The following is a 72,089-nucleotide window of genomic DNA, read 5'->3' as shown; positions in this document are numbered from 1 at the left end:
CTAAAATTTACAAACCGTTGTTCAAGAATCTTTTCAAGTTTAAGATAAATGTCCGTATGTGGCTTTGAGAGCCAAAAGTCTTTCCACAGTTCCTCCATAGTTTAGATATAGAATAGCAAAACAAAAACAAGAAGAGGGAATCCAAAGTTTCTAGGGCTTACTCACACATCAGTTGCTTAGTGATCAGGGATCATTCTGCCCGCATTAACCACCGTTTTGTTACAGTGGGGATTTTGTAACATGATGTATCAAACAAGGAGGCTGTGGAAAAGAAATATACATGGACAGATTCTTGATAGACGTTTCAGAGATGTTTATTTCTCCAGCCGCATGGCCAGGATCTGCCGAGCAACTGCTCAGTCATGGGACCTGAGGGTCCTTGCCTGCGCAGGGGAACACAAAACAACCAATGGGGAACGAGGCTGACCAGGGGCTAGGGAAACCCCGGGCCCCTCTCCCAGGGCTACATGGCGGGGGGGATGAACCCCAACAGTCACTGGTGTGTTTCACCTGGTTTACGGACTTCGGAGGGACTATGGAAGCCAGTGCTGGCTTCTTGTTCTAGGACATTTTCTCTGTGCGCAGCTGCTGGATGTTTGGAAGGGCTTTGGGATCCGCAAGAAGTGGAGGGTAGGATGGTACCTAAAGCTTGAAGGAAAGTGCATCTCTCCAGGGCCTTTGATGCAGTTCAGTGGGTGCAAGTCACATGTTTAGCATGTTCATGATGGCACAGAAAAGGTTCTGAAAGAAAGAGGCTGTGCCTTTACTTTTGCTGCTTAGAAACTGCACAGCCAACAATGAAAAGATTCCTCTTGCTTCCCCGCTACATGCAGGATCACGTTCTTTTGTGTCTCCAAGAAGCAGGATGCACAGCGGAGCTCTTCCACCAACTGCTCGCACACGACTGGGGCCGCGCCAGCGAAGCGCTTGGCTTTTTCCTGGGCACCATCAGCGCTCATCAAAACAGCCACACGATGGCGCTGACGACTTGCAAAAGAAGGCCAAGCACCTGGCGCTGCTCGAAACCACCCCAAGGGCAGAGGCAAGTTGCAAACGTCCCTGCACTCCAATCAACGGTGTCAGGACAAAAAGATTTCCCTCATCTTCCCCTTCCAAGAGCAGACTCTTCTTTACACCACACTCCAAGAGCCAGACAAAACTCTTTGGCCCAAACAAATCTTTTCCCTCTCGCAGATTCTGCCTACCATCTTGAAACCATCGGGCAAAAACAGAGCTCGCAGCAGTGCCAGCTGAGGAAGTTCTTGCTGCCTACAACTTCAACTGCACCCCTCAGACTAGCAGCACACACGCTGTTCTCAGCACTTGCCTTCTCAGCCCTAGGCACCATCCTAAGCCTTCCCTGTCCCAGAGTCAGGATCCAAAGACAACGGCACCAGGCACTGCTCACACACTAAAGGCACCAGGACAAAAGGCTCACAAGCTTGGCCTTTGCATTCCCACTGACAGCTCAACAGCTCTAACCCAGAGAACTGCCTGCTGGGAAAAGCCTTTAAAATCCCTAAGAGCACCTCATGTGCACATCCAAACCTGCTTTCCTTGCCAAAGAGAGCAACTACAGGCCCATCACCAAAGAAACGGTATCCCCTCCTCCAAAATACAACACATCCAGCCACTGATCCACCTCCAGTATTGAGTATGTCCAACAATTGCCCCTACATGCACAGGGGCCAGAAGAGAAATGTCTTGCTGGACTATTCCTCCCCATGGTACCTTAACATCTGCTCCAGCAACACTGGCACTGTGTCCTTGCGTTCCCAAGGAAAGGCACTCTGAGTCCCTTGGCCTTGCCTTGCCTTCAGTACCTTGCCTTCAGTACCTTGCCTAGTTTTTCCTAACTTACCCTTGCTTTGCTTCCTTTGCCTACGTCTGCCTTGCCTTGCACTACTTACCACTTGCTGGCTTTGCTTTGCCCTGCTTACCACTCTTTACCTCACCTTCCATGCAGGCAAGGCGCTGCAAAGCAAGTGCAGGCAATTGTGGGCAAGTCAAGGGAGAGCTAAGCAAGGCCAGAGCAGTGAGGGGAAAGCAAATGCATTGGTAGGCAAGAGAAGGCCCAGACGTTAGAGGCAAGGCTGGCCGTAGGAAGGAAAGTCCACTGATGGGTAGGCCAGGCAGACAGAAAGGGCTCGGCAAGCCAAGGATCTGGAGGAAAGCAGTAGGCAGGTCAAGGGCGGGGCATGGCCATGCAAAGGAATGCAAGGCTCCAGAGGGCTCCAGAGGGCTAGCAGGGCAAGGCAAGGAAACTGTTGTGTTGCCAAGGCAAGGCAAGGCAAGGCCAGGCCAGGCAAGGCAGGTGAGAAGTACATTCAAGGACTGCTGGTACACAAAAGTGGCCAGGACCAAGTGCTCTGTGTGGCCTTGATCCCGCGTGGGTCATGTCTCCTCTGCACCTCAAAGACTTGAGCTACCTGCTTTCCTTTGTATGCAAAAGAACTCTCATTCTGGTCCCCGAGCTCAAGGGCAAAATGTGAATTGCCCTTCCAAGATTCAAGACATGCAAGGACTGCTCCCAGACAAAGGCTGCCCATGGAGATGAGTGTGGCAACATGCATCCTCCCCTGGTCTTCCTCTCATGTGATCCTGAAACACCGGAGATGCTTGAGAGCCTTGAGATTCCTAGGAGGAGCAGAAAGGGCAGGGCAAGGCCGTGAAATGTCATTGAAAAGGGGTCTTGAATTCCAGGTGGGGGAGGGGTGAGCAAGGTAATGCAAGGCAAGGGAGGGGTTCAAGGGCAAGGCAAGGGAGGTAGTGGCTTTGCAAGGCAATGAGGGTCCTAGAAGGAAAAGGAAAGGTAAGGCCAGACCTAGACAACTGGGAAGGGAAGTCAGGTGGGGGATGAGTGAGCAAGGCAGTGGAGAAAAGGCAGGTTGAGGGAAGGCTACAGAGGGGGCAGCAAGGAAACGCAAGGCATGGGGAAGCATGTGAGGAGTAGGTGCTGCCAGCCGGCCGGGATGGCAGGGGCGGGGCCACTGCAAGTAGCATGGTGGGGATGTGGAGGGGGGTGTTAGTGTGCGGGAGGTGTGTTGTGTGTGTGTGCAGCGGAGTGCAGGGTAAGTGCAGGTGTGTGTGTGCGCATAGGGGGGTTTTGTGCCAGGTGCTGTGCCAGGGGGAGCCATCCCACCTCCAAGAAGGTGTGGGAGTGAAAGGAGTAACATAGATGTGTCTTTACAAAGAGACCGTGTGAATCCGCCCTTAGACGAGGCTAGGAACTTACGGATAGGGAAGTAACAGAAGAAAGTATTAGTTCTAGAAACTGTTACTAATCGTTAATCAGCCAAGGCCTTGTTAAATTCCTGAACCTAGAGCAAGGCAGCAAAGGCTTAATAGCATTAAGAATAGTTTCATTTTCTTCCTTTTCCATTGAAAAAGGGTGGTGGATATTAGGGGGGCATAGAGTAGGCAATTCACGAAGGCTGTACCTCCCAAGTACCTCAGACAATGGGGAAAAGGAAGAGGGTGCTATGGCCGGGAACTCAGCATAAAAAGGGGGCTGCATCCCGCAACCATTTGAGACATCCCATGGGAAAAGCCCCATGGCATCTCCCTGTAGTTGAAGAATGTTACAGGACTCCTCTGTCTTCTTTTTGGTGGATGAAGAAACTCAGAAAGCAACACTTCTGCCAGAACTCTCCAAGATGCCCCCTTTGCTCCCAGTGACTCCATCACTGCCCGGGAAGCTGTCTTTTCTACCAGGGGAGTTGGAGACATAGTTAAAAGTCGTGTGGCAGAGAAAAAAGGCAAGAATTGGTTTACAAGGGATGGCAAACAAGAGATACCAGAAGCTTTGGCCCTACCAATATTAAAAGAACTCCGTGAAGAGAGTCCTTGCACTTCCTGAGGATTGGCAGAAGCCTTCCTCATGCTGGATGTTGTAACTTGCCAGGGGAGGGAGGCCTTGGGCTGCATGTCCCTTCCAAAGATGCCAGGTGGATTTTACTGAGATGCCCCAAGTGGGGAGGCTTAATATCTTCTGGTAATGGTATGTCAGCTAGCAAGGTGGCCAGAAGCATTTCCAACGCTTCAGCAACAACAGGATCAGTTATTAAAGTATTTTTGGAACAAATAATTCCAAGATACAGCATTGTAGAAGCAATAGACTCAGATAGGGGAACTCATTTCACAGGAAAGAGGCTTCAAGGGGTTATGGCTTCTTTAGGAACACAGTGGAACCTCCATAGCACCCCCAGAGCTCAGCTCGGGCAGAAAAAAATGAATAGAGAAAGAAACACCTTTTGAAGCTGGTAATAGAAACCAAGATGTCATGGGTAGGGCTTTGGACATTGGCTTTGGCGAGAATGAGGGCCCAACCCAGAAGAGAGATTCCGTTATCTCCCTTTCAATCGTTGTTTGGAATTACCCTGGTAAGTCTCAACCTAGTGGGGGGAGGGTAGAGGCAAGTGATGTATATTTAAAACCATCTGTGGCCAGGATACTGCTTCTTGTGAAACCCCTTCAACAGGAAGCTCAGCTGGCACAAGCCCTGCCTTTGGACTTTGCTGCTTGTAACACCCAACCAGGAGACTGAGTCCTAGTTAAGGAGTAGAAAGAAGCACCAGTGGTGGTGAAATGGCGTGGCCCATTCCAAGTGTCACTGATGACAGAAACAGCCATCAAGACAGCTGAACACTTGGGTCAAGGTCTCTGAAGCCTCAGAGATTTGGACATCTCAGCTGGAGGAGAAGGCTGGGAGGCTCTGCAGGAGTGGGCCGGAGCAGTAGGCAGTGCTTCGACATCAGAGGAAGCCCTGAGTGCCTACCCACAGACCATCTGCTGAAATAGTCTCTATGGGCATCCCTCCTCTAGAATCTCCACTCACTGGGGCGCTAATACTTGCTGGATTATTTTATGTTAAGTGGTTTCTGTGTCTTCAATTGCCACAGGTGGTGCAGAAGACAACGGGAAAATTAGACTAGCTAATTAGATCACATTATTAAAATATTTTCCTTACTAGTTCTACTTTTATATGGTCAGCTAAGTTTAGGCCAGGAGTGGGAGAATCAATTTGCAGCCTTAGGAGAAGAAGTAGCAAAAGTTTTTAACCTTAGCAATTGCTGGCTCTGTGGAGGGCCAGGAGGATCTGAAGAGTGCCTATGGTTGGCTAGCCCAGCTGAACCTAAGTGGTGGCTCAACACCCGACATGAGGTCCATACTAGGACCAAAGGGCCAAAGAAGGAAGTCCATGGCTATAGGAGAAGGTTTCACGAAGGATGTCTGGACTTCAGGTGGCTCTCTTGAAAGCTGTTTATTGCATAGGCGAAGTTACAGCATTTCAGGGAGTGGGTATCCAGAGCCAGCCCTACAGCTGCCAGCTCCAGCTGTAGGCATACCTGAAGCCGCTTTCTGTTCAAGTTACAAAGCATTCTATACTTTTCTTTGCAGAGTATCTTAACACATAACAACCAGTAAGCACCATACACAATACCTTTACATTTGCCTGTAGCCTATCATAGCTACTACCATCACCATATTATAGTCATTATTATCCAATCACAAGAGTAAGTAAGTTACAATTTAAGCTTACAGTGGAAAATTCTTAGACCTTTCTTCTTCTTGCTACATCAACATTTCTTGTTTGCCTGCCATATCTCTCTTTTTGGTAAAGACACGTTTTCTATTGACTTATGCTCTTCTTGAGACTTATTTACTTGGTGAAAAACATGTCTTTGTTTGTAATCACATACCTTTGTCCTGCTCCTAAAAATCTCCTTCCAACTCATCTCCAACCTTTGCCTTCTCAGTTACTCAGCGATCACTGTTTCAGCAAAACATCTTTTATTCTATATCAAAACTTGCTTTCATTTCTACCTCATCCCCAGTTTCTACATTCACAGACCTTTCTGCCAAGCCTACATACCTGTGAAACTTTCTTACCAAACTTTCATCCTCCCCAACATCTCCCCCTTGAACTATTAAAACACTAGAAATTGTTTTATTCATTACTTTCTGCGTGCATTGAAGTACACAGGGTACTACTACTATAACCACAATTATTACTATCAAAATAATTAAGCTTATTTTATAAAGTTCCTTCAGCCAAGGTGCAAAGCTCCAACCATCAAACTGTCTAGTCAAGATGGTTCATCTGTTGTAATTTGGTTAGCTAAATCTCTTAAGTTCTGCAGCTGCTTATGAATAGAAGCAGAATGATCAGATAAGTTCATATAACACAATCCTTCAAAATCTTCACAGCCATGCCCATGTAGTAAAAGACAGTCAAGGGCAGCTCTGTTTTGTAAAGTGGCATGTTTGACAGCTTCTTCATCTGTCAGCAAGTCACTGATCATAGAAGAAGTGGCACTTACTTCTTTATTGTGCCTAAAATTTCTAGTTCTTGAAGGTCAGATTTATCAACTCTAAAATTATCAATATAAGTTATGTGTCTTACGCTGGGAGTTGGAGAAATTTGATCATCATATGGCCAGTATTTATCAAAAGCAACATTACCAAAACCTTCTGGGAAGGCACTCAACTAAATAAATTGAGAAGGGTTTGTCAGGGCTCGGGTTGGATAAACAGATGGTGTCGGAGCCTGCGGACTTGGCTAAAGTAACCCAAACATTTGTCTTTGGTTGATTTACAGGTAAAGCTTCACTGCAAAAATAAAAACAAAAGGTTAAAAGCAACATGCATTTGCACAAATAATACTAAAACTCCATTCTTTTCTTGAGCCATTTTCTGGCAGATGATCTTCTCTCAGTGGTTCTGCCTAGTTCACATTTCAGTGCTGGCTTCTCGGCTTCCACTCGCGGGGTCACTGGCTGAAGTGGAACTGACAACGGGCTTTGATGCGTGGTACGGCTTCACGTTCTTTGCTGGAATCCACTTGGTTCCTTCACCTGTGGAGAGACATGCAAATCCCTTTCCCCACGTTATAAGATCGTATGGTCTTTCTTTTTTTCCTGATTCTAAATTCTTAATTAAAACTGGGGGGTGTTCTTTCAATTTTGCTTTTTTGTTGTTCAAGAAATATCTGTAAATGAGGGGGTCAGGCTCTTCTGCAGAGCTGTTCAAGAAATTATAAACATACAAGGCTTTGTTCAACCTTCTTTGAGGTGTAGCCTGGGCTTCTCCCCCCTTCTGTTGATTTAAAATGCGTTTTAAAGTTTGATGTGTTCCTTTTAGGGTACTTTTTAGCAGTTGTTTAAGATACGGTGAGCAAATACCACTGTATCTTACAGCCCTTCTTAGTTCTTTAATTTTGAGAGTGGGGATGGGAACCCACATTTTAGGACTGTCAGGCTGTTGGCTAGCTATCACAGGCTTAGCGAATAGACTAAGACTTTCATCTTTACAGACTTGGCGTCTTATTTCATGCCAATCTGTTAATTGAGAATAATCTGAGCACTTTGGAGGACTTTTTGATTCAGAAAGTAGCGCTGACAAACTCTCGGAACTCGTTTTCTCTTTCTGGGTTGCAAGATCCCCGCCGCTCGCTGGCGGGACTCTGGGGCTCATTGCAAACAAATCTGGCTGCTTTTCAGGGTTTACCTGTGTTAGATTTAAAGCATCAGCTCTGGCAGAGCGGCTCTCCGTCTCCCCTGCCACTGGAGCTGCATCATTCCCATCCGTTCCCCCCCTGCTCGCGGCTTCTGAGGCGAGGCTGTGCTGCGCAGAGGGATACGGCTGGGCGGCGGAGGGATACGGCTGGGATGCGGAGGGATACGGATGCGCGGTGCCGGGGGACCCCGCCGGGGGCGGCTGCAGCGCGGGGATGGGGCCCGGCGGGGGCGGCGATGGCACGGCCGATCTCCGTGGTGGCGGGCGAGGAGGCGGCGGGGCCGCGGGGGACTGGCTCCGTGACTCCGGCACGGCCGATCTCCGTGGCGGCGGGCGAGGAGGCGGCGGGGCCGCGGGGGACTGGCGCCATGACTCCGGCGCGGCCGATCGAGGCGGCGACGGGCGAGGGGGCGGGGCGGAGCTGCGCGGCGGTGGGGGGGGGGGGGGGGGGGGTGCGCGGCGAATATTTCCACTAACGCTGCACAAGCCGGGATGAGTTTTGCGGCTCTCTTGTCCCGGCATGATATGCATTAAGTAATTTGATTCCCACTGAATCCCAAAAGTCTCTGGTGTAGACTGCTTTAGAGTCAGCGATTGGGACATGGGTCACAGTCCATGCTATGAGATCTTTCAGTTCTTTTTTTGCCAATTTTGTTGGACTGGACTTAACTACAGGTTTTAGGTGCTGATAGACATCATTCTGTTGGGCAGACACATGCTGACCCATGACTGGATTACTCGGTGCTCACCTTTGCCGGCCCGTCGCGGCAGGTGTCTGTCGTTGAGGTCCGGTCCAGGCTCTGACCCGTCGCAGTGTCCGTCCGGCCTCCACACGCCTTCCTTTCAGGCGTCTCCTCTTGTTAGCAGCTGCACACGCTTTCCTTTCAAGCGTCTTGTTTGCAGATGCCCAGGTCACTTTGTTTCAGCGTTCACCGAGAAGTCTCCTATATGCGGAAAAAATACCTTTTTGCCCCTCTATAACGCTGAGCGCCAATTTATAGGAGAAAGTTTCACAAAGGATGTCTGGACTTCAGGCGGCTCTCTTGAAAGCTGTTTATTGCATAGGCGAAGTTGCAGCATTTCAGGGAGTGGGTATCCAGAGCCAGCCCTACAGCTGCCAGCTCCAGCTGTAGGCATACCTGAAGCCGCTTTCTGTTCAAGTTACAAAGCATTCTATACTTTTCTTTGCAGAGTATCTTAACACATAACAACCAGTAAGCACCATACACAATACCTTTACATTTGCCTGTAGCCTATCATAGCTACTACCATCACCATATTATAGTCATTATTATCCAATCACAAGAGTAAGTAAGTTACAATTTAAGCTTACAGTGGAAAATTCTTAGACCTTTCTTCTTCTTGCTACATCAACATTTCTTGTTTGCCTGCCATATCTCTCTTTTTGGTAAAGACACGTTTTCTATTGACTTATGCTCTTCTTGAGACTTATTTACTTGGTGAAAAACATGTCTTTGTTTGTAATCACATACCTTTGTCCTGCTCCTAAAAATCTCCTTCCAACTCATCTCCAACCTTTGCCTTCTCAGTTACTCAGCGATCACTGTTTCAGCAAAACATCTTTTATTCTATATCAAAACTTGCTTCCATTTCTACCTCATCCCCAGCTTCTACATTCACAGACCTTTCTGCCAAGCCTACATACCTGTGAAACTTTCTTACCAAACTTTCATCCTCCCCAACACATGGCCACTTCATTCTTCTCCAACAGGCACTTATTGCCTAAACAGGACAGGGCGGGTCTATGTAGGAAAAGGCGTTTGTCAATTGACTTTCCCTCTGGCTTTAAACAATTGGGTTTGGACCCACAATTGCCCTCCTTACAATTGTTCCAAATATCAAGACAAATGCAATCAAATACCTGTTCAGCTCACTAATGGTAGCTGCATAAGGTGTTCTTACCACACTTACCAAAAATATTTGGAAGCCTGTAAAGCAATGGGGAGGGACAAGGGGTTTTTTAGACCACCTGTTTTTAAGATGTCCCCACAAAAATTTCACAAGTAGAAGACATGTTGTTTGTGATTATCAGTGGGAATGGCAACACCGGATTGGACTCAAAGCCTTTTAGTGAGTTCTGCTCCAAATCCAACCAAGCAACTTGCAGATGTAAATGTAGATGGGAACCCTGTGTGGGAGCTTGGAAATGCAAATACTGTGACCCTTATGGTGGGGCAACTATTGTTGGAGGACCGTTAGGCCAGGGAAACCCGCGGTATTTTGACCCACCAATTGATGACCAAGGGTAGGAAGGCCCCTTTGCTAATGGAACACGGGCTTTGAAAGGACATTATTGGATTTGTGGCCAACATGCTTAGCTCAGGTTACCTCCAAACTGGTCAGGGATATGGTATATCCCTGGGGTATATTAGACCGTTGTTCTTTTTGCTACTACAAATTCAGGGAAATCGCTTAGGAATCAAAATCTGTGAGGATTTAATTAGAGAAAAGCAGTCAGCTGATGCAGCCCTGGCTGGAGGGAGCACCCAAAAATGGGGAAAAGATGAATGGTCACCAGAACAAGTTACGCAACACAATGGACCAGCCCCTTGGAAAGCTAAGGAATTAATCCCAGATGCCTGGGAACCCATTTATCATTTGAATGAGATAATTAGGTTACAAGCTGTCTCAGAAATAATTACCAACCAGCCAGCCACAGCTCTTGACCGTCTTGCTGAGCAACCCACTTCAATGAGGAAAGCGGTATTTTCAACATTGGATGGTATTAGATTATCTGTTAGCAGAAGAAGGAGGAGTTTGTGGGAAATTCAATGACTCGAGCTGCTGTTTGCAAGCAGATGACAGCGGAAATGTGGTCAAACAAATAACAAAGGAAATAACGTCAGCTCATGGACCTGTCCAAGTGTTGAAAGGATGGTAATGGGACATGTTTTCCTGGTTAACTGGCCAGCTATGGGCTAAATGAATACCATTTCTCCTCTTATATGCTATAGCAACTCTAATCTTTTGACCATGCGTGACACCATGCTGGGTGCAGCTCTTTCAGCAGGTGGTCAAGGGGATGCCGCTAGCAGCCATGCCTACCTGATCCAGAAAGGACTACAAAAGGACAGAAAAGGATGTCACTGCAAATAATAGCAAAAGCCAAGAAGACTCAAGAAGAAAAAATTAAATCAATGGTAATTAAGGTTTGTAAAGACAAATACAGATCAAATAAAAAGAGGAGGGATTAAAAGGAATGAGATGGATGAGTCTTTACAAACAGACCGTGTGAATCGGCCTGTAGACAAGGCTAGGAACTTATGGGGAGTGAAGTAACAGAAGAAACTATTAGTTCTCTAGAACTGTTACTAATCAACAGGGACTGTTGATTAATCAAGGCCGTGTTAAATTCCTGAACCTAGAGCAAGGCAACAAAGACTTAATAGAATTAGGAATGGTTTCTTTTTCTTTCTTTTCGATGCCAAAAGGGGGTGCATATTAGAGGGGGGCATAGAGTAGGCAGTTCCGGAAGTCTGTATCTCCCGAATACCTCAGCCAGTGGGGAAAAGGAAGAGGGCGTTGTGGCCAGGAACTTGGCATCAAAAGGGGGCTGCATCCCGCAACCGTTTGACAGACCCCAGGGGAAAAGCCCCATGGACTCTCCCTGTAGTCGAAGAATGTTGCAGGACTCCTCTGTCTCCTTTTCGGACATCAACCTCAGGCATCGTGGATTAATTTTCCCTAACGGCAGCGACCTGCCGCGTGCTCTCCGTGCTCCTCCCCAGCCCCCCGGCAGGTGTAAAATAGTTCCCGGCGGCTCCCACCGCGCGTTACAGACGGCTGCGCGGCCCGGGGCTGCCCGCAGTGCTCCCCTGCCCCGCCAGGGCTGCCCGCGGGCTGCGGAGCCACCTCGCCACCGGCGCGGCCAGGGCCGGGGCCCTTCTCGACAGCAGCCGAGGGGCTGCGGAGCGGGCGGCTGCGGGACGATCAGCCATTTTATGCCGCGCGGTGCTGCCGCCTCCATCTAGCTCTCCATCGCGCCGCCGGCCGACCCCGCCTGGCGCGTTCACGCTCGGCCGCGCTCGCCGCCCGCCCAGCCTCGCCGGAAGCTCTCCGGCCCGGGCAGTGCCCCGGCTCCGCCTGCGGCTCGGCAGGGCCCGGCCGCACGCGTGCTGCGTGGCTCGGAGCACCCGCGTTGCGCCGCAGGCCACGGGGAAGGCGGGGCGGGCCGGCGCCATCGTGGTAGCGCGAGGAGAAGAGCGCCCGGGCGGGGCGGCGCGTGGCGCGGCCGGTGAGCGCTTCTGCTTCCTGTCGCTCGGCGGCCGCCCTCGGCAGGTGCCGTGTGACCCCGCGGAGCGGCGGGGCCGGCCGGGCGGTGCGCGGCGAGGCTTTCGGCCAGCGGCGGCCGCAGCGAGAGGCTGCTGGCACTGCCCGTGCCGGTGGAGAGAGCGGGGATCCGAGGCCGGCCTTCCCAGAGCGACGAGGGGTGGCCGCCTTTGCCGCGCTGCCCTCCGTGCAGCACGTGGCCGATTCCGGCGAACCCGGGGTCTCCGCAGCGGCGCGGGCGGGAGGGAGTGGGGAGCGCGCTCGGTGCTGTGCCGGCCGCTCCCGCCCAGCGCTGCGCTCCGCCGAGGCGTTTTCCCGCCCGTCCTGGGAAAGACACAAGGGACACCAAAAGTTGGAGCTTAGCTGTCAGGGGGAACAACTTCCCTCCATTGGCGACCTCCTTTTCCCTCTGATTCAGCTACCTTGTGGTAGGTGCGGTGGTGCTGAAGAAGGGTGGCGGCTTGGCACAGTTGCTGGCATAGGTGGTGCGAGAGCTCCACGCAAAGAGCTTTGAGTGGCATGTGTGAGGGTAGGAGGGTACGGCACCCACAGCTGAAGGGAAAAAAGGTCAGGGTATGTCATCAGCCGCAGTCGTGCTAAGTTGTTCATCTTTGCAAACTGCTTGCCGAGTTCTTCCTTTCTTAGGTAATGGGGGTTTGTATCAACCAGAACTGCATATGGTCAGTATTTGCAGAGAAGGTTCCTTGGACTGTTGTTGAAGTGAGTGTAGCAGTTTCTATGGCATTCTGCAAAAAAAGTGACAGGTGTCTCTGTGTTCCCCAATTCTTAACAAAAATGAAGTTAACAAAGCCCTGAAAAGAGGTTTTACAAAACTTGAGGGATTTTTTCCTACGAGTACTGTAGAGACAACCATAGTCACCTTGTCTTTCCAAAAGTGAAGGTTACATCTTTTTGTCCAAGAGCATCAAGTGCTTTTGGTCAGCGTTTGTGTGCAAGCATTAGCCTTGTTCTTGTTCTTCCTTGGAGAACTTTTACAATACTCAGATGATCTGTGTAGGCTGCAGAGTGCAGTGGTGAACTTCAAGGCTTCCAGCAGAAGGGAGATGCTGTCCACGTTTTGGATTCTCCTTAGTCTGAACCTTCAATGTCCAAGGCTTCACTTTTCAAGCAGTTGGAAGAGCTCCAAATTAAGATATGAACAGGTCTTAATTGACCTTGTCACCGCCTCAGTTCGTCAGGTAATGCTGTGCACTGGATTTAATTGCCTAGTGCAACATGTGCTAAAAATATGTAGCGTGTCTCCTCGATTACCCTCCCAGAAGGGTTTGAATGGAGAACAAGGAGTTCCGAAGACAGATATTTGGTGTACGAGAAGTAGAACTTAGTTGATTGCAGGGCACTGCATGCACAAATGTCTAAGGAGGATCCTTCTTTTTTTGTCCCATCTATGCTTGTTCTCATTTGAAATCCTGAACATTCTGGAGGTTGGTTTTGTTAGGGTTGTGGATGGGGAAGGGGTGGTGGTGGGGGAGGGGTGGGTGTTGTTTCTGATCTTTTAAATTTCCAGGATAGTGTACAAAGAACTTGTGCCCAAAACCAGCAGTATGAAGCAATGCAGGTATAAAAGAAGGTCACCGAAATGTCGGATAATATGAATCTGAAAGCGCTTCAGTATTTTACCCAGGAGTTTCACTCCAACAAGGTGATTGTCCTTCACAGAAATGTAGTGGCAGGCTTATGCCATGCTAGAAGTGATGACCTTTCTCTGCCCCAAATTGACCAGCAAGATATTTTGGCTCTTGATTTAAACCCCTGAGCCAGCTGTGTTTCAGGCTGCAGAAGCTGCAGGTGTTGTGGCAGACGCGGGGTGCAGCCTGCCTGCCGGTCCCGACCTGGCGCACGCCGGTGGCAGCCGTCAGCGCCCGGGGTCCCCTGTGCCACCCACGCCAGGGCTCTGCCTGCCTGCTTCGCACCCCTGGTAGCCTCAGGGAAACAGCGGACTACTCCATCTGCTTTAAAAACAAACAAGCAAACAAAAAGCCCACTGTAAAAGTCTTGAAACTAATTCTCAGCGCTTGCTCGGAGTTTGTTGATGGCGCAAATGGATTTTGGATAAACTGGTACTGCTAGTACTACTTTTAAATTAGGTTCCTAAACTTCAGAAAGGAGAAGATGGTGGTCACATACCCCTGAGGAATGTTTGAAAAAGTAAGAGTGCTCAGTCATTTAAAGGTGGCCAGAAAATGGGTGTGGCAGTGGAGTGGACACTCTGCGAGTAGGTAGCCTTAAGTCATGCAGCGACTGGCACTTCAGTGGGAATTTTGCATCAACACCAAGAGATCGTTCCATGATGTGTTGCATAACAGCAAATTGGGCCAAAATTCTGCTGACTTTGATCAAGGTGGACGGGCCACCTTCACTTAACCCAGCATAGGGACATAAATCAATGATGTTTGAAAACCAGCCATGAAACATAGCCCCTTTAGTTTATTGGACTGTTGCAAGTCTGCAAAGCTCTGTTGACAGGTGTAGTGGGTTGAGTTCGAAACTGGGCGGAAACACCAATTAAATGTAGTGGTTTTGGTTCAAAATATTCATTACTTACTTATTTTCCTTTAGTGAGATAAGAATTAGGAGAAAAGCAAAGCAGGCACAAACCTTAAACAGTTGCAGTACAATGAAAGAGTTTTATTACTAATAGAATTAAAAGTAAAGAGAAAATAACAAAAAAAATTAAAGCAAATCCCCCTCCAGCACTTCTCTCTTTTACCCAGCTCACACAAGGGATAACAGAACATGGGATGTTAGTCAGTGTTCCAGTTCTTGAAAAGTCTCTCTCTTATGCTTAAGGAAAAAAGGGTTTTCCTTCAGTTGCACGTGGTTCCCAAACTGCCACTAACAGCAGATCCGCCCGGAAACAATCTGCTGTGTGTAGAACATTCTCCCATGAAAAATCTCACAGTTCCTTCACTACAAAACATGGGCCATCACATGGGGTTATTCATCTTTTTAAGGATAAGTTATTTTGGCCTGCACACAAAGGCTTTTCTTCGCCACAAGTCTCTAACAGCCTCTTACTACTTCTATATAGCCTGGCATAGGCATTCTTCACAATCTTCACAGGCACACGAAGATACTCCATCCCCCATGTTCTTCAAATGGATTAAAGAGACAAACAGTTTGTGGTATTACAGTTTCTTACCACGGCATGCAAGAAGGTTTTTAAGCTGCGCGCCAGAATCGCGGCACCGCCCTCTTTTCTCCCGTCGCCATGCTCAGCTCCGTCCCACGTGACTCACTTCTCTTTCTCTCTGACTCTGGCGCCGCCATGTTGAAGAGTGTTCTTGTTCAGGCTTTACGGTGGGGAAAGCCTCGCTCCCTCTGTGCTGCTGGCTGTGTGTGTCCTCTTCAGTTCAGCACGAAGTGTGCTGGCTGCAGACAGGAGGCTCGCCGGCTCCCGTTGACTCCGCCGGCTCCGCATGGAGAGGAGAGGGACCCGCCTGTCCCAGAAGCCGCGCTGGATGGGTTTAGCTGTGAGCAGTCCATGGCTGGTTTTAGCTGCCTGCGGCTCTGGGACAGTCCCCCCAGCGACCCAGGGTCCGTGCCGCAGCGTTGGGAAAGGGGGAAAGGGGCAGTGGCCCCAGCCCGGCCGGCGGGGCCGGAGGCTCAGAGCCCCCCACCTCCAGCAGGCAAGTGCCGACAAAAGGGGAAGTCCCGCCTTTCTGTGCGGTTTAAATATGTAAATTGTGAGAAGCGTAATTGCTCTTAAAGACTGTCCATCAACTCAGGGTCAACCCAATACACACATGCAAGATTTGCAGCTGTGGAAACATGTCTGCAGAAAGTGGAAGATAAGATAGAGGAGAATCACAAGAACTCAAGAAAGAGATTAAGAGGGCCTTCTCCAAATCTCGGTGGTACAGATCAGAGATTCTGGTACCAGATGCCGACATCCCCAGGCAGAGAGAGAAGATACACTCCGTGAGGTGAGCTGTGGTTTTCTATGTGATAGTGGGGAAAATGAAGGGTGATAGACAACCTTCTGCTCTGGCAGCATGAGTGCGATGAAGGAGCACAAGACTCAGAAAGGAAGTTCCAAAAAGGAAGCAGCTCCAGTTGCCTGTAGCCAACTGCAGGTATGATGGAAAGAGGACACGTCCAATCCCTGAAGGAACCTCTAAATGTATGCCAGGGAAAGAAGATAACCAGGCATAGAGGGGCCCTGCCTCTAGCCAGGTAGAGGTCAGGGAAAACCGTGTTTTTTGGACTGTGTGGATTCGTTGGCCTGGTACATCAGAACCACAAAAATATGATGCCTTGGTTGACACTGGTGCGCAGTGTACAATAATTCCATCGCAGCATGTGGGGGTAGAATCTGTTTCTATTGCTGGTGTAACAGGTGGATCACAAAATTTGACCTTGGTGGAAGCTGAGGTGAGCCTGACTGGAAATGAGTGGAAGAGACATCTCATTGTGACTGGCCCAGAGGCCCCGTGCATTTTGGGCATAGACTTCCTCCGGAACGGGTATTTTAGAGACCCAAAGGGACTCAGGTGGGCTTTTGGAATAGCTGCTGTGGAGACAGAGGGCATTAAGCAATTGAACACTTTGCCTGGGCTATCAGAGAACCTCTGCAGTCGGCCTTCTGAAGGTGGAAGAACAAAGAGTACCAATTGCTACCTCGACAGTGCATCGCCGACAGTACCGGACAACTCGAGATGCTGTGATTCCCATCCACAAGATGATCCGTGAGCTGGAGAGCCAAGGGGTGGTCAGCAAGACCCACTCACCCTTCAACAGCCCCATCTGGCCTGTGCGCAAATCTGAAGGAGAATGGAGATTGACTGTGGACTATCGTGCCCTGAATGAAGTGACTCCACCTGAGCGCTGCTGTGCCGGACATGTTGGAGCTCCAGTACGAGCTGGAGTCCAAAGCAGCAAAGTGGTACGCCACTATTGACATTGCCAATGCATTTTTCTCCATTCCTCTGGCAGCAGAGTGCAGGCCTCAGTTTGCCTTCACCTGGAGGGGTGTGCAGTACACCTGGAACCGACTGCCCCAGGGGTGGAAGCACAGTCCCACCATCTGCCATGGACTGATCCAGACTGCACTAGAAAAGGGTGAGGCTCCAGAACATCTGCAGTACATTGATGACATCATTGTGTGGGGGAACACTGCAACAGAAGTGTTTGAGAAAGGAGAGAATAATCCAAATTCTCCTGGAAGCTGGTTTCGCCATCAAGAAGAGCAAAGTCAAGGGACCTGCCCGAGAGATCCAGTTCCTGGGAGTGAAATGGCAAGATGGACGGCGTCAGATTCCCACTGAGGTCATCAATAAGATCACAGCAATGTCTCCACCAACCAACAAGAAGGAAACACAAGCTTTCCTAGGCGCTATAGGTTTCTGGAGGATGCACATTCCCGAGTACAGCCAGATTGTGAGTCCTCTCTACCTGGTTACCCGCAAGAAGAACGATTTCCATTGGGCCCTGAACAGCAACAAGCTTTTGCCCATCAAGCAGGAAATCGCTCATGCGGTAGCCCTTGGCCCAGTCAGGACAGGACTGAAGAACGTGCTCTACTCTGCAGCCGGAAGCCATGGCCTGTCCTGGAGCCTCTGGCAGAAGGTGCCTGGTGAGACTCGAGGTCGACCACTGGGATTCTGGAGCCGAAGCTACAGAGGGTCTGAGCCAACTACACCCCAACAGAGAAAGAAATCTTGGCAGCCTATGAAGGAATCCAAGCTGCCACTGAGGCACAACTCCTCCTGGCACCCCGACTACCGGTGCTGGGGTGGATGTTCAAAGCAGAGGTTCCCTCTACCCACCATGCCACCAATGCCACATGGAGCAAATGGATTGCTCTCATCACACAGCGGCCCGATCGGAAAACTGAATCGCCCTGGGATTTTGGAAATAATTACAACTGGCCTGAAGGTGAAAACTTTGGTCTCTGATGAAGAACAAGTGACGTGCTGAAGAAGCTCCACCGTACAACCAACTGCCATCAGAAGACACACACTACGCTTTTTTCACTGACGGTTCCTGTCGCATCATAGGGATGAAACGAAAGTGGAAAGCAGCCGTATGGACCCACACGACGGGTTGCAGAAGCTACTGAAGGAGAAGGTGGATCAAGCCAACTCGCTGAACTCAAAGCTGTTCAACTAGCCCTGGACATTGCTGAAAGAGAAGTGGCAAAAGTTATACCTCTAAACTGATTCATGGATGGTAGCCAATGCTCTGTGGGGATGGCTGGAAAAGTTGGAAAAAGCTAATTGGCAGCATAGGAGAAAACCAATCTGGGCTGCTGAAGAGTGGAAAATATCACTGCCCGAGTAAGAAAGCTGGTTGTGAAAGTCCGCCATGTAGATGCCCATGTCCCAAGAGTAGGGCTAATGAGGAACACCAAAACAAAAGCAGGTAGATCAGGCTGCAAAGATAGAAGTGTCACAGGTAGACTTGGACTGGAAACACAAGGGAGAGTTGTTCTAGCTCGATGGGCCCATGATGCCTCAGGCCATCAGGGCAGAGATGCCACCTATAAGTGGGCACGAGACCAGGGGTGGATCTAACCATGGACAGTATCTCCCAGGTATCCATGATGTGAGACATGCGCTGCGATCAAGCAGGCCAAGCGGGTGAAGCCCCTGTGGTATGGTGGGCGATGGTCCAAATACAAGTATGGGGAGGCCTGGCAGATTGATTACATCACACTGCCTCAAACCCAAGGCAAGCGCTACGTTCTCACAATGGTAGAGCCCACCACAGGATGGTTGAAGACCTACCCTGTGCCTCACACTACAGCCCATAACACCATCCTGGGCCTGGAAAAGCAAGTCCTTTGGAGGCATGGTACCCCTGAGAGAATTGAATCTGATAATGGGACTCATTTCAAAAACAGCCTTATAAACACCTGGGCTAGAGAACATGGCATTGAGTGGGTGTACCATATCCCTCACCATGCACCAGCTGCAGGCAAAGTAGAATGGTGCAATGGATTGTTTAAAACCACCTTGAAGGCACTAGGTGGGGGATCTTTCAAAAATCGGGAGCAGCATCTAGCAAAGGCCACCTGGTTAGTTAACACCTGAGGCTCCACCAATCGAGCTGGCCCTGCCCAATCTGAGCCCCTGCATACAGTGGATGGAGGTAAGGTCCCAGTAGTGCATGTCAGAGGCCTGTTAGGAAAGACTGTTTGGGTTAATTCTGCCTCAAGTACAGACAAACCCATCTGTGGGGTTGTCTTTCCTCAGGGTCCTGGTTGGACATGGTGGGTAATGCAGAGGGATGGAACAACATGTTGAGTACCACAGGGAGATTTGGTGTTGGGTTAGAGCCACATGTAATGTGGAATGCCTATATACCACTGCTTCCTGAGTGTCACTGTTTGTACACAGCTGTATATATATATACATATATATATATATATGTATGTATGTATGTATGTATTGATGTGTGTGTAGTTAGAATACATTAGTTTGGGCACTGAGCTGACAATATGGGATTAGGGGTGGAATGTTGTCATGGTTTAGTATAGTTTGGGTTTTTTGTTAGAGGCTCCATCAGCCACGGAAGTGATGCTCTTGCAAAGAGGTGCTTACAGCTTCCTCTAATGACCCTGACAGATCCTATCAACTGCGGCTGAGTTTGAATACATTGGCAACTTTTTAAGCCCACCTTAAAGAAGCCTGAACACGCCTCTGTGATCCACATTTAAGAACAAACAAACCCGGGAAAGCTCTCTTGCTTCGGGCCGTTTGGACAGGTAACTGGGGGGCCCACAGCGCAGCCCCGCAGAGACAGGCCGTGCCCTGCTCAGCCTGGCGCCGGGCCAGATGACAGCCATCCTGGAGCCCGTGCGGCCCTGTTCACCGCAGCCCCTTAGTGCAAGCCAGCCCCGCAGCCCTGCCCGTGCAGGCGGCGCGGCCTGCTCCCCCCCTCCAGTGTGGCCGAAGATTCATCTGAAGGCAAAGGCAAAGATCATGTGACCAACCAGCTGTGGGGCCCAGGTGAGATTAACCCTTTTAGTGGCTGAAGTTTTCCTCCCAGGGGAACAGATGAAATCTGCAGACATCAATCCTCTCCTGAGTCAGAGGAAGAGGAAAGGTGAAGGCACGTGAAAAACGCCATAGAGACACCAAAGTCCAATGAAGGAGGAAGAGCTGAAATGCTGAGGGAGTAGAAAGAGGAGTTGCTTCAAGCTTAGAAGCTAAAATTCTGTGTAAAGCTATGGTCATGGACTATGATACCTCAGAGTACCCATTGTAATTTCATGAAAGCATGGGGGGGTGGAGCATTCAAACTGCAATTGTGAGCAAAAGTATCTGTGCTGAAATAAGCAAGATGACTGTAATTGTGAGCAGAAGTACCTGTTGCTGAAATGACCAAATATTGAAGTAGCTGTAATTTGATGAGAAGCTTGAACAGAAAGAGATGAAAGTGATGAAGACCCTTGCCTCTGAAGGGAGGAGGAGGGCCTCTGTTTTCTGGAAATGAAGATGCTCCCAGAGATGGGTGAAGAGAACCTTTACCTCTGAACAGCTCATGCCTTAAAAATGGTACCCCAGTAGCTCAAGACTGGACCCTCGAAAGCATTGTGGGAAGGCTGTAAGTCGAGGGAAGGTACTCTCACATGCAAGCAGAGAACCAACCAGGGCAGCTCTCTCCTGTGACATTGAAGCCATGAGAGAACTGTTTCTTGTGGAGATGTCGCCATAGCATGAGCAAGAGAGACTCCCTCTCCCTAAGTGAACTGAAGAAGGTATATTATAGAAGTGGTAAACTGACTGAAAATCTCAAGGGTTGTCTTTTTACATTGTCAGTGGGACAAGGGAGAAAGGTGGGGGGAAGAAGGTGTTCTGAAGGTTTAGTCTAACTTTTTTTTTTCCCCTTTCTTTTAGGTCTAATAAGTTTAATAAACTTCTTTATATTCTTTTCAGTTTTGTGCCTGCTTTGCTTTTTCTCCTAATTCTTATCTCACAGAAAGAAAATAAGTAAGTAATGGACATTTTGAACAAAAACCACTACACTCAATTGGTGTTTCTGTCCGGTTTACGGAACTGAACCCGCTAACAAACGTCTTGGTGTGACTTTATGATGTGTGTCCCTGTCATCTGCTCTATGCCCAGACATGAACCCTGTGCCTTTCTGTACCTTTATGGGAGAGGGGGGAGAGCTGGTGGAATTCCTTCAGCGCTGTGTTCAAAACACAAGATAAGCTCGCTGGCGTCTCCTGCCCAGCTGCTCTGCTTCTGCAGCAGGGAAGAGTTACATTCCTCTTGTTTTTTTAGCTAGTTTTTTGCTCGTTAGCTAAAGCATGAAGCCCTGGGACTTTGGTTTCTTTTTCTTCTCTTTTGGAACTGTTTAGAACACCAGAACATCATCGGGATACCCTACATCATTGGCCCGGAGGGGGCCCACGCCAAACCCCAGCTCCGGAGAGGAAAAAGCCACACCCACAAAGGACTTTGAAATCTACCCAGGTTCTCTCCACAGCAAGAGGTTTCATTATTTAGCATTATTCTTTTTCTTTCCCGTGTCTGCATGCACTTTACTTATTAAATAAACAGGTGTTTTTTTCACTTTCCTCCGAGGGAAATTCTTTCCAAACCTGGTGGAGGAATGGGATGGCTGTAACCTGCCTTCTATCAGAGGACGCTCATTTCGGATGTTCCTGCAAATTTGTCTCAAACCGGTAAAGTTAATAATAACTAGGTTTTATAAAGATAAATAAAAAGAGGAGGGATTGATAGGGAAGATGTCTTTACAAACAATTTGATGGGTGAAGGTATGGGTGTTAACGTCTTTAAAATGGGTCTTAATGTCTCTACTAACTTTGGGCAGCAGGTTTGTTACAGAGCCCGGACAGCTGGGCTCCTGAAACAGCAAGGGGGTCTGCGCAAGCCTGAACTTCTGAACTTTGGGGTAAAATGACAGATTCAGGGGAGGATATGTGGTAGGCCATTCAGGAAGGCGCATACCTTCCTAGTACCTCAGCTAATGGGGAACAGAAGAGGCCCGGGAGTTTAGGATAAAAGGAGGCCACACCCTCCAAAATCCGAGGGAGAAAACACCACAGGCGTGTGCCCCAGTGGACTCTCTCCCTTTATTTGAATAAAGCTGTAGGACTCCTCTGTCTCCTTTGTGGATGGCTGGCTTTTCATAGCATGATTTTCCATACACTTTCTTTCACAGGGTTGGCTTTTCTGAGATCTGGGAGCAAGATAGTGCAGCCCTCAGCTTCCTGGCCATCCCCCAGCCAATTCTTTCTCCCGTCAATTCTCCAATCTTGGACCAAAACCAACCTGAACAGTTCAGGAAAAAAACAAAGGCCACCGAAGGATTGCTGTCACAGTCTCCAAGGCCAGGAAAAGGAAAAAAACTTCTTGCCTAAGCTAACAAAAAACCAAGCTAGCTACGAAACAAGGTAACGCTGTCACTTGGGAGTGAGGCTTTGAAACAAGCCCGCCCAAGAGCCCCAAGGCTCCTCCACCCCCAGACCCACCTTAAAGCTACAACAATCATTTCTGGGCATAGAGCAGACAGTCAGGGACTAGAAAACCACCCTAAGGCAGCTAGCCAAAAGCTCTTAGGGAGAAAGCCTCACATAGCTGTGAAGGAGAGCAAAGCAGAGTTTTTTTCCTTGAACAAAACTCTGGGTAAGATACGCTAAAATTCTGATCTTTCACCACTTTATTATCCCACCCTGGTACCTTCTAGGTACTGATGGTACTCAGCCTGGGACTCTCAGAGGGAGCTGCACCCACACACTGGATCCCTTACTGTCTCCACTGAACAACTGCAGTTGCAGTCTCAGCTTGAAACAACGAAGTCAACTCACACGTAGACTTTATTCCTTTTGATATTCAGTCCTGGAAAGCTATTCCCATTATTCATGTGGGTTTTAGTACTGCTGTAATTCCTCTAATTCCTTACAACCTAAACTTTCTCCTGTCATTTATGTTTCTGGTTGCAGGTAGTGGCTTAATAACCTAAGACTGCCCTGGAGTTAACAATTTAGTTTACCTTAGAATGAGAAGTGCTTTGATTTGTCAAGTCCAGCCCTAAAATTTAGGGTTAATTACACTGCTCATTATCCCAACTCTCTTAGAGAAGATGAGGTATCACTGCAAACATCTCCCAGCTTTGATTTGCTGGCACCCTCTCCTCCCACCCAAGTGTCCTTTTGGGGGAAGAACAAACACTGGTCTATGAGTAGCTCTGAACTGAATGGTGAAGTTCAAAAGTCAGATCTCATTTATCTCTTAATGAGAACAAGAGTAAAAGGCATGCAGGGCAATCTATACCATCAGTTGGCAGCTAGAAACAGCAGCTTCCTCCATCTTCAAAGACAAAAAACTCTCCTGTAACCTTTGCCCTTCATCACTCTACAGCAAATAACTGTTTGCCGTCCTCATTTGAGGGTACACATCAAACACAAGTTTTTTAGATCCTGCACTGCCTTGAGATTGTGTTTTCTTGTTGGGGTCCCTCCCCTGCCGTGTAGCCCTGGCAGAGGGGCCCTGAGGGCACAGACACGGGGTTTCCCTGTCCCTGCTCAGCCTCGTTCCCATTGGTTGGTTTGTGTTCCCTGCGCGGGCAGAAGGACCCTTGGTCCCGTGACTGGAACAGTTCCTGGGCAGAGCCCCGGCCATGCGGCTGGAGAAATAAACATCTCTGAAACAGCTATCAAGAATCTGTCTGTCCATATATATTTCCTTTCCACGGGACTCCTGGTTTGATATATGCGTGTTGCAGGATCCCCACTGCAACAAATGGTGGAGAATTGAGAGCAGAACGATCCCCGATCCCTAAGCGACTGATTTGTGTGAGTAAACCCTGAAAACTTTGGATTCCTCTTCTTGGTTTTGCTTTGCTATTCCATATCTAAACTATGGAGAACGGTGGGAAGACTCTTGGCTCTCAGAGCCGCATATGGACATTTATCTTAAACTTAAAATGATTCTTGAACAACGATTTGTAAATTTTAGCTTGATTCAAGCTCAGAAAGAACTGAAACACTTCCTGGCATGGTTGTTTAAGAACTTTTTCTATGTTTCTTGGGATTTAATTCTTACCAAGGGCTTTTGGAAAACCGTTTGGACACAGTTAATACTGGAGTCAAAATATATGCCGATGGAAGAATATTTTCGTGAATATTATTTAGTTACCGAGACTGTTGAACAATGTCAGCTGTGTCTTGGCGAAGGGAAGCCTGGTGCAGGGACCGTGCGACCCAGGCCACGTGCACCGAGCGCCCTCCGAGCAGCAGCGAGGCAGTTCCCGCGCGCGGGCGGAGCCACGCGAGCCGCAGTGTCGGTGGCGGAGCGAGGCGCGGCGGGAGCGGCGGGACCCGGCGGTGCCTGCCCGGTCCCGCGCAGCGCGTGGTGGAGCGAGCCCCGTGAACGCCCGGCCGAGAGGGGCGGCGCGCGGGCGGCGGCGGGCGGCAGTGGGCGGTGGAGCGGAGCCGCGCCCAGCCGAGACGCGCGCTGGAGCAGGGCGCAGGGGAGTCGTCGCTCGGGGGCCCGGCCGAGACGTGGTGCAGCGCCCGGCAGCGGCAGCGAAGCTGCGACCAGAGGAGGCGACGCACGGAGAACTGAGCGGCGCGGCCCGGCCCGGCCCGCGCGGCCCCGAACGCGACCCCGGGAAGAGCGCGCAGGCACCAGCAGCCCTGACAATTCCAACACGGGAGCGACCGAAAGAGAGAGCAAAGACGCAGCGAGACAGAAAACAGCAGCCACTCGGAAAAAGGAGAAGATCATAGTAACTAAGACCTTAGGGATAGTAAAATGGTATAATGTTAAGCAAAATTATGGTTTTATAACAAGGTGTGACAACCAGCAAGACATATTCGTGCATAGAACTGCTATTAAAAACAATAACCCTGAAAAATGCATCCCAAGCTTGGGAGATGGAGAGGTGGTGGAATTTAATATTGTACTAGGGAGAAAAGGGTTACAAGCATCGCAGGTCACTGGGCCTGGTGGTGTTTCTGTAAAAGGCAGTATATATGCAAAAAATCGTAGTCATGTTAGACAATATCTCCATTGTAAGCCCCCCTTACAGTTTCCCTTTCCTAATCCCACCTTTCCCTTTTACCCTATGTCCTATTACCCCCAGTGTATTCCCAATCCGTTTTCTCATCCATGGTTTCCCTCACAAAACCATGCTTTTGCCAATTGTTTCCCCAAAAAATCCCTTTCCAATGCCGAGTGGGGGATGAAAAGGGGGAGGGAAGAAGTTAAACCCTCTCCTGCCTCAGTTTCCCCACAAAGCATGCTCAGAGAGTCCTGTCTCCCTTCTGTCAGCCCTAAGATGTTCCACAGAATCTGTTTGGACATTTAAAGACTCAGGAGGGTGGCTTGTTTTGTCTTGAAACTGTTCTTGTTATGTTTATCCAGTTGTTTTCATTCTCCTTTTATTAAAATAAAACGGGTGAGGTGTTGGGGTCCCTCCCCCTGCGTGTAGCCCTGGCAGAGGGGCCCTGAGGGCACAGGACACGGGGTTTCCCTGTCCCTGCTCAGCCCTCGTTCCCATTGGTTGGTTTGTGTTCCCTGCGCGGGCAGAAGGACCCTTGGTCCCGTGACTGGAACAGTTCCTGAGCAGAGCTCCGGCCATGCGGCTGGAGAAATAAACATCTCTGAAACAGCTATCAAGAATCTGTCTGTCCATATATATTTCCTTTCCACGGGACTCCTGGTTTGATATATGCGTGTTGCAGGATCCCCACTGCAACATTTTCTCACTGAATTCTTACTTTCTTCTTATGGTTACATAAGTTTATATCTCAGTATTAAAGAAATCACCTTAAAATTAATTATAGCTCTTGTAAAAGTACTTCATCACAAGGAATACCTACCAAATGTATTCTGTTTTCTTCTTTCAAGAAGCACATGACCTTCCTTCTGATTGGCAAGTCACAGACATAGGAAACAAAGATTTAACAAGCCTACACATCTGCTTTCAGTATCTGCACATCGTATATGAGAAAGATTCTGGAGTGATAAGAATGAGTAACTTATAAGACTGAGAATGCTAACAGGACTCTGAGAATTAAAAGCTGACTTCAACCAACCATAATTCAAATTACTTAGGTGAAAAGGACCCCAAAAATCTAGTTCTGCCTTTGTAACTCCAGAAATAGCAAAAGAGGTATAAAAGATGAAAAGTAAAAGTGCAAGTTGTTCAAATAATGGAGCAGTCTGAATGCTTGAAGATGCTCATCAAACAAATCAGGGGAAAGCAAAAATGTGCAAACCGTAAGTCACATGGGTGTGGAAACAGTTTATCCCTAGCCTGGCTGTGGCACCAGGACAGTGGTTAACAGTGGCTAAGTAAGACAAGGCTGGGAGTTCAAATATGCTGAGCAGTATCAGCAAGGCAAGAATGACTTGGTTTTGGGATCCTGACAAAGTCATTGCTGCTGCCTCACACTTTTACTATGTGAATCCCACCAACTTTCATTCCCCAAATGCTCCATGATCTGCTAAATCAGCTTTCCAAAATGAAGGGAAGAGATACATGTGTGACTATTTAAACATTATCAAACATGGTCCTAGACCACAGAGTAACTCATATTTTCAGGTGTAACAAGTTGCTCACTGTTACCTTATTCCTGTATTGTTATTTTCCAGCCTTTCTGAAGCTCATAGAGAAGCACAAGTACCTGAAGCAACACACAGCGTGCCTTCTGCAGTATCCAGTCACCACGATTCAGGAAGGTACGTTACATCCATAGGCAGCAGACACTGCCATGGGAGAAGGAACATTACAGAACGGTAATAAATCAGTGTGTTTCAAACCACCTCCGTTGAATACAGAAATGCATAAACTGGGTTAATAACCAGAAGACAGGGTGGGAGTAAACCCTGGTCCAGACATTAGACATTTAAATTCTAATTACCAATGTTACTACAAACATGATGATGATTTTCCAGAGCTCCAATTGAATTGCATATTAATTTTGACACTGAACCCAGACATTCCCATACCTCTAGTAAGCAACTTGACCAGCCTGTAACCCACAGATCAAATCCACTAAGTGCTCTGATGAACCAGTGGCCTGATGAGGCCTTTCAGGGAGCTCCAAGCAGACACTTTTAGCTTTTCCAGGATGCAAGCCCAGCCTAGCAGTGCTCTTCTGTCCCTCCACTCCCCAGTGACTCAGACAGATATGATGCATTTCTGATACTGAATTATTCAGCATAATTCATCAGATGGGAAAACTGGGTCTGGGCTTCTTCCCTACCCAGTGAAGTTGCTCTCTGCAGTCGAAAACAGAGCATCTTCTTGGCCACATGGCTCAGGGCTGCCACTTTTCAGTGCCATTCATATTAAAATCACATCTGATTCTGCCTTTCTTGTCATCCTGTTTGACTGCTTAAGAAGATTTCTTCAGAGACTGAAAGCAATATAAAGCAATTCATTAAAAATGCCCCTGCAGCCTACACCCCCTCCTGAGTCTGGAGTTTTGCAACTGTGATACTGTGAAAGTATTTCAGCTGTGCACTTGTTTTGCCTCAACAGGAATTTACTCTGGAAATAGGGCAGAAGATGAGAGCATCACCACCCTGGACTGGTGTTAGCCTGTCACGTGTGTCACAAGCATAGTGAAGGTCACAGACAGCATGGATCATTCTCTGTGGAAAAAAAGATGCTCCTGTCACACTCATCATAGTACATTCTTTCTTTTGCTTTTTTCCAAGCAGTCCTGCCACAGCACACAGAGGAAATGGAGATGGCCTTGATGATCTTAAAGGCCTCTTCCAACCCTGATGATTTCGTAAGTGCATCATGAGCAGAGGTTCTCAGGTAGCAACTCCTTTATGCTCACACATTTAGACAATCAAGTATCAGCAAAGTAGCATGAGAAAGCACAGGGGTTTCTGGCAAGGGGAACTGCAAAAGAAAGGTCAAATCTTTGCACAGAAGATGCTGAGCTCCTTACAAAAAAATTAATCAATCTGATAATGCCAGGGTTCCTTTTTCATGTTTCAAAATAAAAGCACCGTTTGGATGCTGAACTTTTTGCAGGAGCCTGCTCACTGCAATACCTCTACAAGTGCAGCACAATGGCAGAGCTGAGGCACAACAGCCAACTCTGTATCTGCTTGCAGGTGTTGCAATCGTTTGTTCCCACATACTACCCATGAACAAGGAGAAAATTTATTCAGCAAGAAAGATGCAATTTTTGGCTATTTACTTCTCTTCAGCATCTGGGTGGTGGCATGGGACTGCCATGAAGTATAGCATAGAGCTCTTCTGGAGACATCCTGTTTGCTTGCAGTGCTGAAAAAAACCCCAACACTGCAACAGAGCCAGTAATGAAGGATTCTTAAAACTTGTATTTTTATTAGATGCTGAGTTCATGTTGTTGAATCTTCCAGGCAGCCAGATGGTGACAGTGAATTATGGATTCAGTTAGGAAAATCCTGTGATTTTCAGTGCAAGTCATGTGCCTGAAGTAATTTAGGTTTGGAAACTGACTGGTCCACCACAAGCAGTATTTGTTGAGTCACAGGTCCAGATGCACATGAACATGTAAACCACGGCTCTGTTCAGTTCTGTTTCTGAAGTTGCAGTCACAACATCAGTAGCTTAAGCTTTTTGAAGACTTAACAGTCCTAATGACTAACCTGTGCATTTGGCAGCAACTCTACTCCTCCACATTCATAGGATGCTTGTGGATACAATATCGCTGCTAGCAAGAATTTTTATTGCTTCTTTCTAAGCCCGTGAGATACTCTTCTCTCTCACGAAGATATTTGCAGAAGTTCTGTAAACTATGAACACCTGCGACCTTGTAGAACTATGTTTATGGTACAGTAGAAAAATATTTTGACAATGGATATTTAGGATTTCTAGCCAATCAACCCAGAGGGTGGCTGATCCTTTGTCCAATTAGACTATGAAGAAAAAAGTCTATAAAAGAGTTTGTAAAATAATTAAATAAATCAATCTTGCGGCACAATTCCTGCCTGTTGGATCTTCTCTCCTCTCTTCCCTATGGCTGCGGGACACAGTAACAGATGCTGAAGAAAATAGGAACTACTCCAACATCCAGGCAAGCTCAAAACATGACCAAGGTGTCTTACATTTATTGTTTTTATTGCTTTGCCCTGTAGATAAGGTACCTTTTCAGGTGAAAAGGTACGCTGAAAGGCAGAATACAACCTGCTGGTCCATCACTGAAGTTTTATCTTCATTTCCCAGCTGTCTGCGTAACACTATATACTTGCATCTTCTGGATTCCCAGGAGAACGTAAAAGCTGCTCTCTACAGAAAGATCAGAGTTAATCAATCTTGACCTAACAGCATTTTAAAATCATAATCCAGAGTCCAACCATGTTAACCTTTCAAACCTGCAGTGTCCAAGACTCTTTGGAAGCGAAGATCAGGGCTTACATTTTCTAGTAGGTCTCATCAGCTGGCATGAGAGGCAGCAGCAAAGTGGCTTTTGAGTCTTGACTTAATAAAGAGCGACAAGTCAAAGGGATTCCACCTTACAAAATCCTGCTAAATTCCTTAACCTTGGGAAAAGCTACACTCCATAATGCCTTGGTCTGCACAGAACCTGACACAGGAGGTCTGTGGTTTTGCATAAAGACACCAAGAGAAGAAGTATCTTCAAAACTTGGCAAGGAAAACTTCAAGAGTGTTACTGTGTCATGCCAAGGAAAGACAGAATTAAATGTACTTCTCTGGGATCCAACAGTCTGTGTAGTGGATATAGTCCAGAATTCCATAAGGCAGTTCTGCCCTGGCATTCATGTATTAGGAGCTTAATTGCTGTTTCATCCATCTATGCTCAGTTTAGAAATTGGTGGGAAGGAAAAGAGAAGCAAACGGAAAGTCTCTTAGACCTGACAGACTGCAAAGCAGATAATTTAAAAAGCCCTTTAAAATAAAATTTATGATGGTAGAGAAGTTTAACAGCAGCACCTACTGGACATACCAAATGGTATGATTTATTACTTAAAGCTATCGTGACTAAGCTGCATCCAAAGCCCTTCTCATCCAGTCTCAAAACAGAGCAGAACCTCTAATCTTGATCCTATCAGGTTTTTCTGCTTATCTTCTGTTACACTTCAACTTAAAATCAAATGTTATTGCCAACGCTCTTCAGCTCCAGTAAGCACAGAAGAATCCAAACCCACAAGCAGGAACTACTTTTAATCACACAAGACAGGCACCAAAACCTGGGAACCACTGGATGCATTGACACTTGCTTCCCACTGACACAGACCATCACACCAGGGCATGGAAATGACACAAACACCACCACTGTCAGCATTCAGACAAACAGCCTCTCCACATTCAACCCTTTTTGTCCTTGTCATCAGTCCGATGATTGCTGTGCTCAAAGCTGCACAGATCTTATTTTCATGAACATAAACTAACGTTCTGAGCTGACATGGGATGAGTCACCTCTGCCAATATTCTTCAGCCAAAACCTGCAGCAGCCAGTTAAGCACTGAGCACATATATAGTGGTGTTTGTGGAAGAGCTACAATGAACTAGTTTCACGGTGCACCCAGACTACAAAGCCACCCTCAACGTGGTCCATGAAGGAATCATCACCAGACCATTTGGCTCAGCTTGGCATAAAGCAGGAGCCAACAGCACAGCTCCAGTTCTAGTCCTAAATGTCCCCAAACATCTGAACTCTCCCCTTCATTTGCCTTTTCAGTCTACCCCATGGAATCTAAATGAGAGCACTGTTTGGTGGGTGGCAGGGAGGCTTGTACTTCTATCCAGCTTCTACAGATACCAGTCTCCATCTCCCTCCCCTTTAACAGTGTGACTTTGGCATTTTGGCATCATTTTTCAAGAAAGAATGTCCAAAACCACAAAGTAAATTAAAAACCCATACAGTCATACATTGGGGTTTAGGAGTTCTCCTTCTGCTTTCTTTTTCTCTTAAAGAATTTTCCCCATACATGTTGCCAGGGGGACAAATTACTGGGTGCTTAAGAAAAACAAAAGACCTGGCCACAGGGGGAGGGGTCCATCCGGCTACTCTCTTTCACCTGGGCTTGTGGGGTGTTAGTTCCTGGTGTTTGGACGGAGAGGGAGGCTGGAAGGAATTTGTCAGCACGGCAGGCTTCTGCTTTTTTTCAGCTGCCTTCCTTCTACCAGAGAAACCCCAGGATTCCCAAGCCCGCCTTTCCCTGCCCCACTGGGAGCTGGGCTGCTGCTGCCCTGCCCCCCCCATTGCTTCGAGCCTTCACCACTCTGTAGCCCCCGCACATGCTGCCTGCTGAGACCTCCAGGGGTTCCCACCGCAGCTCCGGAGTTTGATACATCTCATCTGTCACCCAGGATTTGTGCTCGTCCCTGCTGTTCCAGCCTGCTGTTCCCGAGGGTCCAGCCACACACTGGGACTGGCTGCCCAGGGGTTTGTGAAGCCTTTGTCCCATCCCTTCCCGGGATCCCAGGGCACCGGTGCCGCGTGCTCCCCGAGCTCGCTCCGGAGCGCCCCCTGCAGCCGCGGGGGAACCATCGCACCTGCCCTGCTCACCGGGAGCCGCCAGCGCCCCTGCCGGCTGCGAGCGGAACTGCACCCGAGGGGAAAGGGCCCGACAGCCGAGAAGGCTGGCACTGGGTTTGTGATTGTTATTGCTGCTTGTTTGCCTTGTTATACACATATAGATATATAATAGTAACGAACTGTTATTCCTATTCCTCATATCTTTGCCTGAAAGCCCCTTGATTTCAAAGTTACAGTAATTTGGAGGGAAGGGGGTTGCATTTTTATTTCATTTCAAGGGAGACTCCTGCCTTCCTTGGCAGACACCTGTCTTTCAAACCAAGACATCATAATTCAAAGTGTACGGGTAGTTGTTTGCTGTCTCACTTCATTGGACAGGCTCAAAAATCAGATAAAAGAGGAACTGGAACTACAAAGCAGACAAGTCAAATCAAACAGGAGGACAGCTGAACAAGTACCAATGAATCACCAACTACGAAGTTTCACAAAGCAACTGAAGTACTTCAAAGTCACAAGAAAGGTTCAATTCTTAGAAGCCAAGCAAAATACAGACAGCCAAGGGAGAGTTACAAAACGCTGTGTGCTATAAGGCCCACTTCTAATCCCAACTGTTACCACACATGATTCACTAATGCTGATTTTGTAGTCACCATCACTTACGAAACCTCCTCACAAATAAAAATTATTTATAGTGCTTTTGGAAAGCTTTAATAATGCTCTGAGAGCAAATACAAGGGTTTATGTCACTGTCGCCTATCCACAAGAGATTCAAACACGTTAAGCTAATGAATCAGTTAAACAGATGGATCAGGGGTCTGCAAATGGATTTAAGCAACTAGGCTGTCTCTGAGATTCACCTTCCTTGTTGAGAAGGACAAGAGGTTAAACAACCCATGCTTTTACCAGGCTGAACAAAGCCATAATATCATTTGATGTGAAACAGGGATGCATTTACCGTCACTTAAACAACAATCAGGATGGAAGTTTCTCCCACGAGTCTTAAAGCTCCAAACACATTAGCTGAAGACTAAACCATTCATCTGATAGAGAAAGAACCGTATTTTTGCCATCTTCTTCTTAGTGGTTGTCACGATGGAAGTTGGAGGACCAGGGAGAAGAGAGAAGATAATTCTGTCCATTTTCTGCATCTTCACCAAAACTGTGGGAAAACGTTCTGGAATCTTTTTCTCAAGGGAGCTGACAATTGCAGTTCTTTGCACTACCAAATCTGAACCCAGAGAACTCTTGTATAGCTGGTTACAAACACTTTCACATACACCATTCACTAATACCTGCGATTTAACAACAGTGTCCATTATTTACACGTGTCAGGAAATTAATCCCCGTCTTTTCTTCCTCCGTTTATCTTCCTGCAGCCACCAACCTTAATTCCTAATAAAACCATCCTATTTATTGCTTCTGTTTCCCCTACCTAAGATGAAAACTGCCATGGAATGCTAAGAAGTTTCTCAGATCTCCAGTGGGGAAATAAATACCTGTGCAGCAGTACTAGGATACTTGACTATGTTTGCAAGGAACAATAGTTCTTTAGGAGGGGCATATTGTCTTAAATGTAAACTATGAGAACACAGTAGTTTCTCCGCTGTTTGTCATTGCTGCATCCCAGCTCCAGGAGGCTGCTTGCATTCTGCTACTGAGTACACCCAACAGATGTTCATTCCTGATACTCTGGTATCTCAGGCAGTTTTCTTCTAGAAATACCAGTGTGACCATCTTCCTTCTCCTTTTTTTCTCTCTTTCTAGACTTGCACTTTGAGTTTCTAAAGTATCATCACTGAAAAGCAAAACAAAAATCAGCTTCCCAAAAAAGCAGGCAAGCTTTCTTATTTTCTCAAGTCTATGACAGTGCACCTCATTTACACTGCTGCTCATGTTACAGAATCACAGAATCATTAGGGTTGGAAGAGACCTCTGGAGATCATCCAATCCAACCCCCCCTGCCAAGGCAGGGTCACCCGGAGTTCACAACCTTAACCATGGGTCCTTATGGGTCAATTTTGTATAACTGTGGCGAGCAGAGTTGGAAATTCCTTATCCTTGGTTTGCAGGTACTCCACAACACCAAATCCTATGTTATCTTAAGCTTCCCAAATTAAAATACATCATCACTCACCTTTTTACCCTCGGTACTCTCCCCACTGACATAGGACAGTTTCCGACGGACGTAGAAGAGCATATCATCCTGCCGGGGGGCCCACTTCTCCATGAAATACGTCGAAAACATCCAAGTCCAGAACACAATACGGTCATCTTTGAAACACCCTAAGAGGTATAAAAGAAAGGAGAGATAAGAGTTGTGAATGAGGATGTCACTTTTGCTTGTGCTTAACACCAGAACTGTAGCTCTAAGTTCTTCTATGGTGCACAGCCCAGCTGTCACTTGGCCTGAGTCCACAGCCTATCTTGGCCCACTGTCAAGCACATCCCAGCAACCAATCTGCCCCTCTGCCCCACAAGCACAGGTCAGGACCCAGGAGGAGACCGTGGCTCTGCCTGTGCCATGAAGAAGTGCAGGGCCAACACACTGTGGGAGAACACATCAAAGCCATACTCCAGCACTTTCAAAGACATGCGGTGACAGTACATGCTCCAGTTAATGACCGGAAGCCATAAGGTGTCAACAGGTTTCTTATGGGCTCTTGGGGGACTACAGCCAATCCTTCAGGAACTAACAGCTGATGTCTTCCTTAAACTGATACACAGGAACAAGAATGTGCCTGTGCAGGGGCAACTGTAATTCACGCTCTCTGACAAAGGAACAAAATCCAACTCAAGGAAACGACAAGTTCACAAGTCTTGAATCCCAATTACACAATAAAAAGTGGAAGGAGAAGGGCAAAACTGGGAAAAGGAAGATGCCACAAAGTCTCACTCAAGGAGACAAATGACATCAGCATCAGCAATAGCACTGCAGTTGGCCTCTGCCCAAGAAAAGGAGGCACAGTAGAGGTGACATCTCATTTTGTGAAACTCTTCAAAGCACTTAGCTGTAATAAAACAGCAAAGGGTGCTGCACCTTTTGTGTTGTTAAAGATAAGAAGAAAATGTAGTACTGTGCCTGGTGATAGGGGAGCTGATTACTCCTCTACAGAGTGATTGCATCCCCTCCTCAAAGCCCTACTGAGAGATTAACTGGCTGTTACAATCAAGCTGTTTTAAACATGTGAGGAGAGAAACACTAAAAAACTACAAATAATTATATTGCTGACACACAGCAAAACCCTGAAATGGATAATGGGGATAATGGATGGTTATTATGTACAAGACAGCAAGACAGGTGGAGGTGTATGTACACATGTGCAACTGCCAACCCCTCCTCCAGAACATCCACCCTTTACAGGACATCCTCAGCACATTTTCCTACTTCACTCCGTGTGCAGTATTTGCCAGACAAATCTTTCTTCCAATCTTTAATTACTGGGTTGGGCAGGAGATTAGACTTCCAAATTTTCAGAGACAGATGTGTGACTGAAAGAAAAATATTAAGTGTCTCTAAACAAAATAAAAAGTAATATTGAAACCACACTAAAATTCCACTGATGGACCATGCACAGAATACGTTAATCAACATCAAGCAGGACAGTATTTGAAAATATGTGTATAGCTGGTATTAAAAAAAAAATGGAAAGGCTGAGGGAGAAAAGAAAAAGGCCAAGGTGGATCCCAGTGCAGGTTAATTCCAGGCCACACTGCAATTACTTTATTTGCATGACTGCAGTGAAGTAATTTCAATTACTAAAGGCAGCATGGAACATAATGTGTAATCCTGAATAAAATCTGCACTAAATACTTGAGTACTTAAGGACTATCAATTTTTTTCCAGCAGACAAATGGAATCAAGCGCTGGAGAGATCAGATACAGAATGCTGGGCATCTTCACCATGGGAATGTTCCCTTTGGGAACAGGTGAACTGAACTGTGTATAGTGAACAATTACACCTGAGAGCATACCATGCAAGAGTGGATTCCACTGTGTTCAGACTCACAAAACCAGTCTGAAAAAGGACAGGATTATCACCAGTCTGTATATTCACACAGGAACATCCAGAAGAGAAAAAGAACTATTCAGGATTTAAGGACAAACCTCCCTAACGCAAGGACAAATGGCTCTAAACCACCCACAGATACATATGCAGGCTGGAAATTCAAAGCTGATTCCTATGCATTCAAGCCACAAAGTTCAGGAGCAGCCCCCTCAATTGGAATAGTGAAGGTAAAAATCGCTGCAGCTAAGACAGAGCTCAACTTGGTTAAGAAAATTCCTGTGGTACCCGTGACAGCTGAGGACACCATGACCCAGTCCCTCCTTTATATTTAGCAAAGAGCAGAAAATGGCACACATTCATCGTGATTCACTAATAGTCTCAAAGACACTTATTAAATCTCATGGCATTAGAGTACCTGAATTCCCAGCCTTAATTAGATGGGGAGGGAGAAGGAAACACGGAAAGAGGATTGCCCTGAGTTCCTCTGAAATTCTAAGAAAGACAAAGGAAAAACTAAAAAAAGAATGTACATTCTATAAGAACCATATCTTAAAGTGCTTCAGTGTTCAGAAACTGCTTTGGGTTTGCTCCATAGACAAGGAAACAAAATAACTCTAGCCAAGCCACTCCTAGGTTTATAATGCAAAATCAAGTTACCTAAACCCAGCATTATAAAAAAGGGTTTATTAACCACTTCTACATTCTGACAGTACATGCAGAACTCTGAGAAGCTGTCCATGAGCTGCTGACACTATCAGGTGTGGTTTAGGCTATAAACCACAGGAATTATTATGCTCACCTAACTATTTAGGGGTAGTTATAGCATATATATTTAGGATATATATATAGCATATACAATTCTGGGTGGTTATACCTGCAGGAGAACAATAGAACTGGGTAGGATACCAGGACTTTGTGCGTGTGCTTTTCCCTCACTGGGGAACACAGGACAAACTGATTACATGGATTCAACCTTAGTTTAAACAGAAAACCTGGGGTCAAAAGCGCTGCAGCACTCAACCTACTTCAGCACTGCAGTACAATGCAGGGGAAAAAACCCTGGAAACCCTTAGAGCCACATTGGATCACTGTCAATTCCAACCCCACCTGCAACTGATGAGATGCAAAACTCTTCTCCATGCTTCAGGGATGCTTGCAGATTCTGCTGTAATTAAAACCAGACTGAGGATGCTGCGACTGTTGTGACTGCAGTGGCTAAAGGACTTGTCTTGAAGCCAAAAAGAGTCAAACAACAGCAAAACAGCTGCTTTTATTCAATTCTAGTAGAAGCAGAGAGGATGTGCAACAACACACAAGAAGATTTAGCCGTCAAAATCTACTATTAAATAGCATTAACTTGCAAAGGAGACAACATTTTTATTTGTAACCAGAACTTCTTAAAACTTGAAAGGGAGAAAATCTACTACAATTTAAAGCCAGAAACTGTCAGACCCAGTATGTCCACTCATGAATGCCTTCAACTATTAGATCCCCACATTACAGTAATTTTGGTCATTTACAGCATCTCACTGGAAGCCTTCCAGCTTTGCCATGAAGAAAACTGGAATTTTCTATAGTTGAATCTATAGTTGAGAGCATGTAGCAAGTCAGCTTGCTGAAAACGCTCCTTCCCTAGCAAATCCTACTTCTAAAGGAATAAAATGGAATTAAGAGTTCAGACTATAAATCTTAATAAACCTAAAGTTGGTTATATGAGACCTTTGTCATGAACAAGTCCTAATTACAACAATTACTGTAATTATTCATTTACATGTATTTTATCCTCATTAGAAGCAAAATTTATGCCAACTGCTATGTAACAAATGTCTTTCTTCTTACCTATTAGATTTTTATACTGAATATTCATTTCAGGGAACTGACTTCATATCCACATAGGAAATTGTGAATTCATTTTTTTTAATGCTTTCCAAAAAATCACTGGATAAAGAAAAGTGTCAGGTTATTATCTTGCTTCAAAGGAATAGAAGAAAAGACTTCCCATTCAGTGGATAATCATTTTTTCAGCATGCACCACTCAGAGCTTAGAGGAACAATAATTTCAGCTAGACAGGGTTTCTTCCTATGCTTTTATTCCTTTAGTCTGCCAGGAGATACTCCTCACTGTGAAACATTATAAAACTCATTTCATCCAATACTCCCATAGTGATCACCTGTAAAATGGCCATCCTTAGATGTTAAGGGGTTAATTAAACACTAATGAAGATCTTTACAACCCCAGCATAGTGACAAAGTGAGAGTTCTAAGCAATTCACACTGTACTTAATTTTTGTTTTGAGTTTAGCAAGGACAATATGTGAAATGCTTCACGTATATTAAAACTGCCTCTGATGTTATAAAGTTGTAACTATGACTGCATAAAATCAGAATGGATGTTCCCTCTCTAGAGTTAGTTCCCAGCTAACCAGATCATCAGAAATCTATCCCATGACTATGTACAGGGACACCACTTAATCCCTTCAGCTTGACCTTATAAAAAGAGGACTCCATTGAACTTCCAGAAGTTCAGTGGCAACCAATATTTGGAAGGCAGGTGACACAGAGGGAAAAAGTTTTATTGGCAGAACTTTGGCTAAAACAGGAAGGCATCATGGTAGCAGCAGGGACAGGGGCAAGACATGCCACAGACACAACCCTCCTCCTCACCCTAGAGTTAACTATTCTACCCCACCAAGTGTGGCGTGCACACATCTATTAATCGAAGATGACAAAGACTCAGTATTATTCCAGTCAAAAGAACTTGAGATTTCTACCTTATATGTTTATCCAGAAAACAGCTGGAGATGAGCCAAGAAATCCATAAAAGGGTGTGGAACCAGGCTGCAGGGAGGCAAGGATCGATTTCAAGGAAATCTATACTTGCACACTGGGCTCCCCAGCTGTGCAGTTACAAATTCAGGAAGTCTCATAGTGCTTGTGCCATCTCACCAACTTTTTGGCTGGACACAATCAAATGGTCTGGAGATAACTAGAACAGAAGAAGCTCTCTTCCTTCTCCTAGCTAAACTGAGGAAGCACTCAGCCTCCCTTCCTCCTCTTGAGTCTGGGAAAATGAGCTGCTTCCCTCTTTCCTCTCCAGCTTCAGAGACTGAAGAAGCCCATGAAGGTGAGCAGAAAGGAGAGCAGCAGAAAGCACCACTACAGAGAAGCAGGCAATGAAGAACCTAAAGGGTTTCTGATGCTGCTCCACCCAGAAGCAGAAGAAAACCCAAAGTGACTGAAAAAGAAGAAACTCTGTCACCAAAAACAGGTATCGACTGTCTTTTCTTAAGCCTTCAAGTGATTTTCTGCTGGAATCCTGGGTTCAGAGAATTTCAGTCTTTCAGTGCTGACAGGCAATGATCTTCAAAAGCACACTGCATTCGACCTGAGGCCTTGGGAAAAGCTTCCCAGATTATGTAACAGCACTGAGATTGTTGCTGTGTAAAGTTGTATCACTGGGTGGAATATGTAGAGGTGTAGAAAATTTAGGTTTATGGGATATAGTAACAATATGGAGGATTTTGGGTGTGGATTAGTTCTTCTTCGTTCCTCCTTCTTCTTCACAAATCTAGGTGGTTTGGTATTGGTTCAAAAAACCCGCAGTGTGCATCATGAATAATTAGTTATTGGATTATAAGTAAAAATAAATTAGTTGGCATTCTATATTTGGATGGTTTGGACTTTAAATGGCCTTAGAAGTTAGAACTTGGGGCCATTTTCCACCTTGTTAACTTAGAAGGCACACTGTGCAGCTATGCCATAGATAAGAATTAATAAACATCAATTAGAAGAACAACTCCGCGTCTTCCGCCTCTTAATGCAAATGCTGAGTAAAAGAACTCGCGAGTCAGAGGCAAAATGAAAAATAGAAAATTGTTGGAGAATGGTTAGAGGATCAGGGACATGGATTATTGATAAAACCAGATCAATAGAAGAGCTGTGCAGGCAAAGGCCTGCAAGCAAAGGCCTTCATGAGAAAAAGCCTCCATGAGAAAATGCCTGCGTGAGAAAGAGGCCTGAGAACAAAAAGGGAGTTTTTAGGAGGTACAGTGCTGTTCTGATAAAGATGTGCTGACCATGAGAAGGGAGGAAAATCTTCAATCTCTCAAGACAAAACATAAATAATAGAAGCTTGCCAAATGTAGTCTTTGATCTAACCCAATTATGTAGAAGTAAGAATGCGCTTTTTTAAGTTTAAACTAATTAAAGAACAGATAAGCTTGTACTTTCACACTATATAAGTGCCTCTGTATTGCTAATAAACGAAGCTTGCATTACCAATCACATTGATTGTCTGCATGTCTTCCCCCACCAGAAAGTGAGCAGAAAATATAACAATTTTCAACACACACACAACCTTTACCTCCCCCCATCTCCTTCCCAAGATAAGAAGCCCTGCCAGGTCCTTCCAGACTCCCAAAGCTCCACTGGCCAGGAACTGAACAGGCACCTCCTTTCAGATCCAGGCCCCCACCTGCCACCACAGATGGGCTGGTGCTCTGCCTCACCAGACAGGAGCGACACAGTGCCATATGATGCCACTGACAGCTTTTCCAGCTCTGTCACTGGCTCCTCCTAGCGCCCGGCAGAGCCCCAATGGGGGAAACGTCCCAGTGCTCTGGAAAAAACTCTCAAAGAGCCACAGGAACCCCTCAAGCTCGCTGGAACAGCTCCTGGGTGCTGCTCTTTTCTCTTCCTGATTCCTTTCCTCCTCCAGCAGCCAGTTCTCCACTCCCACTGCCTGCCAGCCAGGGCACGCTGCCCAAAGCTACCCCTTGGTAACACCCAGGGGATGCCACAGAACATGCTGCTCAATGTGACAGCGGCTGAATTGCCACCAGTAGGACCAGAACTTCTCAAGACTCATTTTTACAGGCACTTCCCTTCAAATCCAGGCTGGGCTTGGTCCCACCACTTGCTTCTCCCAGCTCCTTCCCAAGAGGCACCTGGAAAAGCTCTGCCCTGCCTTCAGCACATGTGCTGCCACCTCCCCTGTGGTGACTGAAAAGATTTATCTGGCCAGACTTTGGGCTGACAAATGTCTTTTATCAAGTGTACAGCCAAGAGAAGGTAAACTTAGATCCAATAAATTCCCAAATACAATAAATCTGGACCAAAGCAACACTAAACAGGCTCTGCATAAGGCGTTTCCTCCACCCATGGGGCTGTCCCATCCCGAAGGCGTGAATACCCCAGGAGGGGTCTGTACCTCAGGAGAGCTCCCTTCATCTTCACCAGCCCCAATGACAATGTGCCAGGGAGTAAAGGCTTTTGGGAACTGCTGCTTACACAAGGGCTTCCTATGCAAGTAACACTGGCCACTGCTGTGGCCTCAGGTTCCAGGCATGGAACCCTGAGGTCACCAGCTGGCCCCTTCTACATGGCCTCTTCTTGCAGAAGCCTCTGCTCCCCAGGCCCTTGCAAAGGCTCCCAAGCACATACATCTTCCACCAGAGCAACCCCAGTGCCTTCTGAAACCCCGGGTCACTTCCAACCACATCTAGCCAGGGAAGGGAAGTCTCAGAGACAACAGATCCCCGTAAGTGCCAGGAAACAGAGGCACAACCAAGGAACTCTGCTCAGCACCTCTGACACAGGGCACAGGGGAGACCTGAGCTCTGCTTTACAAAACACAGAATCCACATAATAAAACAAACCCAAAGAACCCGCAAGTGCAAATGCCCATAATCTTGTCCTTCCTTGCCAGCCCTGAGCCAAGGCAAGGACGTGGCAGGTGTCATCCCTTTCCCCGTGTCAGACACAGGTGATGCCCACCTCCACCTTCATGCCACTGGCACTATCCCACAGCTGCAGAAAATAAAGCTGATGAGAGATTCAGTCAAGCAGCATTACTTTCCCCTTCCATGCAGGATCACATGGCACTTTACCACACAAATTTCCCTATGCTGTCATCCCCCAGCAAATCCTGTCTGCTGCACAGACATTGCTGGCTCTTGCTATAAGCCTTTGGAAAAGCCCTTGGAAGCAACTGGGGCACTGCAGCCACACAAGTTTGACAGGTGACTCCACTGCAGCTCCCGCAGGAGAACTGCCAAGGCACTGCTCCCTGACAGCTCAACAGCCACACTAACTTCTTGTCTCCCATCCCCTTCCCAAAACAGCCACAGGAAGAATGCAGGAACACCAAAGTCCCTACCCCTGGCTGCCTTTGTGTACTCAAGCACTGCACCCGGGGCTTGCGTGAATCTGCCCTGATTAACAAGAAGTTTGGCTGTAGAACCAAATCAAATAATTAAAGACAAGGATAGCTGGTGCCAATCTAACACATGTGCACAGACTTCCTACTAAATGTAATTATGGTATTTCTGTAACACCTTTTTGAGTTTTTCTACCTTCTAATTAGCCCCTGGCAAGCAAGAGGAAGAGTGCAGACACAGCCAGTGCCGAGACCAGAGCAAGGTTCCTCCACAAAGCTGCTCTCATTTGACTCAGGACAACAGCACAGAGCAGAGCTTTAGATTGTTGATCTGTCAGTTATTTCTGGTTTATTAACAGTATCTATAATGATTTATCCAATAGAGACAAAGGGCAGATCTCTTTGCAGACTTTTGCAAAAAAACCCCCAGCTTTGTACAAAAAAAGTGGCAGTACATTTATTCTACCACCTGCTGATTTTGTACAGAAGCCCATATAGTCCAGGCACCTAATTATACATGACTCTTACCAGGTGTAACTACCTATTATGCTCACTTCTAGAGCATGTTTTTTAAGAGGTTACCATAATTATCTTATTTAAAAATTTATCACTAGAGAAGTATTTCCTATAGCTCATCCATCTCTTTTGAGTTACTCTTTTGAATTACTTTTGCTTTTTCCATTTTTTGAATTTGAGGTCTCTTTTGAATTACTTTTGCTTTTTCCATTTAAATCATGTTTTACCAAAGTCAATGAAGTTAGTCTTGCTATCCTACAACAACGTCTGAAACCTACAATGTTTCCCTTCCTTCTCCTGCAGCTCCTACTGTTTTAACCTCTCCTGACAGAAACTGCCTCTTCTCTGTGCATCTACAAAGAATTAAAGTCAGACCACAGCAAGATTAATTAATATAATACCATGCAGCACCTAAAAGGACTGCTGGTCATTACTTCTGTGCCTGAGCACAGACAGCCCTGCCAGTCCAAGTTACAAACACTTAATGCACAGCTCATGCATTTAAAGACTTAATTTGGCCTCAATGGTACTCATAGACTTTTGGAATGGGGAGAGGACAGCTCAGGGTGAAGAGAATCCTCAAACACGACTACCAATTCCACAATTTGCAGGAAAAGTTTAGGAAAAGGAAGGTGTCAGCTGGTTTTCAAAGGAAAACACAGTACTTTGAGATAAGAAAATGCATAAGAGATGGTTCAAGCTCACCTAGGAAAGGCCTTAAGGAAGAAAAAAACAGCCAAAAGCAGTTCTGGCCTTGCAAACCTCCCCAGCTGGAGAACACAAAGTGGAGGGCAAAGCACAGAGAGTAGGGCTTAACAACTCAGTATCTGAAGGGTTTTTTTCAACATTTATTTTAGGGCCCAAAAGTTTAATTATTTCCTCAGTAAAAAAGGGGAGTCAGGGGGGTGGGGGGGGTGGGGATGGCAAGGGGTGTGAAGCACACTACTTCTGCACACTTAAAGCATCAGAGAAAGAGAGACTAATCAGAAGGAGATGAAACAGTCAGACAGCTCTAACCATAGTACCTGCACATTTTGAAGGAGCTCCTTCACATATTTAGACATTGAATTCAAAAAGAAACATTCCCAAATGATCCAGGTTGTACAGAAGGCATGAAAACGCAAATCAAAAAACCACCAGAAGAGGGTTGTCTGCCCCCATTACCAACTCTTTTGGTCTGAATAAGTTACTTAGCAGCCCTGCCTGACTATTCCATATGTCATCCTGTCACAGAGACAGATCAGTTTAATAAATACCTTCCAAATATTTCATTTGTACTTAGTGAGAAACATGCTTTAAGCTATTCTTTGTCAAAAATGCTCTCATATGTGTAGATTACGACTCTAAAGTAGTGTAAGCAGAGATGAGCCTAAGAGCATCCATGGAAACATAGGAAAGATACCAAGAACCTATTTAGACACCAATTACCAATATAAGTATCATCAAGTGTCTGGAACTACCACTTGGAGTGTCCGGACAGGACACCACAGAACTGCAGTTTAACGTCTTCCTAAACCATCTCCCCGCTATCACTTTGATCTGCCTTGTTTAATTAAATAGTGACACAAAGAGCTTATTTTTCTTGTCTCCTATGAGCTTCTTGGGATTAACACCGGAGTATTATTCTGCAGCACAATGTCTTACATTGGGTTTAATGATCAAAGTTATACATCCAGTAACTCCACAGAGTTACTAAATGATCAGCATAGAAATACCACAAAGTAGCTAAATTCAGATAATCAAAAACTGCACAGTATGAAATTAAAGAAGAAATATTTCAAATTCTTTCTGTATTACACCCCATAGTAAAACACTACTACAGGGTATTCCTGATGAGGAAATCCCTTGAAGAACACTTTCCTTTTAATTCCAAGGAATACAAAAACATCATGTAAGAACAGTGAGTTAAGCCCAAAGGTTGTTTATTCCAGTATTGTGCTTTAAACAGCTGGCCCTGGAGATGGACAGGGAGGAGTAGAGGATGATGCAGGGGTGGCATTACCTTTCTCCTCAGTACATTTACAGCCCCCAGTGTTTCTGTGCCAGAGACCAGTGAACATGGCAGCTTGTGCTGGATGGCCATTCTAGTAACCTGTTCATCATCTCCTTGGACACACCTAGACTTTCACAACCTACAGTTGTTTGTGACCATGAATACCACAGCTTTTACCATCCAGGAGGTGGTTTTGTTTGGTTTGGGAGTATTTTAGAGGCTTGGGGTTTTTTTTTCCTACCAAATTCCAACTTTAAGCACTGGTTTTATTCACAGAAAGGCACAGTGAGCAATTACTGCCTACACACTGTAGTCACACCATCTACTTCACAAGTATCTTGTGGCACACAGGACCTGAAGCATCCCATTTCCAGGCTGACAAGTCCTACCCTACCAGATAAGTATCCCCCGTACAAAAGTCATCCCCATAGCACCTCTACTGCCCTTCTCTGAACCTTTTCAAGTCTACAATATTAAAGATGAGCAAATGCCATGGAAATTTTTTGTGGCAAAACACTGATTTCAATCTCTTCCCTCACAGCTTCTAACACCTGACATCCTCTTTTGACTGCACTGAACAGGGGAACAATTACAGCTCCTAAACTAGGTAATACCAACTGCTCTGTGAAGACAATGTTTGCTAATCAGCTAAACCCAGTGGCAGAGTTTCTAATGCAACAAGTTTTGGGGCACAAACATGCCTTTCCACAAAACTACTTCCTCTTTTCCCTTGCTCTTCACATCTCATTGCAGAACTGTAGCACAACTAAAAGGAAGAACCTTTATGCACAGGCAGAACAACAGTGCAGATTTCAAATGTGCTCATGCACAAGTGGACACATTACCAGGCCTAGAAGAGGGTACATTAGAGCTTCTACAGGCAACACTTCAAACACAACCAGGTGTGAAACTGCACAGCTTTGCATCAAGAAAATCCATCCCAGAGCTCTTCACTTTGACTGCATCTTTATCAATACCTTACATAGGAAAGCTCAATATTTAATATGCTTTAATTTTCCAAGATTAAATTTATAAAAACCCACTGCATCAGCAATGGAAACAATTCCAGCCACCTGAGGAATACCCTTGACACTGAAGAGCAGTCAACCAATACAAGTTTCTCAGCTGCCTCCCTTGCTCCTAAGATCTTGTACAGCCGTTTCTGAATCCAAACAATTCTTTTCTGCTATTTTATGTTTTACTGAATTTCACCCAAGAGAGAAGGCATTCACAGAAGTAAACCTGAGTGTGGCTTTAGGCACATCTGCAATGCACAATGAAAGGAGAACAATACACAATACAAAACGGTTCTCTTAAGGACCAAACTGCTTTTTCTATGGCTAATTGAGCACCTCCTTATATAGAAAACAGCTAAAATCCAGTAGAACAACTCCCATGAAGAGCTGTTACCTTATGAGGAAGGGACAACATGGTTCAACTACCAGAGTTAACAAGCATCGTCTTTCAACTTCGGGGTTTTTCTCTAACTATTTTCTTACCAAGCTAACATTTTCTGCCCAGTATTCATCTCACTGTTCTAGATACCAATAACATGTCTTATCTACATCCTCAACTGCTTTCTGATGTACTTGTGGTTGCTTCAGAAAACTTCAGCTTCTGGAATGCTTTTAATTCCATTTTCTGAACTTCACATATGATCTGCCACTGTGATTACCTCTACCACATTTGTCTTCCCTTTGTTTTCTCTCATGGAGAGGAGCACAGAATGACTTTGGGGAAGTCCAGCACAAGTTCATGTACTATTTAAGCTGAAGACACGTGAAGAGAGCAACTCATGCTAAGGTTTACACAACAGCCATGCTGTGTCACATATTACAGTTTTATACATATTACTGGAATGCACTTAATGCTGGCCGCCAAAATGCAAGGGACACACAACTTTTTGTGCAATATTTTGAAAGTTCACTAAAAGTGACAGAGAAAGGTACAACTGAACATGCCTGAGATTGAACACTGGCCACAGAGTTTGGCTGTGGCTTCAGAGCTTCTTCAAATTTGGACCCTTTGATTCCTCACATCCTGGAAAAAACCAGTATTGCTTATTTGTTACTTCATTTCATGCAGGTAGTGAGAATATTGAAGAAAAATAAGTGTTCACTTGCACAAAAGCATCAAGAAGTCTCCGTGTTTGGACTCTGGGCACTGCAGTTTTCTCCTTTATTTTACTTGCGATGGTTTCTGTGTTACTCAGAAGTGGAAGGTGGGAGAGAGATTACTTTCTTTCATCCACATTGTTGGGGTTTTAGGAGCTCCCCTGGGTTTTTTTTGTTTTTTTTCTGTTAAAGGATTTTTCCCCCATACATGTTGCTAGGGGAACAAATGGCCAGGTGCTTAAGAAGAACAAAAGACCTGGCTGCTCTTTTTTGTTTCACCTGGGTGTGTGGTCAGTCGGTCTCAGCGTTCGGAGAGAGAGGGAAGCTGCTTGTTCTTCGGCCGTTTTTTCTTTCTGCCAGAGCAGCCCCGGGATCCCAAGCCTGCCTTCCCTGCCCTGCTGGTGGCCAGGCTGTGGCCACCCTGCCCTACTGCTGCTTCGAGCCTTCACTGTGTTGTAGCTCTGCTCGCCCTGCCTGCCCAGACCTCCGGGGGGTTCCCCGCTTGGATACATCTCATCTGCCATCCGGGATTTGTGCTCGTCCCTGCTGTTCCAGCCTGCTGTTCCCGAGGGTCCGGCCAGACACCGGGATCGGCTGCCCAGGGGTTTGTGAAGCCTTTGTTCCACCCCTTCCCGGATCCCAGGGCACCGGTGCCGCGTGCTCCCCGAGCTCGCTCTGGAGCGCCCCCTGCAGCCGCGGGGGAACCATCGCACCTGCCCTGCTCACCGGGAGCCGCCAGCGCCCCTGCCGGCTGCGAGCGGAACTGCACCCGAGGGGAAAGGGCCTGACAGCCGAGAAGGCTGGCACTGGGTTTGTGATTGTTTATGTTACTGCCATAGTTATTGCTGTTTGTTTGACTGGTTATATATATATATATATATATATATATATATATAATAGTAAAGAACTGTTATTCCTATTTCCCACATCTTTGCCTAAAAGCCTTGATTTCAAAATTATAATAACTCGGAGGGAAGGGCAGGTTGCATCTGCCATTCCAAGGGAGGCTTCTGACTTCCTTAGCAGACGCCTGTCTTTCAAACCAAGACACACATTTATTTCAATTCTCCATTTCCATTTTTACCTGCACTTCTTCCACAGCAGAAAATTGCTGTACAGCATCACTGCTGAGAAGACAAACACAATCTCCTCTAGAAAAAAATTTTGTAAAATATATTCCTAAAGTTCACACATCTTCTTGCAGGTCTCTTCTTTACTGTTACATCATATGCTGAGCAAACCATCATTTCAGTTAACACTCACCATTAATCAAAGCCCATATAATTTAAAAGCATAAACTACTATGTACCATCTACAGATTTCCACTTTGAAAAGTGAAATTCAAATGGCACCATAGCAGCATGAGAAATACTTTCCAACAAGAGTAACCCTAGAAGATAAATTTAAAGAAAAATCATCAAATATCACAGGTCAGTACGAAACACCAAATAAAGACAGCATTTTACAGGTGGCAGTTTACTTTCAATATCTAGTCCTAGCAAGGGTCAATACAATGGAAAGGATATGGTTACATGCTACTGAATTGCAGTGCACAGAAATAATAAACCCATTTTCATCCAACAGTCGTCAGCTACTTTGCTGTACTTCAGTCTCTTAAAGCATGTGGTAGTTCAGCTCCCTAGAAACTGCACCCAAACTTCTCTCAAACCATGTGCAATTCCACAAAGGACTGCAGCATCACCTCCACAGATTTTATTTACTCATTAGGGAAGCACCAGAGGAATCACCTTGTTATGCCTTTCATAAGAAACTACTGCAGAAAAGCTGCTGTGTTTCAGAGCTGGCCTGAGGATTTAGTGCAGGTGAAAACATTCTCCTTCAATGGAGGCAACCCCACTGGATGCAGACACTTTAAACCCAGTGAAAGAAGAACAAATGGTTACACATTTCCTACTGCTGCTTCCAGGATTACCCAGCAACAGTCCCAAACTTTCCAAGACCTTAATCCAATCTCGAAAGGTCACTTGGCAACTTACAAAGCATGCTGGCACTGCTGGAGTGCAGAAACTTGTCTATAACAGTACAAATGTGTGTTTTTCACTGCTAAATTACATGCTATTTTTGTTCTCTGCCAAAGCAATCCCTCCAATCAAAGGTTGCTACTTCTGTAAATTTATGACATCCAAAGTCTCTGTTTTCACACTTAATAAATACTACTACTGTGGTAGATCAGGTAAAACCAGCAAATTGTATTTTTGAAGTATTCCAGCCTTACAAAACTACAAAAGACTGTGGTTATTACTGATAATTTCATGTACGTATCTCCCCCAGTACCTTATCTTTGCCCAGGCTGCTAGTTAGCAACATGCTGCCAAGGCAGAAGGAAGGAGTAGTTATCACAACAGCAGTTTGCAGAGAAGCAGAGTTATTTCCTACCCATACTTACTATCACAGGCTGGTATTTTCCAAATTCTGTTTCTTTTCTGGTTAGAAACATCAGCAGCATCTTTCTTAGTGAGCACTTGGCAACTTTATGCTGGAAGCCATAATTTTCACTTACCTTCGACACCACAAACCCCACTCACTTCTAGAAGTTGACAACCAACACTTTCATCTATCTTGCAGCCAAGATTTTAAAAAAACCAACTTTGATACTGCCATCTTTCAGCTGGGTGTCCAACTTGACATGCACACGTAAGACAATCAGTCTAAAGAAGGATGTATTTCTTTAAAAAAATAAAAAAAGCCCGTTAAAAATCCCAGTTTAGGTTGTTCAGAGTTGGGTTGTCCAACAGAGGGTCTTTGCCAGCGACTAGATATTTCAGCTAATTAGGCATCGCTCCCTTTAGCATTGACATTACTGTTAATGCAGGTTTCTAAGACAACAAATATAGCTGTTTAGCTAGAAATAAAAGTGAACTGCCTGCCCACTCACCTACATCCTAGTAAAATCTCCTCTTACGGCAAATGCAGGCCACTCTCTTTAAGCAAATCACAGTCATGCATGGAAGAAAAATGTTTCCTCTAACAGCTGATCACTTTACTGTGAAACCATCAAACGGTCAAGGGAAGCACTCCCAGGCTGTCATGCAGGCAGTGCAGGTTTGGAGACCATCGATCCCCTTATCAGCACCACAGGTTTTCATGCTGCAGGCACCTTGTACATGTGAGGAAAGAGACAGTTTCTTGACAGCCCCAAGTAAGGCACAATAATTTAATTTAGTCCACAACCAAACAACTGGAAACAAGAAAAAAACTGGCTCTCTGGGGAAATGGTCATGGGAGGGGAGGGGAGGGGAGGGGAGGGGAGGGGAGGGGAGGGGAGGGGAGGGGAGGGGAGGGGAGGGGAGGCAGAATTTTAGTAACAGATGTGACATACTACCTTCAGGCAGAGAGAACCCAAAAAACTGCCCTAAAGCCAGTACCCTACTCCTTAAGGGAGAGCAACTACTGCAAAGCTGCTGTTCTATTTCATAAACAGAGGTTCAGTCTTCCATTACTATTTTAGCTACTGAAAACATGCCATCCCTTTCCACTGGTAACCAGCATCACTGTCCCACTGTCTTCTCCAAAGGGGAGACTTGCACAGCTACAAATCCCTACAGACCTGGAAAGCTTGTACATGGGTGTACTACAGCAACCTGGCCAAGGCCACACAATACTGGGCTAAAGAGTTAAGACACTTCCAAGCTTTTTGCCTCCAACCTGCAACATGACTATTGTTTGGCACTTCAGCTCTGCTTCTTTCCCCCTCCTTCCCTCCCTGGGTCTCTCCCACCCACCAATAACCCTCAACAGGCACTCTCTCCAGGCCAAAAAGAGTTACAAAAAATGGTTTATAAACAACCAGAGAAAGTCACAACCTTTATCTACTGAGAAATCACTTCTTCTATCTCATGACAGTTACAAGGTCTCAAGTGGGAACACGTGAGCTGAAAAAGGAAGGTCTTCCTTACAAAATTCCTCAGCACAAGCACCACAAGGCAATGTCTTTTACTGCTTTTCCCCACCACTGGGCTTACAAACATCCTCCCCATAGATTTTGATTACATAGTTCACTGCCTTTTGATGTTGCAACTACAGTTTAGAAGTATAGAAATCTTAATATTCTTCTATTCAATCATTAAAGCACTGAAGCATAGATCCTGCATTTGAAGAGACACACCAAGGATTTAGATACAGCCACAATAAGTCCAATTTCCCCCTATCCTTTTGTTTTCTGTAAATTTTAGGAAATGCCCTCAACCTCAGGTTTCAGAGACAGTGACAAGAAAGTACAAATTTTTACTCGTTGCATTCTTCACGGCATTTTGCTGAAGAAACATTTGTGATTCCCTTCAAAGTTTCTTACCAGAAAAACAGACAGAGGAAGGACATGTTTACACTTGATTTTCCCCTTTTGCCCCATTCAGAACAATACAGAGTGAAAAATTTGAACCCGGACTTTTCTTCTTTTCTGGCAGTTGTAGAAAATGACTCAAATTGGAAAAGAACTCAGAATTCCAAGTTTTTACACAAAAAATCACAAACCATTCTGTATTTGTATTTTTGTTAAAAAAGCAGAATTTATGTTATTTACAGGCCAGGTGGTGCTCCTGGCCATGTCACAGGAAGGAACAGAAGACAGCACAGCTTCCCGGAACAGGACACTAGCCTGCTCCAAGTGCAACTCTGACACTGCTGGCACCAGCTACAGCAGCCTCAGAGCAAAATATTAGAGTGAGCTTCAACACAGCAAGTCTAAATTTTTAATCTCTTTATTTTGGAGACACCTAGAAATGTTACTTTAGAAATGAATTCAAGACAGCAAAACTGTAAAACTGGCAAACAGCGTACTTGGGATCTTACACTTTGCCTGCCTTTCCACTTTTCCATTTGAGACTCACAACCACATTTTCCCCACTGGCTTCTAGGAACAACTAGATGCACTCAAGTGTGGAACAAGTGCAAAAGGTATCATTCTTCCATTCAAAAATATTTCTGTTGTGTCACAGGATTAATGCATTGTATTAAATATGACACATACGACTACTTAGATATCTATCACCAAATGAGTTAGCCTGACAGTTGTTGAACAGAAGAAATTAAAAAATCTCATAAGAATTATTCTGGTCCTGTAACATTTTTAAAGCATCTAATGCAAATCTTTAAATCTTTGTTCCTTTGTTAACTGAAAGAAAGGAAAAACCACTAAGGAAGAACAATCCAGAATGAATCTGCAGAGTCAGAGCAAAGAACTCAGCATAACATAATCTATGCTTTTAATTTCAAAGATCGAAGAGGATGAAATCAGTTTCCCTTTAATAATGTAAAATATGGGCTACTAACAATTCAAATGATGCTTTGAGTAGAGTTTAGTCACCCTCGTTATGAAAAACATGTTCAGACCTTCATTATTCAGGCAGAATTAAATTACTCATTAAAAACAAACAAAAAAAAGGTACTTCAACATTCCTACAAAGTATATAAAAAGCTGCATCATCATTATTCAGATGTCACCTGGGTTTATAGAGCTTTATCTCCAAGTTGTACTGCCATGAGCTTGCTGCTTTCCTTATGAAAGGATGAGATCAGGTAATCACTAAGCAGGAGTGACCCTCATGAGGCAATAAACTCATCTCCTCAAGATCAATTATTTCAATCACACTGAACGCCCTGTGTATTATTGCAGAGCACTGAGTTTTATGGAAATTTGAAACCCACCTCTTAGGGTCCCTTAAGGCAGGTAAGTAAACATATCCCTTATTGGAACTGTAACACTGCTAGACATTCAAGATCTCCTGTATCTGCTCTCCAACAACACAGAGGAATACATTTCTAGTGAAATCCTTCGCAGCTCTTAGCAGAATGTTATAAATCCATTTCAAAACACTTCCCTCATCTGCACGGTGTTTCGGAATCTCCAGGCAATTAAATCAAGCTCTTCATAGTGGAAAGATAGCTCAAGCTTCACTGGCATTTTAATCCATTTCTCAAGTTTCTGCTGATCAAAGCCCTGCAAGGCAGGACCAAGAACTCTCAACACACCTTTTATCCAAGCTTGGCAGTTAGACATGCAAACAGAGTTAAAACTACCTGCGTTACTTCCAGACATAGATAATCAGAAGTAATCTATCTTCCACCTCCATGTGCTCACAGGAAACCCCACCCAAGTGTTCACTGATACTCTACAGAAGACCCGACACAATGCAGTACCAACAGATCAATAAAATGGGAGCAACACCTAACACAATATTCCTGACACTTGAAATCACTCTGGGCATGGACACAGGGAAATTCCTGACATGGGGCCTTTGCATGGGAACTTATGAAGAGCTGGGTCACTATTGAGCCATAAAGATTTTCATCAACACAAACAGCAAAACTAGGGGTAGTCTTGGCCTGACTCACTGAGCATCTCTTGCCTAAAGAGGAGGGACAAAAAGCCCAGTGATGTCATTTTCTAGAAGGAAACACAGCAAATTTCAACAGGTTAGGTCACCTCAAATGCACTTTTGCATATCCAGCACACTGTTGTATCTGGAAACAACCCAGAATGCTTCAAATGTGAAGGACTAATGATTGCCTGCCATCTGCTCTGCTTTCTGACATAGGAAAGAAAATTATGCAAAAAATATTCTGAAACATCTAATGCAGCCTCAATACCAGCACCAGAAGCTGTTTCCTCACTGCTGTGGCAGGACAGATACGGCTCCAAAATGAATTGCTCTTCACATCACAATACATTACTTTCCTGCAAAATACTACGTTCTCCTAAAGGGATTTAACTTGTGGCCCCTAATGAAATATGTCTAGGGAACCCCCAGAGTAAGAAGATAAAGAATACTACTGTTTTCAGAGTTCCATTTCTGCATAGTACTGTCTAGAGACAAGATGAACCAAAACCTCAAAAAACAAGAACTTCAGTTTTAAAGCATTGAAATTGCAGAAAACCCTATAAATCTTCACACATATAATTTGTGCCTTAAACAGTAAGAATTCAGGGGAAAAAAATTACTTAGGACTGTTGGTGCACCTGACTAACTTCAGCCAACGGAACTACCGCTGCAGTGTGACCAGGTGACCACAACTCCACAGCAGCAGCAGCATGATGCTGAATCTGCTGTTCCTGTATTCTGACTGCATTTTATCTCCTGCATAGAGAAAGGTAAACAAAACCCTCTTTAGGATCACACGCCCCCAAAAAAGAGTAATCTTGATTCCCTGAAATTCACTGTTTAACCCAAGGGACTGCAGACAGACCAAAACCAGCTTCTTTCACATACTTTTGAACACTGTCTGTAGAAAGCAGCTTCACTATTCAGTGGGCTCCTGACACCATGAACTGATTTTGTGCAGACTTTCTCTTTCTACCTTATTGTTCACTTCCTGGTAATACTTAAAATGTCAGTGAGCTGCTACCTGATCCTACTGAGACAGTTTACAAGGATGAGCAGATGCAACCATCATTACTAACTATTTAAAACTGCAGGGTTTTGGTTTTCCAGAAATGCAGCTAGAATATAAGACACAGTGTATTTCACCTATTGAAGAGTCTGCATCCTCTGAGCTTTTTCTGTTGATCAGCACCCTGAACACTAACAGTTAGAGGGGAGACCAACACGCTTCATTCTTCAAGAAATTCCAGTTTTCATTTCTTGGAAAGAATCCAAAGAGATAGAATGTTAAACCTTTAAAAGATCCATCCTGAAATTTATAGGTAAGATGTGTCCTAATCCCTGAGACAAACCTCCCATCCATCTTAAATTCCAAAACAGAACTCAGACTTCCAAATGGATTTACGGCTTAGTACCTTACTAAAAATTTAGGGTACACTACTAGAACAACAAAACTAAGCAGCTAGGGTTACTAGAGCTACAGTACTACATAAATAAGAGATAGGTGTTCTCAAATACCCTGACTGTTCCCACCATCAGGCTTATGGATCCATAATTCTGCCTGGAGGGACACAAAAAAAAAAAAAAAAAAAAAAAAAAAAAAAAAAAAAAAAAAAAAGGGGGGGGGCGGGGTGGTCCAGCAACTTCTGCTAGCATCCAAAAATGAACACCAGTATGCCATGACTTAGAAACTTAATTGTTCATTTTGGTAGGGCAACAATGTTCTGCAAGGTATTTTGTAGGGATTTGGGGGGGGGGGGGGGGGGGCAGGGGTGTTGGGTTTTTTTCTAGTTTTTAAAAGAATCTTGCCTCTTTACTTCAGCATCTCCAGTCTGACTTTGACAATTAGAACATGCACACTCCCAAGCAGGACATGAAAAATCTCACAGGCTTTCATCTCTATTAAAATGAAAGAATAAACTAATAGCCCAGCTGTTTAAAAACGAAGTGAAATCTGTAATAAAAAATAGTCTGTTATATTATCGATGTGGCATGGAATATCTGCCACAATCCAGACAGAAGCTAACCTTCACAGCCACATGACAAATCCCTGAATACACCGGTGAGTGATGGAAAGCCTGACAGGCCATTAGTGACATCAGCATGAATAGGGTTCTAAGGAACAATCAAAACAGAATTTTAAATTAATCGCCTTTAAAAGACAAACAAAACCAAACATAAAAACCCCACACAGAAAAAGGTATTAACCCTGGAGGGCTGCAGGCCTAGCATTTAGCCACAGATTGCCATTCTCCATGGCCTGATCCTACAGGGACACTTCCACTCTCGACTGTAGAAGTGACAGGATGGGATCCCAGAACACAAAGCCCCTGGACAAGCAGAAACACATTCCCATCCCCCGGCCAAAGCCACCAGATCAAAGAGTTTGCTCCACCTGTGGTTCCTCCTACACCATCCAAGTGCTCAACTACACATCAAATGTCTACATGCATTTTTTGATTGCAGAAATTTCTTCCAGACTTTTTTTCAATGCCAGCAACAACAACAACAACAAAAACAAAACAAACCACCTTCAAAATCATCTTTCACACTGCAATTTCTTTGCTATTTGCTCATCTTTCTCCAACTACAAATCTGAGGTTCAATACCTCAGGGTATTTACCTGAGGGTAAACTGGTTAAATCACTTTGACTTCAAAGTATCTACTTTAACTCTGATTTACATAATCTGTTCTGATCTTGCATTGTGTTTGCACTTTCTAGAACTTTTGCTGGAAAGAAATAGATTCTTCCTGGTTGCAATGTTGTGGGGGGTATTTTTGTTTTTGACTGATTAGGAAACTACTCTATAAACACTTTTTTATTTTAATATTTGTAAGTTTCTTACATTAGTATCTTTTTTTTTCTCTTCAGTATTTGACTATACATTTTTTACTGAATATTTCATATTCATTAGCTGCAAAACACTTTATAAATAGGGCAAAAGAAATAGTGTAAATAACAAGTTAAAAGTAATAAAAAATGTATTTTAAACTGCAATCAAATTGTTCTAAATTAAACAAACTCATTACAGGCCACATTACCCATAGTTGGTGAATTTGGCTGTATACATCCCTCAAGTTTTTGTTACGACAGATGTGATTTTCATACCTTCTTGTTATTGACAGATCAAAAGTAAAAAAAGCTTCTCAGCTTTTGTAGTTTCTCACCTGTGACTGCACAACTCTCTGAACTAACTCCAAGAACCATGAATGAAGAATGTTTTGTGTCTGCTGGAAAGTGACTCCTGTCAAACCAGTTCTATGCTGCAGAAATTCTCTGCAGACACTTCCACCTACTCTGTGGATACACTTTCTTCAAAGTTACAGATGAAAATATATCCTTCTTGAATATTATAATTTAAGTAAAAGTTACTACACTATGAAGAAGGTAAAGCCTGAATCTAGTAATTTCAAATCCAAATTAACCCTCCTTTTAATTTTTCATTTTAACCTCTTTTGTTTTCCAAAAATTTCTTCCCCTGTTCTTCATCCCTTTACCCACATTATGTTTCCATCACAGGGACCAGCATTTACTGTATGCCACCTCACCTTCCCTTCTCTCAGGAAGGCTGAAGAATTCTTTCTAGGTCTTATTCATCAAGGCAATGTGGCCCATGTATCATGCCACAGTCTTTTCTCACATGATGAGCCCCGAGGTTTGTGCACTGCTGCACAAACAAGTCCAGGCAACCCTCTGGCTTTGAGGATGAACATTCCTGCTTCTGCTGCCCCCATGCCAGGTACACCCTCGTCTCCTTAACAGCCATTCAAGTCCCAGAACAGCCCCAGGGCTGCCAGGAAAGCAAGCACAAGAAACTCTCATGACAGGTAAGACTATTGGGCCTCTCTGCTGGCACCTGGAACAGGTTCCCGTTACACACCTCAGTTTTCAGCTGCTTGTTAAAGCTCCATGTGCTGCACTCCACAGGGCATTCACCTTCTTTTCAGGATCCCTATGACTTCTCCATTTTTCACCCACTACATGTCTCCATTACTGACCAGCCACAGTTCAAGAGATTCGGATCTATCTATTTACTTTTTCTTACTCATTATAAGTTCCAGTATGAATGAAGTCACACCTCCACCCAAACCCACTCTACTACTCTAAAAGCAGGGCAAATTCTCACTGAAAGACAGAAGGACAAGGAAATTAAGCATCTGAAAATGTTACACAGTAGTATCAGGAACCACCAAAAATAAAACATTCCTGGTTCAGGGGTTTGGTCAAAAGGTAACTTCAGAGCCTTACATGCAGCCTGGCTGAGGAGACACACAGCACATCTATCATTCCCTCAGGAGGAGAAATATTTTGCCACAGAAATGTTGTAACCAACAGCATTTCAGAGGGAGCTTAGTGCACAACACTAGAGCAGTACTGTACAACTGGGTGACACGAACATCCAGCCAAGAATTCTTGGAGAGACACCACCCTTCCCAGCTTGGTAAATAATGACATGAGTCATTATTTTGAAGTGCTACCTTTTGTACATTACACAAATAGGACATTACAGAAAATCCCCACCAAACAAGGGGATTTACACTTTTGAACAAAGCCTGTCCAAATGCTTATGTGACATTCTTGAAACAAAGCAATTCCTCTCACCAAACCTCAGCGTCAGCAAAAACAGCAGTTTCTTCCTCCTTGGGCTCACTTCTAGGAAATACACAAAAGGAGAGAGGATGGCCAAGTTATGACCCATTGAGTCCCATTTTATTGTTGAGGGATTAGCAGCACCTAGGGAAAAGCCACTGTTGGAGTCTTTTCCAGCTGATTTGAAGAGAACTGAAAAACAACAGGTTTCACCTACTGATACAGCTCAAAAGGATATGGCCATTACCAAAAACCCCACCGTGAATATAAAACCAGCTGTGGGTGTGCAGGTCCTGAAGTCCCACAGGTTATGTGCCACCCAGGCACAAAAGGCAGACAAAATCTCTGTGTTAACCACTTGAACCCAGACAAGACTGTGACTACTTTCATGACTTCTGAACTTGAGGAAAACCCTTTACATCTGCTGTGCTGCCAGAGCCCAGCGTACTCCAGAACAGCCCAGGCTATTCCAGCTGTGTTGCATGCCTTGCAACAGCATTCACTAGTACAGAGCAGACACACATAAATTTAAGCCACAGAATTACAGCTTGGGTTCATCTACAGTTTCTACCAAGCACCACTCCAAAAGCTCAGTATTCTTCCTAAGGGAGGTATTTAAACAATTTACTAACCTGGCAACAATCACAACATAGGGGAAATAGCTCTTATTAACTGGGAATGACAATGTTATGGATCAGGGAACACGCAGCACTCTGCAAAATGCACATCTCCACACAGGAACAGACATACATGAGCAAGTCTCTACAGCCACGAGCAGCCCCTCAGTGCCACCAGCTAAGCAGCTTTCCTGAAGCTTTCCTTCCAAGTCTTCATCTGGTAGAACAGAGGTACACTGTCCTATTCCTCATGTGACTATCCCAAAGCTACTCAGCAGGACTTCCCATGATAGGTTATTGTGGATGTGTGTTCAAACACAAGCAGAGAGGAAGTATCCGCATGGTCTTACCAGCTACCACAGTTTTTCCCTTTTCCAATTTCAGCAAAAGAAAGTGATGGTGGTATTTCTCTTCCCTGGGAGTATTTATCTCACATTCAAACATGAGATGGCCAAATAGGACCTGACAGAAGCTTTCCAATGAATGCAGTCTCACAGGCATTTAGATTTTGTGGGATTTCTCCCGTTTTGTTTACAATTTCTTTGCCACAACATTTTACTTACTTTATTAGGGCCTGTAACATTTCAACACCACATTACAGCACACAGAGCCAATTCCATTAGAAAAAGGCATAAAAAACGAAGAATCATTTCTCTTTGTTCACACAAGATTTCACTCTGTGGCAAAGCAAAAAGAAAGAACAGAGAACTCACTCCTTCCCAGGGAGACCACAGCAAGCACTGGCAGACAAACTCATGCATAAAGGCAGAGAACCAGAGATTCCCCATGTCAATCCACACACCTCACAGCCTGTAAGACCTGAATAAGAACTTATTCTGAGCTTTTAACAAAGACTCAAAAATGGAGGAGACTTTTGGGGCCTTATAAATGAGCTGAGGAGGGAGGAGTCATTAATAAAGGCACCATGGAAGAAACAAGTGTTGCACATCACTTCTCATCATTTCAAGCTCTGCCCCTGCAAGAACTTCTGGATATTCATCCCCTCAGAACACAGGTCCAGTCCTGGCTACACAGAAGCTTTGAATAAGGTAGACAGAAATTCTGGATGTGAAGAACAATTTCCATGATCTCTACTGCTGCATATAAAAATTAGTAATTTCTATTCACTAGCCTGGCGAGAAGAGTTTCCTGATGTGAACAATTTTGGTTAAGGAGTTGCCATACCATTCTGTTGCCTAAAGTCGACTGAATTTCAACCTGAAACTTCTGTTTTACAGTGCATAAGCTTTGCCAAAACCTAAATAAAGACGTGCCATGTGAAATCTGCATCAACCAAGATGAAAGTAAACGAGACAGAGCGCTACAGAAATCCTCCACGGTTTAAAAAATTAACTGACCTGCAAGAGCCACAACGTTCTGTGCTTACTAGACCATGGCAAGTGGTGTGAAGTCATTTAAACAGAGAAGGGAGGTGTCAGGCTCAAAATCTCTAGAGAGCGTCTGAGAGCCGCACAAAAGCGAGCATTGGTAAGAGGCATCAAAAATCGGTTCTGTTTCCATCCCAAAACACACGATACGTAGTTTACACTTAAAAAACACAATATGGGCTGATGTGCGCGGTGCCTTCTGACCATTTTTCTCCAAGGGCGTTTCAGACAATAGAGCAGGGGGATGAGCCCGAGAGGCGCCCGGGGGCTCGGGAAGGCAGGAGGGCCCCTCCCCGTGCCGGCGGAACACAACAGGTGTTGTTGACAGCGAACCGGGCGCGGTGTCGGGCCGGAGCTGCCGCTCCCTCCGGGGGCTCCCGGCGCCGGTGCCGCTCCCCGCCCGCCCCGCCCGACTCACCGAGGCCGCTGATGTCGTGCCGGAGGCCGGCGCGGCTCCGCTCCTCCGCTATCGCCCGCAGCATGTGCCGCAAGGAGCGGTCGGGCTCACCGTCCGCCTCCCCGTCCCTCCGGGCACAGGCCATGCTGCCGCTGCCGCCGCCGCTGCCGCCGCCGCTGCCGCCGATGAGCTCATGTCAGGCCGCCGCGGAGGCGGCACCCGGCGCTCCCAACACGGGAATGACCAGGAGTCCTCCTGATCCCGCTGCCCCCGCCGCTTCCCCCTTGAGAAGTTTCCCGGGCGTCGCCGCCGGCCCCTTCCCGGGACACAGCGATCACTCGCACCGACGCTGCCCGGCCGCACTCCGCCGCTTCCGGCTACTGCGGCCGCCGGGCGGGACCAGCAGGGCCGGGATCCGCCCGGACACGCCCACAGGGCGGATCTGCCACCGACCGTCATCCTGGGCAACCCATCCTGCATCCCTGACATCAACCAGCATCCTGGGCAACCCATACTGCATCCCTGACATCAACCAGCATCCCGGGAAACCCTTCCTGCATCCCTGACATCTAACGACTGTTTCCGGTCAGGCTTTCTGGACACCTTCTTCACTATCCTTCTTTCTCACTATGTCCCACAGATTTGTCTACTCTTACTGCAGGCAGATCTCTCCTGCCCACCCCACTGATGTCATAGATGAGCTGCTGCCTCCTTCTTGCTCTCCTGTTCCCATGTGCCCCCTGTGGGGACAAAACCCAACCTAAGGTGTCTGCTGAAGTCTCTACCAAGATCTGAGTCACCTCAGTAGCATCTCTTGTGTAAATAATGAATGGGTGATCTCAGGGAATAACCCAGGTTGTGCTGCAGAGATTGAATCCTACGTCCTCCTGCAGCTGCTGGTGGTTGTGCAGAGCAGATTCCAACAATGGCCAAAACTTCCTCAAAAATTAAGGATTTTCCAAGCCACAGTTGGAGAGCAATACCACCACCTGCTCAGTTCTCCTGCAAACAATTCGCTCAACATTTTTTTTTTTATAATATTGCTTTAGGCTCTCCTTAGATCCTAAAAATACTGTAAAGGCCTAGGCAGACTTCTTTTCTCTGAAGCCCCATTTGAAATTTGGCAGGCCTTGCAAGTGGTGATGGGAAGAAGCAAAAGGGTCAGAGGACTTCAAATGTGAGTTGACAGCATTTGAGAGTTGGGCTTTTTGCTACAGCATAATAAGAAAGAAAAGTTTTCAAATACTGCATGTCTATTCTCCACAATGGCATATATTTACCCCATGTTGCCAATTTCAGTTTCATGTCAGCTTTTGACACCAATAAACTAACAATCAGACACCTGCTGAATGCAGTTTACAGCCATGCACTCGTTTCCTGTGACACCAGTATAGGTGAGTATTTTCTGTGGAAGGCCCTTCTACTGAATTGTACAGAGGAGAGAAATTTGAAGTTGATGTAGCGTTTTGCTAGTAAAATGCTAGCTCTTTCACAAAGCAGTAGAAAACAGGGACATACAATCTCAGGACTTAAGCACCTCTTCCCTTGGAGAGAATGAAGGTTTGCAGTCACATGCTAGCCCTGTAAATGAATTATTTGCCCCATGGGGAAGAGCAACAGAAGACTGTCCTGTACTGTTACCCTCCAAGTTGTTCCCGACATTGTCAGGAGGAATGATTCTCTCTGCTGCCAGAGAAGCAACAGTCTCACTTCCTTCATGCCACGCTGTATTCATTAAGGATTAGATGTCTTTCCCCTGAAGATTGCTGCTGGATCCCAACAGCACTGTCTCATTGAGGGCACATGGGAACACTTGTGTCACCAGCCAGCAGACAACCCTGCAGCAGTTTCTCCAGAGTCTCCAGGAGTTCAGCCTCTCTGCTGTGCCCTGAACATTATCTGTAAAGTTCCAGCCACCCTGCTTTAAAAAAGCAGTCAAGGAAACCTGCTGCTGCCCTATCCAGGTCTTTTGTAAAATGAAAAGGTATTCCTGCCCCTTCTTAGCTCCCCAGCCTACCTTCTACTTTCTCTGGCTTCTATCAAAACATGCCCATGGAAAAAAAATGCAGATGTTTTCCTTCCTGTAGGCTTCCCTAGCCAAACATACCTCCTAGTAGATCACAGCACTTGACCAGAAAACAGAGGAATAAAGTTTGTTTTCTTAAAGAGATTATCGATTAAGTACCCTTAGGATCAGTTTGAATCCTAGAATACTAATTGATTTTGGTTTTTAAGGATCCCACAGTACATTGTAAAACAAGAAACCACTCTGTCTAGCCAAAGTCTTGACAGAGAGGGGGCTTTGTATCTGATCTTTATATATTGGTCCTAAAGATCTTCTTCAGTGATACTTAGCATGATGTTATCACTACAATGGGCACCAGGAGCACTATCTGACCATGCACACTCTCACTGAACTCAATTGTGCACAAAATCTTCTCTTACAAACCGTAATGGGTTTTATGGTCCTGAGGGCTCTAAAAAGCCTTAATTGCCCTGATCACCCTCACCTGGGGCCTCCTTTCCCCCCCCCCCAGACTGGGGTCCCTATTTAAGCTCAGCCCTGAGGCCCTTTGGAACATGTGGTGGTCTCTGGGTGTAGTTCAGTTGTGGTTGCTGTTCCTCTGGCCCTTGAGCTGCAGGCTCCTTGCTGAGCTTAGCCCCAGACCTGCCTCCAGACCCTGGAGGCACCTTTGGGCCTGAACTCTGTTTTACCCTGTTCCCTCACTGAGGTTCTGTTATGCTAAGCTGTGGACCACAAAGGCCCTGCCAACCTGGGAGTGTCTCTCCAGGGAGGTTTTAAACTGCACAGTGCCCTAATGATAGAGTCCTGTGCTTTCTTATATAACAATGCACTTCACATCCTGATGTAAAGTATTGATTAACAAGAGGGATAGGCCTTGGGGCAGAGACTGGGCTGGATTCATTTTTGTAACTTAGGATGTGTGTTCTATACAGCAGAAAGGTAAATACAAAAGCCTTAGGCTATTAAAAATATTTAACTGGCTTAATGTTGTGGGGTGTTTCTTTTGCACTAGTTGATAACAATCATCTTTGCTATGCAAAAGTCATATAAGTTATTCATATATTCTTACTATGCTTATTTTAGTAGTAGCTAATAGTGATAGCCTGCAGTGTGTGCTAGTAAGACCACACTGGGTGTGAATATCTAATGGTGAAAATGAGCATGCAAGTTAGCAAATATGGGCTTATTGAATGCATTTGAGTGTCCATCTACTGGCTGAGTCCTAGATTACACATACCTAACAGTCCTGATGCTGGCAAATCTGTGTGGCTACTTACAGCCCATCAGAGACCAGCGTCTTACTTGAGCGCTTCAAGCTCTCTATGTGCATAAACTATTGCAGGAACAGATTTTGTAACTCTGAAGCTTTGGAAGTTCTATTCAATCCATTATAAACATGCAAAGTACCCCCATTTTTCTCATGTCTTCCCTTACTGATAAAAAGAAATTAAGATTAATAACAGCTATATATAGCAACTGAATGTTATATCTAGCTTATAGATCATCACAGGGCATGAAATGCAGTTTTTTGAGGAAGAGATTAGGCAATTTTAAAATTCGAATCCTATTTCAGTCTTAAATTGGGATATTGCCATCTTTGGCAGTCTGCTGTTCTGCTGAGGGCATGCCTATGGGTCAGTGGCCATCCAGGCAGTTTATATGCAAAAAGGAATTCTGCAATCTTTACTTAATTGCCTCCCTAATTGCATCAAGGCATTCTGACTTAGGACATGGCAGTTTGGGGCCTCCCATTATAAACTGTTTTAAATTGGCCAGCTTGAAAGATAACTCAAAGCTACTTCTAGAACTTCCTCGTGTCGAACATGGGCCTGATTTTGCTCCCAAGATTAAACATACAAATTACTGAAGGTTTTATCTACAGAATGTTACAAGATCTTTTTTCAGCTAAAATAATTCTCTGGAGTTAGACCTCTGAATGCACAGCAGAATATTTAAGGTCATGCAATTTTGAAGTTAGAGGTGTTCTGTGTGTTTAGTTTTCTTTTGCTCTTCCCCCTTTCTTTGTACCACTCTTGCTACCCCTGCTCCTACTTTCATCTGTTAATTGCCATGGGTTATACTGAATGGAAGCCAGAGATGCTCAGCCTTGCACTGTAGGAGTAGAAACAAATCTGAACTTGCATGTAGAGCTTTCAGCCCAGTCTGATCCCTCTCCTCTTCAGCCAAAACCACTGAGCCTTCTGCATTTGAGACTTTTATCCCAGGTTGTTCCTGCGCTGTTCCTGAGAGAATAAATATCTCAATAGGAGTGACATAGGAATCATAGACTTTGTGATAACAGACTTCTGAGATTTATAAGCCACTAACACAGAATCCATGTTTCATTGTTTTTCCTGAGCTGTATTTGTACTTGTACCCATAAGCCACTTATGAACCCATCCCAAGCTCTTCACCAGCTCAGCAAATCTGAAATCCCTGCAGGAACTGTTTTTTTCATATAGCTAAGCTCTTGGATAAGAGGAAATGGAGCAGTCCCTTGACAAAAGCAAGTTCCTTGCAGGAAAGAAGTCCCTGTCAGGCTAGGTAGGGTTTTCCATTCAAGGCATGGGATTCTGCTGAAAAAACTGAACTGGCTGGAAGTCACCTCAGAGAGCAGAGGTAATCAGGAGCTTGCACAGGCCAAGTATCTGCTGAGAAGTCTGTCCCAGAGAGTGACACAGCATTGCTTTCCACAGGACTCTTACTTGATGGCAGTATATTGCTTAATTCCTTGACATGTTACCTTACCTGTGTCTCACCTTTATGTGCCTGCACTCTTCAGCCTCTGTGTGTTCCAGGCTTTGAATTCATAGGTAGCAATTGCTAAAGAAATGTTCACCACCTCTTGGACACAGGATTTCAGAACTGTGAAAGTGTAAATCTGCCTAAGTATTACCTGTGTCCTTTGAGAGGACAAATCTGGTGGAAGAGAATTGGGTGGTGAGGCCACAGGGGCTCAGTGAGGTGAGCCAGGGCTGGGAGGTGACCTTGTGTCACACTGAGAGGCTGCTGCCGGGAAAGTGTGTGTTTGCCATCCACTTCAGGTGGTGCTCAAGGCTAGTGCAAGACCTGTTTGTAACCACAAAGAACAGGTTTCAGTCTGCCTTAAAGAGAAAATTCAATCTCAACAGGCAGTAAAAGAGGGTATAAAAAACCCACTTCTCCAGAGAAGTGATCAAATAATGCAAAGTTTATAAAGAATGTAGTGATTACATCCTTAATTCTTTTGGGAAAAGTTATGTGATAACTTTCTAAAAATAAACTGACTTTTCAGAGGTAATTTCTAAATAATTATGTTATAATTTGGAAATTAGTTTTTCTTAGCTCCTGAATTAGTGTGTACACCTCTGGAAGTATAGGGGCAAAATAAAATCTGAGTAACCATTCTATGAATGCAACTAGTAATGATGTAGATTTTATTTTTTTAGAAATGTCTCAACAATAGAATTATCTAGGTATTTTAGAAATACGTAACCAAAAGGGTGTTGGAAAAGTTAAAAATTTTGGAACTAGTGTGATTTTATTTTACTGGTTTTAGTGCTATATTACACTATATTGTATAATTATGTTAGTATTTCAGTATTAATGAACATCAGTTAATATTTTTAATAACAGGCAAGATAAGAAAGAATCTGTGAGCAGAGAGCAAAAGAAATTGCTCTTTCCACAAGATCTGCTCTTATCTGGGTTGCTCTAATAGATGACTCAAGCAGCTGCTCCAGATAAAGGACTCAGTGTGGCAGGTTTTTTAGATTCATATTTACTTAAACATTCAGTAGGTCAACTACACTCAAGACAATTCAGGTAATCTTTGGAGCTCTGAGCAGCCTGTTCTAGTGGAAGGTGTCCCTGCCCATGGCAGGGGATTGAAACAAGATGAGCTTTAAGGTCCTTCCAAGTCAAACCAGTCTGTGATTCTGTGATCTTCAACAATTTACGTCTAGAACAAAGATTTTTCTCTACAGATTACCTCGTTGAACGCTGCTCTAACGTGCTCTCTCATATAATAAAAATACTTTTTCACCTTTTCAAAATATTTTGTTGCTCATACCAATATATATAATAAATACATGAATTAGGGAAATCAAGTTTTCCACTAGAGAAATGCTTTTAACATTAAAAAAAACCCAACTATTTTCAGGATGATTTTGAGTGGAAATTTAGCCTTACTGACTCAATCATGTAAAAGGAAGAGGTCGGTGGGTGTCAAAAAGGTCAGGAGTTCATCTTGAAGGGTTTTTTTAATTAACTCAATATTTTTTTTCTGCCTCTGTAGAATATAGACAATAAACGTATCTTACAAAAGCATCAACTCATTTGCATGCGCAAGAAGAGAAGTTGTGTTCAAGTTGTAAAGCAAACAAAAGAAGTTGAAGGCTTAAAGTACTATTTATGTTTAAATGAAAGTATGTGAAATGTTGCCTTTTTCTCTCAAGTCGAAACACAATAACCTTGTTTGATCAGAGGTAGGGAGAGAGGAAGCCTGTGAAACAGGAATTTTATTCTGAAGATGGTTCTCTAAATTTTATGGTGCATTGGTTTGGAGGATCTGAGTCATGATTACATGCACTTTTCTGCACACTAGCTCAGGGTGAGGTGCCAGCCTTTCTGCACACTATCTGAGGCATTAAGCTGTTGCTGTGACCCATCCCACTGCGGGGCTGGGGCAGCGTGATGCCAATCAATCCCAGCCCATCCCCTGGATCGAGTTTCCCGAAGAGGCAGACTCAGAGGGTGGGTCGAAGGCCGGCTCAGAAGCCTAAGCCGCATCCCCCCTGGGCGGCGCCTGGGTACAAGCTGCCTTCCCTGGTTCGGGAAAATTCTCGGTTACTCGGTTGTTCATTGGCTCTCTGTTATAACTCCTGCCTCTTGGTTTCCCCCAGTGGTTCATGTTACATTGTATCCTCCCCATGGCTTGTAACTCATTGGTTGTTTTCCCCTTTCCCCGCGGTTTTCAAATTCCCTATAAAACTGAGGACAAGCCTCAGGGGAGGATCCCATCGCATTCTATCCCTTCTGAGCTTGTTTGGGTTGTGAAACTTCTAACAATAAACCTGTTAGGAGCCAGACCAGAACAGCCTCTCTCTTCCTTTGTCTCCGAGCTAACGTGAGCCGATCCCATTGGCTCCTGCGGTGTTCCCTCTGCAAAGAAGCCAGCTAGCTAGCTCAGCCAGCAGCTCTTTTCCTGATGCTGAAATCGCTCCAGTGATGCACAGAAGTAACGCAGCTGGACTGTCTCTGACCTGGGGCACGCCAGAGCTCGTGCCTCGAGCACAAGTACTGCGTTATGCGGCTCAGTCAGTTGTCTCGAGATCTTCCTTTTTCACCAGTGGTGAACTGAGTAAATGCAACTAGCTAGGGTAGCTTAAACTATGAAAATGGTCTCAATTATTTTGTGGTGTATAAAGCATTTATTAGTGCCCAAAGTGATTATTACACCTTCAACAAATGCTTTTATAAATCATGTGATCTGCTATTCTTGCAAAAAAAGATAGGAATTATACCAGTATGTATTAAACAGGTACCCATCTAATGAGTTCACAACAATTTATGATCACTTCAAATAAAACTTTTTCTTATCTAGTTGAATTACAAACACTTAACTCCTAAGTTTCAGACCATATATCTTGACAGTCACACATTGCAACTTTTTGTGTATTACACAGTGTTTGATGCACAGAAATGCCTGGAAAATATGTCTTGTATCTAAATCAACTGTGTCTCTGACAATGAACATATATTTACTAAAATTGAGCAAGTTCATCCTGACAAGATGAAACATAAAAAATAGATAAATCAGATTTAAATCCCGGTAAGGCCCGGATATTTCCAGAAGGCTTGGAAGAGTGTTGTGTTTCTGTATTTTGACACTGTCTCCTGTTAAAGACAATTTATATATGTGTAAATCTTAACTGGGCTTGTGGCATCCTTTAACAATGCCTAAAGAATTCCCCAAATGGTACTTTAGAGGGCTTGTGTGTGTTAGAAGTTTCTGTACTGCTTGTAGACAAGCTTACTCTGTGCTGTAAGGCATTTGGGTCCCACCAGGAGGAAAAAGTAAGACATTTGGAGGCTTGAGGTGTTCAATGCTCTTCCTGTTAGCGGCAGGTGGTTCCCTGGCTGGTTGCACATTCCCACACTGTCCTGGGGGATGTTGATCACACTGGTGCAGGCAGAGCAGGAAGAGATGAAGTCTTAAGCCAGTCAATTTCTGGGTATACTCAGGCACAGTACTCTTTCATGTAGTGCTGTTCTTCCTTATCCAAATATTTTAGAATATAGACTATAAAAAGTGCTCCCCAGATCAGCTTAAAATGTAGAGACATCTGTTAGATTTAGGGAGCTTATTATGTGCTTATCTCAGGCAGAAGGCTATGAGATTTCCTTTCTTCATGCAGTTCAATGAAAAAGAGGCAACTAAGGAGCTTCAGGAGGTGGGATGTGTCTTTCCACTGAAGAAAGGCTGTTCTTAGCATACTTACAATAAATAAGCTGAAGAACATCAATTTGAATTTCACAGTTCAAATGGCTTATAGAACACTGAGGATTAATTGATTCCATGAATTTAGGCAGAAACTTTTCACTCTTGAAACATGAATTTGGTCGCTAAGGCCAAAAGAAATCCTGTATTGCAAACATCTCTTCCTTCTTCACAGCTGTCTCTGTCAATCCACCCAAAATGTGGTCGTAGGAAAATCCTTTCTCGAGTCAGTGTTCCATGTAAGGAAGCCAAGGGGTGCTGCCATGTCTGCTCTGAGCTGAAGTGCACACCAATACATACACCTACTCCTACCTGCTTACCGGGACTGTTGAAGCTTCATGAACATCAGATGCCAAAGTCACAGAATTATTTCCTGCATCTTACCAGTTCTTTATGGAAACATTAAGAGACAAAAGCAACTTCCTGTAAGGAAGATCTAGCATCTCTACATGAAAGCACCAAGTCCCTGCAGAGCAGGGGTTTCACACACTGTATCTCTGAGCCAGGCACAATCAAGTAAATAGGAAGACTTAGGAGGTAATTAGCGAGCGCTTCCCTGTCTGTCCATGGATGTTTGGCTGTGTGTTAGCTCTGACAAATGCTTTCATTCAGCAGTGTCATGGACAGCTGACAGAGTTTCTCTTGACGAGCCAGTTTGATGTCATGCTTTGTTCCAAAGGCTTGCTTGTAATGCATGTTCAGGGGAAATACACCTGTAAGGCTTTGCAGGAGGTAGAAAGGGAAAATTATACTTGGGAAGACCATATTCTTTTGTTTGGCAGTATGAAAAAAATAAGGGTAATCTTTTCCAATTAAACTAAAGGAAAAATGCCATGCATTTAGCTTTGAATACTACAGTATCCCACACACGCACTATCTAGAGGTTCTAAATTATGCTAGGTCTAATTACTATGCATGGACAAAAGAAGAGAGTCCTTGTCCTGAAGAGATTAAACACTGTAGTTATTGCTTATGAACAAAGCTTTAGAAATCAGATGTCAGAAGTCTTTTAAAAATCACATATGACAGCAGTCAGATGAAGAAATTGTTATAACAAAAGCATCACAAACTGTTAGGTCTTTTCTTTAACTTGGAACTTTAACATTAACTTTAATGTCACCTGACATTTCACCATCATAAAAATCTGCTTTCCATATAGCTGGTTGCAAGCCTCATTCCTTACTTTGTTTCTTTTTTCCTTTTTTTCCCATTCTCCAACCTTTCTGTCAAACCTAAATGAATCCTGCAACCTGTGAGGAAAAGGAACCCTGTTTACAGCTCAGGCTGCTGAACTTTGAAATGTTTTTACTGTATCTTTACAAGCAAACCAAGTACACCAGAGACTGGTTCTGAACTGTGGCATTGCCTGGGGTTGCTGTTGACCCTGTTGACTTGGCCCTGTTGACCCTCAGTCCATTTGCCTCAGTCCATGGATCCAGCCTGTCCAGGTCCCTCTGCAGAGCCTTCTTGCTCTCCAGCAGATCTACACTCCCAGCTAACTTTGTGTCATCCACAAATTTATTAAGGGTGCACTTGATCTGGACATCCAGATCATCAATAAAATATTAATTAATCTGGCCCTAGTACTGAGCCCTGCAGCTTTTCCATACTTCTAATATATCTGTATCTTAATTTGAAAGGACAAATCCAGTGACAGAAAATAATTTGGCTCCTCAGTCCAGTAGTAGAGTAGAACTTGGCTTCTTCCATTGCCGATAAGAATGTGAAATGGAACTGCACTGTTTAAAGGTTAAAAAAAATAGCTTTCCCTTACATTAGGTCTTTACGATCCAGTCAAAAGGACAAGTGACACTAACAATATTTGGCAACTCCATCCAAATGTTTCACTCCATTTCTAGAGCCAAGAATGGATCACATTAATGATGTTTCCAAAGCAGTAGATAGATGTGCTGTGAGCTATGAATCATTTATTAGTATCCATGGCTGTAATGAGGAAGACTTCAGAAAGGGAAGAAATGAGCACAGCACTTGTGATGGTAATGGCATTGAAGTGCCACAGGTATTCAGGAGCAATTCATGATACATGACTCGACAGGTTTCCCCTGTTGGCCCACTCCTTAGCACTTAATATTTGAGAGAAGAGAAAGTACTGATAATTCCAGTGCGGTTATGTTCAAGAAGCAGTGTGATAATGGAATTAATTTTTTGTGCCATCTTTAATCTATAGTATCTACTATATTTAAGAAATCAAACCAGTCATAGAACTACTTTTAAAGGCAAAATTAAATAACAGCTTCTGAGCACGTGAAGTTCTGTAGATAGAAATGGTCATCAAATCAACTTGGCCAAAGTAGAATGATGGACCCTTAACAGATTTTGCAGTGTCTTCAATTACATGCTTCAGTGTTTTAAACGCAGGATTGAACATGCTGAAGATCCTGAAAGTTCAAGGGATAGATCTTGTTGACTTTGCAAATATGAAATCAGGGAATTCAAGTGATTTGAACCTGTCAACAAGATGACAGTAATTAGGAAAAAAGTGGCAGAAATCCCTTCGAAGAGCAGTCACTTATTTTTACCTCATACAGGAAAAAATGGCAGCTACTAGAGTTCACCTGGTTCTGACCAAAGAAAAGTAAAACAGCCCCTTTTGTGTCCTTCACAGTTCCCACCCAAAGTCCTTTGTTAGTGACAGTGATAGAGCCTCTTAGGCACAACCCTTACGTGCAAACACACTTTAGAGTTGTTTAAGGACACTGGTTTCTTGGTTTCCCCATGAAAAGGGCTAGAGGTTATATGCAATACAACAACATGACTCCTGAAGGTGAGCAAAAATCCTCCTGTGCTTCCAAATTCAAATGTTTGGCTCGTATCAAGAAAAATAAACTTATCATGAAATACTTGTCTTAAACTCTGAAGGTCTGAAGTTTTGACTCTGGTTCCTTGTTTTATTTTTTGATTCTTAGTAGGATCATAAAAGGCTGCCCAAAGCTATTGAAGGAGAAAAGCAAACTTGATCCAAAAAAGCAAACCAAGATGGTTCAACACCCAGGAGAAACACCCAAAATTCTGTATCTGGGCTATGACAGTTTAGGGCTTATTCTCCCCTTAATTTCTTTATCTACAAAGACTTATGGGATTTCTGTGCCTGTTCAGTATGTTCCTGTGGAAATATGAAGTGAAGAAGGAGAAGTAAGAATTAGGTAGGACAATCAACTTCCTAAACTTAGATAAAAATCAAGTCTCTGACTGACTGTGGTTTGTACATGAAGTTCACACCACTACAGACATCCGTGGCATTGTTTGGCCAGGATGTTTTAAAAAATTAAATGCCTGCAGATAGGTCAGGGTTCAAAAATATTTCTTTTCAAATTATTTCTTTTGAAAAAATTATGCTAAGTATCATGTTAGCTGTGGTTGCTGAACTCTGAAAAATGTTGGTCATTGCTTAATGGTCTTCAGCATTATTGAAAGTCTGGTTAAATTTTTGGCTGACTGAGAATTCCATCGATTCATAGACATAAGTCCCTTCCTGCACAAAAGTAAATAACTTGTGTGCAAAAATATCAGGTGATTTTATTTTCAGTTCTTCAGTGGGATGGTATAGTAGATATGTTTTTTCTTAGTCTCTATACTATAATGCACTCAAGTATGTCATTAGAATTATGAAATAAATCAGAGGATTGCTAATAGTTGCCATTAGGTGAATCTTAACATGAAGATTATAGCAAATCTAATCAAATTGAACGGATATAATAAGAGGCCAAACAAAAGAAAAATATTTCCTTCCTCATGGTAGACAGTTGAGTGTAGTGAAAGCTCTGCTGAAGACAGGTTGGGTGGATTGTAGAAAATGTTAGGATACTTTATAGCAGAGTCTATATAAAACAGCCTATGTAAGTCAGCAGGAAGCTTGGGGAAGTATTGATAAGAGCATGAGAATACATGGAGAGGCACATTTGATGTTCTTCTTGATCAAAGAAATAGTCAACTATTGTTCCTTTCAGATCTTTAGATGCATTTTTATGAATAAAAAAAATTCCTTAAAAGAAATATACATTCCTTATGACATCAATATTTGAGTCAAACAGAAATAAACCTACAACTCTGAATTTTGGCTATTTGGGAGACAGTGATTTCCCGTATGTTGAGAGATAAACATATAATAGTTTGTGGTTTCCAAACAACTGAAATAAATTACAGCACAATTTTTCATCTCTGTGCATGTTTTTTGTTAAGAA

At 44.8% G+C, this 72,089-nt stretch overlaps 1 protein-coding gene and 1 long non-coding RNA gene across 2 annotated transcripts; one reads left to right on the top strand and one right to left on the bottom strand.

Annotated features, from left to right (window-relative positions):
• The first annotated feature begins 22,096 nt into the window (after nucleotides 1–22,096).
• Nucleotides 22,097–27,479, top strand: LOC120411958. The gene is made up of 3 exons (XR_005604568.1): nucleotides 22,097–22,198; nucleotides 26,406–26,492; nucleotides 27,298–27,479. It is a non-coding gene; the product is annotated as an uncharacterized LOC120411958 (long non-coding RNA).
• Nucleotides 27,480–32,559: 5,080 nt separating this feature from the next.
• On the bottom strand, nucleotides 32,560–59,782 carry LOC120411957 (uncharacterized protein KIAA0930-like). Its single transcript, XM_039571564.1, has 3 exons — nucleotides 59,402–59,782; nucleotides 33,396–33,544; nucleotides 32,560–33,056 (listed from the first exon to the last, which is right to left on the bottom strand). Exons 1-3 carry the CDS (start codon nucleotides 59,523–59,525, stop codon nucleotides 33,054–33,056), a joined length of 276 nt encoding a protein of 91 aa, XP_039427498.1. The 5' UTR covers nucleotides 59,526–59,782; the 3' UTR covers nucleotides 32,560–33,053.
• Nucleotides 59,783–72,089: the final 12,307 nt, after the last annotated feature.

Source organism: Corvus cornix, chromosome 1A (genome assembly GCF_000738735.6).
Source record: "Corvus cornix cornix isolate S_Up_H32 chromosome 1A, ASM73873v5, whole genome shotgun sequence".
Classification (NCBI taxonomy): domain Eukaryota; kingdom Metazoa; phylum Chordata; class Aves; order Passeriformes; family Corvidae; genus Corvus; species Corvus cornix.
This window is presented reverse-complemented; position numbering and strand designations above follow the sequence as displayed.

What these genes read in the sequence shown, in the direction of transcription:
- LOC120411957 (XM_039571564.1), bottom strand. Translation starts at nt 59,525, where the DNA reads ATGGCCTGTGCCCGGAGGGACGGGGAGGCGGACGGTGAGCCCGACCGC. An exon ending in GCACGACATCAGCGGCCTCG is followed by an intron (nt 33,545 to 59,401) that starts GTGAGTCGGGCG and finishes TATACCTCTTAG; the next exon opens with GGTGTTTCAAAGATGACCGT.